The sequence below is a fragment of the Lissotriton helveticus genome, chromosome 9, assembly GCF_964261635.1.
Source record: "Lissotriton helveticus chromosome 9, aLisHel1.1, whole genome shotgun sequence".
Taxonomy (NCBI): domain Eukaryota; kingdom Metazoa; phylum Chordata; class Amphibia; order Caudata; family Salamandridae; genus Lissotriton; species Lissotriton helveticus.
In genome coordinates this window covers 554,450,067-554,522,155 of record NC_136070.1, presented here as the reverse complement: position 1 = coordinate 554,522,155, position 72,089 = coordinate 554,450,067, and positions in this window count along the sequence as shown.

Genomic DNA, 72,089 nt, shown 5'->3' with positions numbered 1-72,089 from the left:
AGAAGTCCTGCAGCGGTGTGTGTGTGCAGCATAACGTCACGCGACGTCACGTCTGGACACAGACAACTCTGCAACTCGTGCAACTGCTGCCTGCTGTTCTGACCTGCTCTGAAGAAGATGGCCCCAAAAAAAGTTACCCGTAGCTCCTCTAGCAAGAAAGGTGCCAGTAAGGAGCAGAAGAAGCAAGTTACCAAGGAAACTGGTGTGCCGCCCGCCCCTTTTTTTGGGAGTAAAAAAAAAAGTATGCCTGCAGCAGCAGCGGGATCTGCTGGGGACCAAGCTGGCAGCAGCACCCCCGCTCCATTGGGCTCAGTGCCACCACCACCACCACGCCAACTTAAGTCCAAGCCCTTGAGTGCTGCAGAGGCAGCCAGTATAGTTCTTCAATCACCATCGACCAGTGATGTTGGCTCATCGCAAGAAAGCAGCAGCAATGTCCCTCAATCAACACAGGTTGTTGTAGCTCATCTGACGAGTGTTGAACAACCACAGCCGCAACAACAATCACATGTGCAAGTACAAGCCCAAGTACATGTGGAAGGAGAGGCAGCGCAAGGAGATGCGCAAGCAGAGGTGCATGGAGGGTCACAAGTGCCCACAATAGTTGTTCCTCCCGAAGTAGGGGCACATCAGGAAATCGACAATCAAGGCGAGGTATCATTTGAGGAAGCCACTCCTCCTGATGATCCTTCATTGTCTTCCACACCCCTAGCAAGGAAGAGATCAAGGGTGGTGTCTACATCTTCTTCAAGCACACCTCCTTCTGATGATACGGATCAAACTTGGGAACCAGCACCACTGCCGTCTGAGAGTGAGGCACACCATGGTCCGACAAAGGTAGTTAAGCGTAAAAGGAAGCTCGTCCAAAGTCTCAGAGTTATGGAGTGTGATGAGGCTCAACAAGAAGTGGCGGATACTGCTGCTGATGAAGACTCTGCCAACGACGACCCAGTCATCATAAAGGTCACTGCAGCCCCAGCGGGCATGCAGCAAACAGACATTTTGACCCTAGCCCGAAGAGCTGCTGAGCGTGATGATGATGATGTTGTCGATGAGGAGGCAGTGGAAACACCACAATCATTGGAGTTAAGTAGTACACCAACTCGTCCCGCTTCCATATTTCTTTCTGGCAAGAAGAGACCTCCATCCACCTCGACCTTAATTAGTGGCGGTGAAAGTGCACAACGTACAAAAGTTGGCCAATCCAGATCCTCCACTTCATCTGGCATTAGCTTCATGACCACCACCACCAGTATCGCCGCCTCCTCCAGGTCCCACAGACACTTCAAGTCCCCAGTTTGGGACTACTTTACTGTTTGTCAAAAAAATCCAAAGTTTGCCATTTGTACCATTTGTAAGCAAGCAGTTAGTCGTGGTAAGTCAGGTACCAACTATGGTACCGGAGGCCAGAGAGGTCATCTTAGGAGACAGCACACTGTCCAATGGTTTGCGCACCTAGATGCGATCAAGGAAGCCCGAATTCAAGAAAACGTTGATGTTGCATCTGATGATGACGAGGAGGAAGAAGACGTGTCAAACACTTCCCTTACACCCAGTACCCCTGTCAGCAGCACACCCAATGTGAGGCACACTAAGAGTGTTGGAGCGAGTGAGACACCAACGCACAAAAGTTCACCAGCGAGCAAAATTGGGTCAACGAAGTCATTATCAGCCCGTAAATGCTTGGTCCAGGGCAACATTAGAACCATGTTTTCTTCAGACGTGCCATATGAACGCAACCACCCACTGACCCGTCTGTATAACACTAAGCTGGCTAAAATGCTAGCTGTGGACCTTCTCCCTTTTTCTTTTGTAGAAGCGGTAGGTTTTCTAGAATTAGTGGCAACGCTCTGCCCTAAATGGAAGGTTCCTAGCCGGTTCTATTTTGCCAGAGTTGCGGTTCCAGCACTACATGAAGATGTGCTGGAGGCGATTGGGGCAGCTTTGCAGAAGAGTGCTGTTCACACAATACATCTGACAACAGACATGTGGACCAGTGGCGCAGGCGCTGATTACATGTGCATCACTGCACACTGGGTCTCTTTTTCAGGTATTAAAGCAAAGCTAAACGCAGGTGTTGACCCGGACCAAGTTTTCAAAGCTGCTCGGAAACATGCAACACTAGCCATGTTTGGCTTGGAGAAAAGTCACACATCCGAAAACATTTTGGACGAGTTTAACAAAAAGGTCTCGAAACATTCAACTGTGTTAACTGATGGTCTGAAAGGTTTTTTAACAGACCTACATAAACTCTGAAAATTTCCATTTTTTTTTGCACAAAACACATTTTCCGCCTAGTGCAGGACACGCTGGACTATGACCAAGATGAGACTTTGAGCCGCATCTGAAACAAAAAGAATTTGAATTTGGTTTCCTAGGGAATTGCTTAAAAGGCCTGTTAACATTTACTACATTGATATTTGAGTTATCATGTGGAAAAGACTTAAGAGAGGAGCAAGGTTGATCATTATTAAGAGCATTAGATGTTGTGATGGATCTCTCGATACTCTTAGCAATGTCAATGGTGTCTTGAAGTGTAGGCTTTTTGCAACTTAATAAGCGTTGTTGGATTTTTTTGGAATGGCAAGAAAAAACAAATTGATCTCGGATGTAAATATCAGGGTTTGACTCAAACTCACAAGTTGATGCCAACATTTTTAGCTGTGCAATATATTCTTCCACAGTTCCATCTTCTCGTTGTTTCCTTTTAAAGAAATGATGTCTTTCTAGCATTTCGTCAGCGTTCCTCACCATAATGCCTGGCCAGGCGAGATAAAGCTTCCTTATATTCATCCCAGTGGTCACCTGCCTCGCCTGTAGGGGCAGGAGACCTGGGAAGATTCTCAAAAACGTTTTGCGCAGCAACACCTAAACAGCCATATAATATTGCTACTTTTCTCTCAGGGCTAAACTTCACAGCATCAATAGCAATAATATGGTTAGCAAATGCTCTAACCCACTGACGCCATGGAATAGCTGGTTTGCCCGGAAGTTGAAGAAATGGTGGGGGCTGTGCAAATTGTTGTGGAGAAGCCATATCAAATCAAGTATAAATTATATTATCAAGCATAGTACAAATTCGTTTTAATCAACTGTTAATACAAAATAAATTTTGTATTATTTTTTTTTTTTTTTTTTAAACGAAAATTTATCCTGAGGAGTAGGCAATGGTGTGTCTGTCATGGAGAAAAGAAAACCATACCTTTCTCTATAAAAATGCTTTAAAAATCAGTCATCCCGTGAATGAGAGAAGAAAGTACGAGTAAAAACGGAGTCTGCTTCGTGAAATGACTGCTCCGTGTGGTGTTGCTAAGCGACCTTCAAAATGGCCGCTAACGCTAGCGCGATGACGTCAACACGCACTGGATTGCGTGATATCAGAGAGTCGTCTCGCGTCGGCTTCACTACAACAGAGAATCTTCATACCTTGCAGATGGTGACGTGTGACGTGTGTCGTGTCGTGGAACACTCAGGCGAAGACTTGGTCCGTTTATGAATGACGTCACCGGGTATCCATGAGAGGCCGAAGACCAAAAATCAAAGTCCCGAGGCACATACAAACGAACCTCTCAGGAGTAGGACCGATCCAAATCTTGAGGATCGACGAGAGCTGCTGCAGAAAGGATGTGCCGAGTGTCTGCCGAGTGTCCTCCTGGTGGGTGTCTTCAGTGGGTTCAGCTCCTCGTTGCCAAATGAAGTAAGTGGTGATGAAGGAGGCGAGAGTCACGAAGATAAATTAGTAATCTTCTTTATTTAAGTAGAAGATCAGAGACACCCACAGGTTGACAGCTACTCTGCTCTAAGACTCCGGGCAACTGACAAACGTTGCCCAGAACACTAGAACAGAACGAGGAGGGAAGAATGCATTCTCGTGCTGGTAGCAGCACGAGAATGTATAACAGTATACCACACTGGTAAATTTCAGTGTGTTTTTATAGCTTAAAACTTTATTCTGGCTTTGAAATATTCGCATAACTGTAACATCTCTTTAACCTTTCATATTTTTAGTGATTATAAATATATAAAGCCATGTTGTTTTTACCACACTTTGGCTGTGTTCTGGTTGTTCACTCAAAATATAGTGTACTATTGTTTCCTAAGTGTCTAGGTAAGGATGACTCATTTTATATAAGTGTGTAAAGGTAGGCAAAGTTTTATTACATTATATATTTAAAAAATGTTTGTGGAGTAAGGTACTACTTAGAAAATGCAGCAGTACTTAAAATGTTTTTTAAAAAAAAGCTAAATATGTAAAAAAAATACAATGTACTACACTATATTTCAAATATATAGTGTACTACAGTATGTTTTCAATTTTTTACATATTTATTTTTCTTTACAAAAATTTACAAAGTGCGGTGGAACAACCTACAAAGGGCAGTCGTACATAAAAAAAATATATATTAAGTAATACGACAAATTTTTCTTACATTTACATACCTACTAAACTACTTCTATCCTTTCCATACACTTAGAATACAGTAGTACACTATTTTTCCACTAAAAACCAAGAACACAGATGAAGTGTGGTCTAAGCAATATAGTTACCTTTTCATTTTATAATGGCTTTCATTACCCCATGATATACTGTTTTCTCATTGCGATGCGCCGCACCATACCACGAAATTACTCTAGCAGATAGTGGACCAATATATAACTAACTTTTAATACCTTATAACTTTAACACTACTGAAACTTGTTTGATCTACTACCAGAAAGTTACATTTCCTCCCCACAATCTATATTCCTGCACAATTTCATCTACATCCTGTTATCCATTTTCTCACTAGGTATGTAAACTACACTTAACAATACAACACAACACTTCACTCCACTGTACGACACACCACTCCACTCTATGACAAGTCAGTCCACTTTACGATATTCCACTCTACGCAACTTGACTCTATGCCAATCAATACCACTTCATTCTATGCTTTTCCGGTCTACATCACTCCACTCTAGGCCACACCACTTTAAGTTATTCCACTCTATGCCAATGACAATTCACTCTATGCCACTCTATGTCACTCCACTCTACACATCTCTGCTGTACGCCACTCTGCTCTAGGATAGCCCACTGTATGACACTCAACTCTACGCCATTCTACAACACTCCATTCTATGCCATGCCACTGTACACCATACCACTTGACGCCACTCCATTATACATTATTCCACTCTACACCACTCCCTTCTACGCCTCTGCACTCTAAGCCACATCTCTCTATGCCACCCCATCCTAAGCCACTCCACTCTACAGTATTCCACTCTATGCCACTCCACTTTATGCCACTCTAAGCGAGTACACTCTACACCACTCCATGCTACTTCACTTCATTCTACGCTATTCACCTCTACACCACTTCACTCTAAGCCCCTCTATTGTACACCACTCTACTCTACGACACTCTACTTTATGCTGTTCCATTCTGCACCACTCTTGGCCACTCCACTCTACAGTATACCACTCTATGCCACTCCATTCTATGGTACTCCACTCTACGCCACTCTACTGTACTTCACTCTTCTATATGCCATTCCAGTCAATGCCACTTTACGCCACTTTAAGCCACTTCATTCTACGCCACTCCATTCTACGCTATTCTACTCTACACCACTCCAATCAGTGCCATTCTATGCCACTCCACTATATGCCACTCCACTCTACTCACTCCACTCTACTCAGCTCAACTGTATGCCACTCCACTCAGCGCCACTCCACTCTACGCCACTCCACTCTAAGCCACTCTACTGTACACCGCTCCACTCTATGCCACTCAACTCTATGCTACTCTAGTCTACACTATTCCACTCAACACCACTCTACGGCACTCCACTATTTGTTATCCCAGTTTATGACATTCATCTCTACACTACTCCACTCTACGCTATTCTACTCTACACCACTCCAATCAGTGCCATTCTATGCCACTCCACTATATGCCACTCCACTCTACTCACTCCACTCTACTCAGCTCAACGGTATGCCACTCCACTCAGCGCCACTCCACTCTACGCCACTCCACTCTAAGCCACTCTACTGTACACCGCTCCACTCTATGCCACTCAACTCTATGCTACTCTAGTCTACACTATTCCACTCAACACCACTCTACGGCAATCCACTATTTGCTATCCCAGTTTATGACATTCATCTCTACACTACTCCACTCTACGCCATTCCACTCTATACCACTCTACTCTCCTCTGGTCCACGCTGTATTGCTCCATTTGTTACTAGTCCTCTCTATGCCACTCCGCTCAATATCACTCCCCTTGATGTTACTCAACCCTATGCCACTTCACTCTATGCTATTCAACTCTATGCCACTCTACTGTATGCCACTCCACTCTATGCCACTTCACTGTACGCCACTCCTCTCTACACCACTCCACTCTACATCACTCCATGCCACTCGATTCTATGCACTCCACTCTACACTATTCTACTTGTATGCCATTCCACTCAATACCAGTCTACTGAATGCCACTACACTCTACACTATTCGACTCTAGGTCCTACCACTCTACTATACACTATTCAACACTAGACCACTTGATTCTACACCACTCGACTCTACGCGACTCCACTATACACCCATCCACCCTACATCACGGAACTCTACGCCACTCCACTCAATGCCACTCCACTCTACTCTTTTTGTCTCGACCCCACTCCACTCTACACCACTCTACTGTATGCCCCTCCACTCAACACCAGTCTACTGAATGCCACTCTGGTCTGTGCCACTCCACACTAATCTATTCGACACCACTTGACTCTACATCAATCAACGCTACTCCACTATACACCAATCCACCCTACATCACTGAACTCCATGCCACTCCACTGAACGCCACTGCACTCTACTCTATTTGTCTCTATGCCACTACACTCTATGCCACACCACTGCATGTCACTCCACCCTATGCCGCTCAACTATTCCACTCCACTATATGCACTCTATGCCACTCAACTGAAAGCCACTCCATCCCACTCCACTTTACACCACTTCACTCTAGGCTATTGCACACTATGCCAATCCACTCTACACCATTCCACTCTACGCCACTCCACTCTATGGTAGCTATTCTACTTTACGCCACTCCATTCAACACTTTTTGACTGTATGCTGCTCCACTATACGCCAGACTACTGTATGCCGCTCAACTGTACGCCACTCCACTGTATGCCACTTCCTTTTACGGCACTCCACTTTATGCCACTCCACTCTAAGCTACTCCACTATAAGGGATTCTACTCTATGCCACTCTACGCTATTTGACTGTATGCCACTCCACTAAATGCCACACTACTGTACACCACTCAACTGTACAGCACTCAACTATAGCCAGTCTAATATATGCCACTCCACTTTATGCCACTTCACTCTATGCCACTCCACTCTACCCTATTCCACTCTACTACACTCAATGCACCCCCACTCTACACCACTTCACTCTTCGCCATTGCACTCAATGCCGCTCCACTCTATGCCACTCCACTCTATGCCACTCCAGAAATTTTACATGTATTTGCTTAAACTTCATAGGGTCTGAAGGAGCACATATGACATTTGCCCACTCTTTCAGAGCGCGTGACCCGCCCCAAGGATCCTTAGGTAATAAAGACAGTTCAGAAAATCCCATTGTGCATGGCCTATCATTTCCATAGTATTGCACTTCACATCTGTATTTCACTACGTTTTTACTGTCTTGTCCATTCAAGAAAGGTTTTCAGTATTATGTTAAGAATGAGAATAATTTTGGAAGGGGCTTGGTGGAAGAATACAAGAAACACAGATCTCAGAATCACACATCTCACAGATGCTGAAGAAAACAGCGCTAGGAACATTTTACAGACACAGGCAGCAGTATTATTGCTAAAAGAGTTGTTACAGCTTTATATAACAGACAGATTACAACAAGGCGAACAATATAAATCCAGGATGGCCAAGTCCATGCTAGATTTAAAGGATGTCCATTGAAGATACAGTTACAGAACTCCTTAAAACAGTTACAATTTAAGTGGAACTTATTTACAGACATAATGTTATCTTGAAAGTGTGCATGCATTCTGCCCTCTTGGACCTATGTAGGGCATGCCTTGGAACACCAATCCTACAGGTTATGGTTTCAGACAGCATGGTAATTACCACTGAAATGTCGGCTTTAAATAGATATTTGTAATTGCTTTATTATGTCCCCAAAGATCACCTCTTTGTAACGTTCTTTTTTATTAATGTATAAAAGGTAACAGTACAGCTTGCGAAGTGTGATGCCTATCCCAGTCCCAAACATCATCTTTATTTAATTCGTTCAGAAAATACACTCATTGTGCTATCAAACAGAAGTTTTTCATTTTAGAAAAATACGCGGAATTATCCAAAGCCAAAGTGTGTGATTTTCATTAAAAAAGAAAATAATTTCAGTTTTAGCACAAACGTTTTGTTAAAATAAATACTTGTTTTGAGCCCAAATAATAATGTGCCATTTTCATGAAATATTGACGTATAGTACAGCCACCCAAGTAAGGAAAGATTCTGTCTTGTCTCCAAGTCTCACCATATCATGCCAGGAATGTCTAATATATTGCAAGCGGGAAACAACCCTTACAACGCAACTATTACAACGCACACCGTTATATAGGCCTACCTTTGAAGAAGTTCCAGGGTGGAACGAAACATGTTGGGATTGTGCCACAAGCTGCTGAATTTCCATCAATAAAAGAAGCAGAAGCAGAGTTTTGAGGTGTGACCAAAGTTTTTTTTTCCCTCCGGGAGTTAAACGTTGTTGAAATATATATATATGTGTGTATTACCTACTGGCGGTCGCCAGTAGGTATATATAGTTAGGATTTTTTTCCTATGGGATTTTTGAAAATTCTATGTCGAATAACTTTGGCGTTTGAGGACGGAATTGGCTGAAATTTTCAGGAAAATTGAACATTTCGTTTCTGAGCAGCCCCTGGAAATTTGGGGGGGTTTCGTCAAGGGGGGGCTGAGAAAAAAGGGGGGTCCCAAAACGCGTTTTTCCCAATCATTTTTCCATAGGGCGGTTGGCCTCACTTTTAACCCGAACGGCTGAATGGATTTGCACGAAACTTGGCAAAATTGTAGGGACTGTTAGCCCGATGTGCCTTTGCTAGGTCTCAATATATGTGCTCCAGTGGATTTTGATAAATTAATGTTAAACAAAATATATATATCTGTAACAGCGCTCCGGGTAGCGCCCCGGTACGCGTACCTGACGCGTAACGGAACTTCGCGAAGCGAAGCTGATTGGCTCTCCGGTGTCTGTCAACATTCTAAACAGTCCGGAGCAGCCGCCATCTTGTCTCTCGGTAGGATCGAGAGACAAGAGGAGGCCAAAACAAAGGGGGAAATGACCATAAGGGGGCATAGTAGATCCTCCCTGACCCCCTAGGTTTGATGTGGAGGCTTTAAAAGGGCCCCCGCGGGGCAAAAAAAAAATAAAAAATGTTTCTTATTTTTTTGCATGGGGAGCGCCCGGTACGCGCACCGGGAAGCGGTCCGAGGAGCGTACTATGAGGAAAAAAGAAAGACAGGGTATAAAAAATGTAGCAATTTTGTTATACATGGAAGGTAGTTCTGAAAAGAACTGTTTTTTCATTCTTTTTCTTTTTTGAATTTTTTTTAAATTAATTTTCTGAACAATTTTTTGATTTTTTTTGATTTTTGAAAACTATTTTGTGTGTTTGTAGGGGAAATAACTAAAAAGCAGGGTTTGAACATGTCTCAACAGGAGCAAAAAAAAATAAAAAGGATTCATTGTTTTCTCTTCTTGTTGCATTTATGATTTTCTCCAGCTCGGTTAATCAAAGTAATACTCTTCTCTCCATAACAAATAGTTCCTCCACAATATATACAAACTATTTTGTAGTGTTCAAAAGGAGCTTGAATATTGTGGATTATTTCTCGGCCTTCTGGTCCGGCGAATGAGCTTTGTCCACTGGAGGTGCTGGGGATGACATTTGGGGGGTTGGCAGCAAGATCCCTTACTTGTGCTTGGGAAAGATTATTAGGATGCCACCGCTCCATGTGGCGAATCATTGTATGATTCCCAAAGCTGTATTTCTTGTTGGGGTTGCCACGAGAAAGTATATTTTTACATATCAAACAAGACACCTGGGGTGCATTGACCTTCTTTTGTCCAGCTCGGTTAATCAAAGTAATACTCTTCTCTCCATAACAAATAGTTCCTCCACAATATATACAAACTATTTTGTAGTGTTCAAAAGGAGCTTGAATATTGTGGATTATTTCTCGGCCTTCTGGTCCGGCGAATGAGCTTTGTCCACTGGAGGTGCTGGGGATGACATTTGGGGGGTTGGCAGCAAGATCCCTTACTTGTGCTTGGGAAAGATTATTAGGATGCCACCGCTCCATGTGGCGAATCATTGTATGATTCCCAAAGCTGTATTTCTTGTTGGGGTTGCCACGAGAAAGTATATTTTTACATATCAAACAAGACACCTGGGGTGCATTGACCTTCTTTTGTCCAGGTGGAATTTAAAAAAATTGCCATATGTAGTGCTCTTTCATATGGCTCTGCCTTGGTGTTTCTGGCAGGAACTGCCTTACTTGCTCTTCCTCCTCCTCCTCCTCTTCGTCCTCATTATCTTCCTCTCTACCAAAGTCCAGTTTTGGAGGTGGTCCTTTTGGTGGTGGTGGTGGTGGTGGTTGCTGAGAAGCACCAGCTGCAGCTATTACAGAAGCCATTGTCAAAAATAGGTCTTGCTCTCTGGAAGTAGAAAGTAAGAATGAGGTAAAAACAAGGAGGGGTTTTCATCATTTGAGGAAAAAAAATTGTTCTAAACCAATGAAAAGTGTTATTTTTAGGTCACATGACCTAGCCTTACATCATTAGGAAACCAAAAGTGAAATGAACCAATGAAAAGTGTTATTAACAAGTCACATGACCTGTTATGCTTACGTTACGCGCTCCGCGCCGCGCCCCGGATCGCTTCCGGGAAGCTGTGCTTCGCGCCTCGCTTCGCGCACCGGAGCGCTTCCGGGTGCGCTAACGCGGCGCGTCATATGACGCATTACGCGACAACGCGATACTTCGCGTTTACGCGATGCGTCACGATGTTGTTTTCTAACGCGGTAGTTGCGCAAACGGAACGTTTACCGGTTCGCGGACCGAGTCGCGGCACCAAATTGAGCTAACGGGAAGCTCACCGGTTCGCGTACCGGGAGCGAAACAAAAAAAAAAATAAAAAAAAATACATAAAAAAAGTATTAAAAACATATAAAATATATTTTTCGATTTAAAGAAGAATACATTTTAAAGGTTTTGATATTTGCTATTAAAAAACCATTGAAATTCACTGAAAAAACCATAGGTTATAGACCATATATAGTTAGGAATTAGCATTTACAAAACCTTGAAAATTCACTGAAAAAACCATAGGTTAGAGACCATATATAGTTAGCTGGACATTTTATTGACATAAAACCAACGAAATTCCATATATAGTTAGTTGCACTAACTATATATCGCGCACCCGCAATCCACTGCTGATGATGTCACATATTACATCATTCATGACATGGTCAGTGATATCACTGATGACATCACTGATGACATCTCAAATGACATCAGCTGCTGCTGGAGTCGGGTATCAAACTGTGAGCCTAAACTGTGTGTGGTATGCTGTAAAGTCATGTGCTCTGGGCGCTGTGCCACACGTGTTCAACTTGTATATGGTCCTTAGGTGGTGTTGTATAGGCAGACCCTCCAGGATATAGCGGCATGGATTAGCAAATTTAGCGGCACAAAAATGGAAATTTAGCGGCACAAATATGGAAATTTAGCGGCAATTTTGCGGCATTATATTTGCCTATTTTTCCTACAACAAACACAGATATCTTAGTTTTTTTAGTTATTTAACAACATGAAGCTATGTATATTTGGTTTATTTACAATGTAGACACTTTTGTTTCCCTCGAAAAGCAAAAGGCTGCCCGTCAGCAGCCCAGGGCAGCAAAACAGCGTTACAGGAGTCCCGCGTTGCATGGGGGGGGGGGGGGCTAGGACCGTCATCCCACCAGGAGCTATCAGCATCAATCACGGGAGGACGGCAGAAACTGGTCCGGCTTATGACGTTGAAAGGTTTCCCAGCGATAGAATGGCATGGAGTATCTTCAGGGGGAGATGCTGGAGTTTGGAGGTTCATCACTCAACAATCATTTGCGCCCTCAGCTCTTCCTCAAGACCAGCGACGGTGCACGTGTTCCTCTGTTTGCACAAGGGTGCACCGAGTGTATCCAGGTACTCCCCCACCCCTGCGGTACAATACACACCAGAGAACTTTAGAATTAAGGTTGACTTGTGGAGTAAACTGCTTGCCAAGGATACTGACTGTTTCTTGGCAGGCTTCCTCTTTTCCCAGTTTGCAGAGGTTCAGAAATAGTGCACAACACCAGGGCTGCCCAAGGGATGCCCTGACAACCATCCCTCTTGATGTTGCCACCAGTTGGCCCAAAAATGCCCACTGGTTTGCTAATGTGGACTTTGGATGAGAATGCCGGTAGCACTGTTGAACCGTCTGGGCCAGTCCATGCCCTGGTGAAGGCACCAGCCCACGGCCATGGCCACCGTGCAGCATAAGATCCACTTCCCAGCACCCCCGCCAGAGTTGCCTACCATGGTGTGGGAGTCACTTTGCCGTATGCATTGCCCCTTACCATCAGTTTTTCCTTGGCGTTCTGAGGAGGTGATTTGCTTATTACTAATAAATAACAATGAAAAAGTTCCAATTTGAGAACGTTTGTCACTCCTTCTCCAGTTTATTAGTCGCGTAGTAGTCTGTCTTAGCCACATTCTTTTGATGAAAGACGCTGCTTTGTTTAATAGTTTTTACGCAAAGAGATTAGACTTGAGGCCTTGCTGGCATCAGGAAGGTAGCACAGGCCTGCACGATAGTGCAGTGCAGACATCCTGACTACCCGCATATACTGCAATGGAAGAATGTGTTCAATGTGAAAGAAAATGCCACAGTTAGTGAGTGCCAGCATGCTAGAAGTAGCATCTCATGTGTGCTGTTACGTGAATCTGCAGCCACAATGTTTACTGTGACGACATTGTAAAGAGAGCTCGTGTAATAATAAACCACAAATAGAACTACGGAAAAGAACATTTTACAGGGTCCCATAGTAACTATCTGCAAGTGTGATCCAGCAGCATGAGAGAAATATTTTGGAAGATGTAAAAAAAAAATGTCTGTTGGCTTTTTATGTATATTGCATAAAAAAATATTTTGCATAGTGAAAGAATTGTCCAAATGCGGTACGATTCCTAGTGACATGCTGTGAACTCCTTGGATCCCATCTGGGTGTCACAGAAGACCAAGGAGAAGCAGGAGGAGAAGGGCAGCCTTCGCTGGACGTCGCAGGCACAGAGTTAATGTGTCCAGAGGCTGCAGCAGCTGGGCTGTTAGGAAATTAATTGTCTGTCTTTGTATCCAAGCTCTGTCAAGTACTTGGCGGAAGCTCTGTTATGAATGGTTTGCTGGTTTAGCTGCCAATTGCGTAATGTGTTCTTGCTGCTGACCCCATTGACCTCATTCATTCCTAAGCCGCAGAGAGTCCAACTCAGTAGTAAACCTTGCGATTTAGCAAGAGGCCAGCATAGCTGCCGAGGTTTCAGAGTCCCCTATGAGTGACCTTTGCAGGGTCCATGCCTGCTTAGGTGTGACTTGTCTGATACTTTGAGTGGCACTTTATCACCAGTAAAAAAAAACAAGCACTGAAATCTATAAAGCGAGATGGAACATCAAAAAGCATATTTTTTTGCACAATGAGATGGTCTGGTGGTTTTGCATTGAAATAGTCGCACCACCCTTAGAGTGCTTTGATGCATCTGGTTGGGTAAAACGTGATTGTACCGTGGGATGGACAACAGTTCGTCATTACAGCTCAGATTTTAAAAAAGCAGCGCGGAGGAGACACGAGGCGGGTAGGATCAAGGCGCGGGACTGCGGCGCTGGCACAGAGGTGTGAGGTCTGCCTCTCTTCCGGTCCCTGCAGCCGCCTCGGTGACAGCCACAGGTCCAGCCCTGCGAGAGTGCGCTGCAGGCACCATGACAATATAGAAGGTAAGGTGAGAGGTGTGGGTTGGACAGTCTGCCTGGAACAAGTAGAGGCGGGGGTCAGCCGATGACAGCTAGAATGATTCAGCCAGGTGATGCCCTGCAGGTGGGTGCGAGTGCGCCCGGTGAAAGGGAGGCCGACCCTAGATAGACCCTGTACTTTGCATTGGGCTGTCAGAGCCTGAGCACTCAGTGATATCTTTGTGCTACCATTTAATAATAGACTGCGGAACAAGGCGCTTAGATGACCCTTTAACGCCTGTGCTTATAGGGACCTTTGTGGCGTGCTCCTATGGGATCCTGAATCATACCCACTTACAGAAGGACGTGCAATAGCCAGCAGACCCCCCAGGATATAGCGGCATGCATATAGCTTTTGTAAAAATGCCGCGATTTCTACAAAAGTGCCGATTTCGCGGCCACTTTTGTAAAAATCGCAGCATTTTTATGAAAGTGCCGATTTCGCGGCAAACCGCGAAATGGCGAAATCGCGATATCCTGGAGGGTCTGTATAGGGAATGCGAAGGTAAATCAATACAGTATTTGTAAAGTGCCGACTACTCACCCTTTTGGTTGAGTAGAGCCGGGGATCAAAGCGAGAGCTCTGTACTGCAAAGTGAGATGGTCTGGCCGCTGCGCCACAGCTGTGTGGAGAATAGATTTTGGCAAGGGTCCGGGAGTTGCTGTTATCTGGCCCTAAAATAGGTTGTCAGTTATAGGGTGGCTCTAAAAAGAGCCCTTGTGTTCATTAGGTGGAGCTACATTTAAGTGCGGATGCACATGTTCAAGTTATTCCGGAAAACGTGGTTTCCCTGATCTGTGAAGTGTACTCCATCACTACTGTACATATCCGCCATATCAAAACATATATTGTTGTTGTATATGGAGCCCATTTTGGGGTCTCTGAGGTATGCAGAGACAGCTTTGTTGACTTTTTTCCGCAATTTTTCAATCTGAGGACAAAATTGTTTGGACCATTTCCACTTCTGTCTTTGGCATATATTGGAATATACAAAGACAGTTTGAGGCAAAAGTAACATCAATTGTCCAAAGGTGTCCTTTATAAGCATTTCCAAACCTACCCCAGTCAATGTGCCTAGGTCGTTTCCACCACAGTGCACAATCATGAGGTCAGGGTGTTGGAGATGCAAACAGGTTTTAACCAATCCTCTCTGTCCAAACCATTTAATATCCACATTTCGTAAACCTAGGTCTAAGCCAATATGTCTCCGTTTTGCATACCTCTTGCACCAGAACACATAGCTATGTCCTACAATCCACACTAGCATTTTGAAGGTATGGAAAGAAGTCTGTAGCTCATGCAGTACCTTTGTAGAATAAGGGATATGTTTAAAGATGGGGTACTAGTTTCTTTTCCCATACAAAACGGTACCTGATTGGGAGATGAAAAGCATTGTTTTTTAAAAGTAGGGTGCACATTAGTTTTGAGAAAAAGCATCTTTTTGATTGGTTAAGAAAAAGCAGTTTACCCATGGAGTACATATTATAGGATAACATTTGCTCAACTCCACCACACCTGCTACTTTCATTTGGAAGGCACTGTTCGAACTTAAAACAATCGTGAACTTTTAACCTGCACGTGCCGTTAAATGTTCGAGAAAATGTTGTGAAAAATATCGTTAAGTTTAAAAACAATTGATGAACTTTTAACCTCCACGTGTTGTAGAATGTTCTAGAAAGTGTGTTGATAGAATACGTTGCATTTCTGACTTCTATGTGTACTTGAATATTAATAAAATTGTTTATATGGAAAATTAGAAAGACAGTAATAGAGAGAAGTTTTGAAAGCTAAAAGAATGAAGGAACTATTCTAATTTGTTCTTTTTTAACTACTGGCGGTGTTAGAGTATGCTCTATGCAAAGAGCTTACCCCTATTCTTCACAATAACCCTGGTGGGTTTATACAATTTGTGCTGTATTCAGAAACTCTTAAATGCGTTGGTAATCTTATTTATAAATGAACATAATACCTTGTTTTTGCCAAAGCTTGTTGCTTCTTTGGGTAAGTGTTTAGACACAGTTAAGATTGTTTCTCAAGAACCTTTGTTTACAACATGTGAGGCCTCATGACTTCATAACACTCATTATTTGTATAATCCTGCATCGTGACTTTGTAAAATCCATCATTTGCCAAGCGCTGCACGTTTTCCTAAAAGAACCATTTCAATGTGCAGCGCATCTTTCATTTGTGAGCCCCACCCGATCCCATCTATAAAAGGCGGTCCAGAGCTTCAGAATTTGCTTGTGCTCTTTGGTCATCCCTTCTCATCGGAAGATCCTTACCTGTTCCTGCGGCCGGAGCTTTTCTTGTCGACGGCTCAGCTCTTCCTCCCGATTCCTTGGTCCGGAGCGAAGGGCCTTCTCCAGTCCTTCCGGCGCTTCCGAGTTCCTGGTCCAGCGCGATATCCGGAACGACCTGCAACAAAAGAGAAAAGGTTATCAGATAGGTTAAACTGTGCACAGAAACTCTAGTAAGTACAATATCTTTGACTTTCTGAAGGCATCGAACATTTTGGAATAATAACGGATGCAAATACAAATGCAAGGAAGACAATCTTCTTAATCTTTTGTGTATATTATAAAAAACAAATTGGAGTTTGAACATTTGAAGCCCAATTCAAAATAAGAGACTTAAAAAGCGCAAGAGACAATGTACATAGGAAACTCCTGTATGAATGCATAAATACTTTGGATGTTTTATGTACCTCAAGAACTTATTTCAGGACATTCTCTCATTGAAGAGGCATGAATAAATGAGAGAAGTAAGTCAGGAAAGATATGTGGGCAAATGAATCTAATCATAAATATTAACAGAAAACTTATGTAAATGAATGTTTATTCCCTTTTAGTTGATATTTAGAAAAAGAGATACAACTTTTCACGGAAAGAATTCAATCTGTTGATACAAGTAAAGAACCAGTAATAGAGAGGTATATTACGGAATAAGGGTTGCGTTTAAAAGTTACGATCAGTGTTGCTAAGGACGTAATTGGTAATGTTGGTATTTTGTTTTGTCTCTTGGTAGATAATCCAGTCAGCCAAAGCTCCCTTCAGCTGGTGTTTCAAGAGGAGCAGTGTTTCTCTCTTTTATTATTTTATCCACTTCCCCCTTCCCTTGGGCTTCTTATCTTCTCGCACTGTCTCTGTAGCATTGCGATAGGATTAGAGGTTTGAGGGAGGGTTAGAATTGTCTTCAAACCTCTCCAACAGTACTATCTGGATCTACAGGTGAGTGAGGGTACAACAGAAGCACAAGCCTCACAAAACCATAGTCCTGATGGAAGGATGAACACAAGGGAAGAATCCGAGACTATAGATGCAACTGAAATGGCACATGTGCTACAGGAGGATTTGGCGCATAATGAATCAGTAACATCTTTTTTGCAACAAATGCAAGACCGAATTAAAAAATTCGAATTAGAAAATGCTAATTTAAGACAGGATCTGGTACGTTTTAAACCTCGAGAAAATCTATGGGGAACCACTTTTTCTCCTACATTTAAAGATTCTTCTGATTCAGTCAGGTCAAAGGAAACTGCTTCAAAATCTTCACCAATGGAGATCACAATAACAGTTCCAAACACAGTACCTTTAGCTGCGCCAGAGCGTTTCTTTGGTGACAGCAATACATTTCATGTCTTTTTAAATCAGTGTCAATTACACTTTGTTTGCAAACCACAGAAATTTCCTACAGATGCTACTAAAGTGGCCTTTGTGCTCTCTTATCTGGGAGGTACTGCAGCTAATTGGTCCATTCCTTATGTAGATAGGGATGATCCTATTCTTCACAATTGGCCTCAGTCTAGAAGAACAATGACTCGTCTTTTTGCTAAGCATACATATATGCAGGCAAGCGATAAAGAGTTGTTAAATCTAAAGCAAGGGAATAAAGATTTGTTAACCTATTTAACCAGTTTCAATCGACTACTGACAGAAACAGAGTGGCCAGAACAGAAACGTACCTCTTAGTTTTACAAAGGGTTAAGAGATGATTTAAAGGATGCTCTTGCTCATATTGTGGACTTGCTTGATGATTATTCAGATTTTGTAAATTTGGTAGTTAAGTTAGATCACGGATTGGGGGAAAGAAAAGGTGATAAATCCAAAATGGAATCTAAATTAACCTTTGTAAACCAAGATAAGAAAGAAGTGGACAGTAAATTCCCGGACCCAGAACCTATGCAAATAGGGACAATAAAAGGACCCTTGTCAAAAGAGGAGAAAGAGAGAAGGAGAAAACTTCAATTGTGTTTATATTGTGGTCGTGCAGGACACTTTGCCAAGGAGTGTCCAATAAAGCCTAAAACTTCAAAGAAGGGTAATGTTTTGTCCATAGACCCTTCCGATCCGGAAAACGAATAAGCTCAACAAGGGGAGAGGTCACTTGTTTGAGAAAAATAAAACTAAGACCTCTAATCACGCCGCGTATACTGTACCTCATATACCAAGGCATTTCTTGATTCAAGTTATTTTTATTGTCAGTACGCAGTTAAGACATTCTCTCCCAGTTCTACTTGATTCTGGTGTCACAGCAAACTTTATAGATAATTCCTTTGCAAAAAAATTAGGCCTTCCTATTACCAGTAAACCTTGTCCTGAATCAGTATGTGCTGTAGATGGTTCGGAGTTAACTTCTGGATTATTCACTCAACAAATGAGTCCTATCACCATGGTGTGCCAAAATGGACACACAGAAACTATTTGTTTTGATTTAATTGATAGTCCAACTTTTGGTTTAATTTTGGGAGTACCATGGCTTACCAATCATAACCCAAAGATAAATTGGGTGTTAACAACAGTTACGTTGGACTCTTCCTATTGTAGATCTAATTGTTATCAGGAAGCAGTGAAAGAGCATTTAACAGTAGTCCATTGTACTAATGTAACTCCAATGGATTTAACCAATCCCCCTGATTATAAGGAATTTAAAGACGTTTTTGATCCAGTCAAAGCAAGTGTTCTACCTCCACATAGAACATATGATTGTCGCATAGACTTGATACCAGGAGCTCCTTTGCCTAATAGCAGGGTTTATGCTCTTACTGAAGAAGAAACAAAATATTTAAGAACCTATTTAGATGATTTGCTACAATCAGGTTTCATTCGGCATTCTACTTCCCCGGTATCTTCTCTACTATTTTTCATACCGAAACCGGATGGTTCTCTTGGCGCCTGCATCGATTATAGGGGACTTAATAAGGCCACTATAAAAAAACAAATATCCACTCCCTCTAATACCTGTACTCTTAGATCAGTTGCTTCACTCCACCATTTATACAAAATTAGATTTAAGGGGTGCATATCACTTAGTAAGAGTTAAGGAACATGATGAGTGGAAAACAGCATTTAAAACAAAATTTGGACTCTTTGAATACACAGTAAAGCCGTTTGGTTTGTGCAACGCCCCAGCGGCATTTCAATTCTTTATCAATGAAGTCCAGCAAGAATTTTTAGACATTTGTGTCATTGTTTACATTGACAACATTCTTATTTATTCTAAAAATTCAGAGGAACACACGCAGCATGTCAGAGCAGTTCTTGCTAAATTAAAAGAACCTCACCTTTTTGCCAAACTAGAAACGTTTATTTTTAATGCAGACACTGTAGATTTTCTAGGGTATCGTTTGTCACCTCAGGGTATCACCATGGATACTAAGAAAGTCAGTGCAATTAATGATTGGCCAGAACCCACTTCTGTAAAAGAAGTGCAGACATTTTTAGGATTTGCCAATTTTTATGGGAGATTTATTTCCCATTTTGCAGATACAATGGCACCAATAACAAAATTGTTACAGAAAGGACAACCTTTCCTTTGGGACACACAAGCATCACAAACTTTTCAACTTCTGAAACAAAAATTCACATCAGCACCAGTTTTAAAACAATCAGACCCTGATTAAGCATGGGCGTAAAATCCGTTCCACTCGCGGATTTTGCGGATTTTCGGCAAATTCGCAATCCGCGAACTCTCGCGAACTTGCCGAAAATTCGTAAATCCGTGCGAAGCAGATTTTTTGCTTGGTCGCACTTGCCAACTAGAATACCATACAATTTCGTGGGAGTAAACACTTGCGAACACGTAGATGCGGCGGGCAGCGACAATCTCGCAATTGCGAGATTGCAAAATTTGCAATTTCGCACAAGAAATCCACCAGCAGGCAGCATAAACCTTGAAAATTATGATTTTTATCAGAATAACTCCTCAGGTTGACATTTGCCTGCACTTTTTTTTTGCTTTTTGCAAGGAGTCCATTTTGGGGGGGGGGAGGAAGGAAGTGCCCCACAGTCTCCAACTTCCTGTTCCTGTCCAGCAGGCTCCTCCCAGTGCTTTCTTCATGTGCTGGTCACTTTGATTTGGATCTTGACCTGGAAGGATTACTTTTTGTGGATGCTGCTGGATATTTGGATTTTTGCAAAACTGAAAGCACTCAGCAGGTGCAAAAGTTCAATATTATCATTAGTAACCATTCCCTGTAGTGCCTGGAAGGATTACTTTTTGTGGATGCGGCTGGATATTTGGATTTTTGCAAAACTGAAAGCACTCAGCAGGTGCAAAAGTTCAATCTTATCATTAGTAACCATTCCCTGTAGTGCTTCCTGAGGGGCCCCTTCAGAGTTCAGTTGCCAACTTGCAACTATTCTATGACCCTGCTCTGACCCTCACAGCAGGCTCAGAGAATAGCTACAAGTATACAACAAAGGTCCTGTTAAAAAAATTACACTGCAACAGAAAGCAATTACAGATAAGGAAGCAGGTGCCAGCCTGGAAGTTCAAATTCAGTGACACATTAATCAGCCCCTAATTCATTCATGTCAGTTGAGGCAGGGCAGGTGTGCTTTTCCCCCCATAATCTACAGTGATGAACTAGAGGGTGGCATGGGTGAGCCAGAGGGTGGCATGGGTGATCCAGAGGGTGGCAGTGGTGAAACAGAGGGTGGCAGTGGTGAAACAGAGGGTGCTGTGATGAACCAGACGTAGAAACAACATGGTCTCGACCGTTGCTACCCAACAAGTAAGTTCGCGTTTGCGAACTGGTAAAAAACCCTCGCGAAACAGCAGAAACACTTGCGAACACAAAAAAAAGGAAGCCGCAAAATTCGCGAGAGTACGCGGATTTCGCGGATTGCGAATCCGTAAATACGCAATTTCGCGGATTGCCAATTCGCAAAATCCGCCCATGCTTAACCCTGATCTCTCATTTTACGTTGAAGTTGATGCTTCGCAGGTGGCACTTGGGGGAGTACTCTCTCAACGGGATGCTCTAGATGGACAGCTACATCCCATCGCCTTTTATTCTGAAGAATTGTTACCGGCCGAAAAAAATTACACGGTGGCTGAAAGAGAACTCCTGGCAATAAAGGTAGTCTGAATGGAGACATCATTTAATGGGAGCTAAGTTTCCAGTCACCATTTTTAGCGATCATAAGAACTTACAATTCTTTATCTCAATAAATGCTTTGACTCCACGTCAGATGCGCTGGTTAAATTTCTTTAGCGCATTTGATTTTGTTATAATATCTAGACCAGGCACACAACAAGTTCAATCGGATGTTTTATCTAGATATGGACATAAACAAGAAAAGAAAAGACTACCCATTATAGCGCCTCATAAAATTCTAGCACCAATACACCAGAAGGATTTTATGAAAGAGGTGTATGCAGAACAGTTAAAAATAAAACCTCAGGATTGGTTAAAGGGATCAAACAACACAATTCAAGAAGGTTTATTATACCATGATTCCTTACTTTTTATACCAACCATAGAATTACAAACACAAATCATAACATGGCATCATGCTTCAGTGTTAGCAGGACATCCAGGTTGGATAAAAACATTAGAGAATGTACGTAAGTATTTTTGGTAGTCCTCCATGAACACAGATGTTAAGAGATATGTCAATGATTGTCCTAAATGTGCCCGTCAGAAAACTTCACACAAAGCACCTGCTGGTTTATTATTACCATTGCCTACCGCCATCAGTCCATGGCACACAGTAAGTGTCGATTTTATGGTAAATTTACCTCCTGTAAATAAGTTCACCACTATACTAATAATAATAGATTATCTGTCAAAAATGGCACATTTTGTACCTTTAACTAAACTTCCCACAGCAGCAGAATTTGCAGACATTTATATTAAAGAAGTAGTACATTTGCACGGACTTCCAAGTAAAATAATCTCAGACAGAGTTGGTCAATTTAATTCCAAGTTCTGGAAAATATTATGGGAAAAGTTGAAATTGGAAATTGCCCTTTCATCAGCTTTTCATCCAGAAACGGATGGGCAAATTGAACGAATGAACCAAACATTACTCCAAACGTTGAGATGTTTAATGGCGGAATTTACTAGTGAATGGGTAGCTGCATTAACCATTGCAGAGTTTGTTTATAATAATTCAGAGCATGCCGCCATCCATTGTTCTCCATTCTATTTTATGCAAGGTTATCATCCAAGGATTTTACCAATAATGTTAGATACCTCACTACTTCCAAAGGTGACAGAAAGACTTCAGTTTTTGTCTAATATACAAGAAAAGGCTAGAAAACATTTATCTGCTTATAAAGTAAGTATGAAAAAACAGGCTAATAAGCACAGAACAGAGGCGCCTACATATCAAGTAGGAGATAAAGTCTGGCTCGCTAAACAAAATGTGAACATAGAGGGTTCTCGAAAACTACAACCAAGGTATATTGGACCTTTCTGTATCACTGCTATTTTGAATCCAGTAACTGTAAAATTAGAATTACCAAGTGAATATCCTGTACATCCTACATTCCATGTATCCTTGCTCAAGCCTTATAATCCTCATACCAGGCCAGAACCTCCACCCCCACCTATCCCCATTAAAGGTCATCTTGAATATGAAGTTCGTACTATTTTGGATGCAAGAATAATTAAAGGACATCTATATTATTTAGTGGCCTGGAAACGGTTATGATGAGACAGAAAACTCATGGGAACCAGCATCTTTTGTACATGCCCCAAGATTACTCAGACAATTTTATTTAAAATATCCTAAGAAACCACGACCTGTAGGGGGGCTTTTGAGGGGAGCGACTGTTAGAGTATGCTCTATGCAAAGAGCTTGCCCCCTTTTCTTCACAATAACCCTGGTGGGTTTATACAATTTGTGCTGTATTCAGAAACTCTTAAATGTGTTGGTAATCTTATTTATAAATGAACATAATACCTTGTTTTTGCCAAAGCTTGTTGCTTCTTTGGGTAAGTGTTTAGACACAGTTAAGATTGTTTCTCAAGAACCTTTGTTTACAACATGTGAGGCCTCGTGACTTCATAACACCCATCATTTGTATAATCCTGCATCGTGACTTTGTAAAATCCATCATTAGCATAGCGCTGCACGTTTTCCTAAAAGAACTGTTTCAACGTGCAGCGCGTCTTTCATTTGTGAGCCCCACCCGATCCTATCTATAAAAGGCGGTCCATAGCTTCAGAATTTGCTTGTGCTCTTTGGACATCCCTCCTCATCGGAAGATCCTTACCTGTTCCTGCGGCCGGAGCTTTTCTTGTTGACGGCTCAGCTCTTCCTCCCGAGTCCTTTGTCCTGAGCGAGGGGCCTTCTCAACTTCTTCTGGCGCTTCTTCTGGCGCTTCCGAGTTCCTGGTCCAGCGCGATATCCGGAACAACCTGCAACAAAAGAGAAAAGGTTATCAGATAGGTTAAACTGTGCACAGAAACTCTAGTAAGTACAATATCTTTGACTTTATGAAAGCATCGAATATTTTGGAATAATAACGGATGCAAATACAAACGGAAGGAAGACAATCTTCTTAATCTTTTGTGTATATTATAAAAAACGAATTGGAGTTTGAACATTTGAAGCCCAAGTCAAATTAAGAGACTTAAAAAGCACAAGAGACAATGTAGATAGGAAACTCCTGTATGAATGCATAAATACTTTGGATGTTTTATGTACCTCAAGAACTTCAGGACATTCTCTCATTGAAGAGGCATGAATAAATGAGAGAAGTAAGTTAGGAAGGATATGTGCGCAAATGAATCTAATCATAAATAATAACAGAAAACTTATGTTAATGAATGTTTTTTCCCTTTTAGTTGATATTTAGAAAAAGAGATACAACTTTTCACGGAAAGAATTCAATCTGGTGATACAAGTAAAGAACCAGTAAAAGAGAGGTACATTAGGGAATAAGGGTTGTGTTTAAAAGTACATAAGAAGTTAAGATCAGTGTTGCTAAGGACATAATTGGTAATGTTGGTATTTTTTTTGTCTCTTGGTAGATAATCCAGTCAGCCAAAGCTCCCTTCAGCTGGTGTTTCAAGAGGAGCAGTGTTTCTCTCTTTTATTATTTTATCCACTTCCCCCTTCCCTTGGGCTTCTTATCTTCTCGCACTGTCTCTGTAGCATTGCGATAGGATTAGAGGTTTGAGGGAGGGTTAGAATTGTCTTCAAACCTCTCCAACAGAACTATCTGGATCTACAGGTGAGTGAGGGTACAACAGGCGGTCATTAGTAGGTAGTTATCACTGTTACCGGTCTGAAAGTGCGTTGTTGCTCAGAGTGGCATGGTGGTGATATGATATGGTGCTACACTCAGGTGCGAAACCAAGAGTCTAAACCGTGAGGTCATTGCTGTAAAGTGATGTGGTTTGGTGTTTGTAGCGTATGTGTGCAAGTAGAGTTAGTAGGCGTTTACACCATACAGCGAGAGGGCAGCGAACTACTGACCGGTACCTTGCGTTTATACTATACTGGAAGTGGGAAGCAAAGTACTCAAGCCTACCAGTGTGAAAACCCGGGGATCAAACCGAGCTGATTGTTGTAAAGTGATGGGCTCTGGGTGCTGTAGGATACTAGCCTCTGTAGTATAAGTGTTTAAGTAGTGCTAGTATGCGTTTATAGTAAATAGGGAGTGGGAAGCAAACTACTCACCCATAATGGTGTGAAGACTCGGGGATTAAACCGTGAGCCTACATTTTGAGCTCATTGCTGTAAAGTGATGTGCTCTGGGTGCTGTAGCATACCTGTGGAAGAAATGTTATTTTACGTTTATACAATATAGGGAGTGGGAAGCTAAATACTTTCCCCTACCGGTCTCAAGACTCAGGGATGAAACGATGAGTTCATTGCTGTAAAGTCATGTGCTCTGTGTAGTATTCCAATGTAAGTCATAGTAAAATGTTAGTATGTAATTCTACTAGAATCTAAGTATGTAATGGTAGAATGTAGGGCTGTCATGAGGGGAACCTTGCAGAGTTTGTACATGGTGCTGAAGAAGATGGTTGCCTTGCTGTCTGCTCCTGTTGGTGGTTGTTTAAGCTGTCTTGTTTACCTGCAATAAATCTACTTATCAGATCCACTACTGTCTGCCTCTTCAGTACATAAATTCGGTGCCGAGAGGGAGAAGGTAAAAAGAAGGCAGCACTCACCAATATCCCGAGGGTGCTTGCGTTGTGCTGAAGACCCGTTTTTTTCGTGTAGCTGTTTTTACTCATGCCAGGGTCATCGGCTCATTGAACTGTCATCCGACTTCTGGTAGGATTTATATTTTGCGCTTCCTCTGCTTCTTCACTAAATTCTGGTTAGTACTACACATGTGTAAGTAGTGGTAATATGGGTTTATACTAAGAAATGCGTCATGGTCTTTGGGAGGGCGACATGTCAGGCGCAGGGCATACAATGTCCCGGGGTGTGCATTCGCAGGACATTTGGGTTTGCTATTAGAGGGCTGGTGCATAGCTTCCAACCTGTGATAGCAAATACTTGTTTGACTACTTGAAGTGAGAGGAGGAAAACCTTGTATCGCTTTAATAGATGGGAATGCGTATGGTAAAAAAGGAGAGAAAAATAACCCCCCCCGCCCAAAAAAGCGGAGTCTCACCCGTTCTTTTAAAAGAGGCCCCTGGTGGGTAATGTTCTCTGGCCAATCGAATTATTATACTGTGGGGTCTTTGTAGGACTGGGGATCTTAATGTCACATGTAAATTAGGGGAGGAAGGGCACAGAGATGTTTTGCAGACTAGGGGGCCGCCACCTTCCCGGGTATTGTTTACTAATTGTTCCGGGGTTCCAGACCAACTGAAGTCCGGAGATTGCCACACTCCGGGGCTTTATTTAAATATGCAGGGTGGGCCTCGACAGACCCTGAAGCCTCGGTGGTCCTAGTCAGTGCCTTATTTGTTCATGAATTAAACTGGCAGTACTTATAGTGTAATAAAGTGATACACTCAAAGAATTCTTGCAGTTGTACATTTACCCAGGCTTCATTTGTCTAATAGTCAGTTACATTATATTTGGTAGGTGCACTCTAATATTAGATAAGTTTGTCCTTAAAATCTCCTATAGACAGAAGATTTTCACAATAAATAATAGACAAGTATTGTCAGAAAAAGAAGACCTATACAGTTACACCCAGTTATTTATTTGAAAAAAAAGTAATCTTTATTAAAATACAAATAAATAGAAACGTAACTTTAATAGAAGAAACAGTATAATAAATAAAACGTGGTTGGACTCCAGTGGAAGCAGCGTAGGAAACCTGCAAGACAAAAATGAAACATAGGTATGTGTGCTATGTGGAAGAGGTAAAGAAAGGTAGTGCGAATGAAAGGACGATAGTGAAAATGGAAGGGAGGGGGAGTGGGTGGAAGGGATCAGTGTTGCTAAGGACATAATTGGTAATGTTGGTATTTTTTTTTGACTCTTGGTAGATAATCCAGTCAGCCAAAGCTCCCTTCAGCTGGTGTTTCAAGAGGAGCAGTGTTTCTCTCTTTTATTATTTTATCCACTTCCCCCTTCCCTTGGGCTTCTTATCTTCTCGCACTGTCTCTGTAGCATTGCGATAGGATTAGAGGTTTGAGGGAGGGTTAGAATTGTCTTCAAACCTCTCCAACAGAACTATCTGGATCTACAGGTGAGTGAGGGTACAACAGGCGGTCATTAGTAGGTAGTTATCACTGTTACCGGTCTGAAAGTGCGTTGTTGCTCAGAGTGCCATGGTGGTGATATGATATGGTGCTACACTCTGGTGCGAAACCAAGAGTCTAAACCGTGAGGTCATTGCTGTAAAGTGATGTGGTTTGGTGTTTGTAGCGTATGTGTGCAAGTAGAGTTAGTAGGCGTTTATACCATACAGCGAGAGGGCAGCGAACTACTGACCGGTACCTTGCGTTTATACTATACTGGAAGTGGGAAGCGAGGTACTCAAGCCTACCAGTGTGAAAACCCGGGGATCAAACCGAGCTGATTTTTGTAAAGTGATGGGCTCTGGGTGCTGTAGGATACTAGCCTCTGTAGTATAAGTGTTTAAGTAGTGCTAGTATGCGTTTACAGTAAATAGGGAGTGGGAAGCAAACTACTCACCCCTAATGGTGTGAAGACTCGGGGATTAAACCGTGAGCCTACATTTTGAGCTCATTGCTGTAAAGTGATGTGCTCTGGGTGCTGTAGCATACCTGTGGAAGAAATGTTATTTTACGTTTATACAATATAGGGAGTGGGAAGCTAAATACTTTCCCCTACCGGTCTCAAGACTCAGGGATGAAACGATGAGTTCATTGCTGTAAAGTCATGTGCTCTGTGTAGTATTCCAATGTAAGTCATAGTAAAATGTTAGTATGTAATTCTACTAGAATCTAAGTATGTAATGGTAGAATGTAGGGCTGTCATGAGGGGAACCTTGCAGAGTTTGTACATGGTGCTGAAGAAGATGGTTGCCTTGCTGTCTGCTCCTGTTGGTGGTTGTTTAAGCTGTCTTGTTTACCTGCAATAAATCTACTTATCAGATCCACTACTGTCTGCCTCTTCCAGTACATAAATTCGGTGACGAGAGGGAGAAGGTAAAAAGAAGGCAGCACTCACCAATATCCCGAGGGTGCTTGCGTTGTGCTGAAGACCCGTTTTTTTCGTGTAGCTGTTTTTACTCATGCCAGGGTCATCGGCTCATTGAACTGTCATCCGACTTCTGGTAGGATTTATATTTTGCGCTTCCTCTGTTTCTTCACTAAATTCTGGTTAGTACTACACATGTGTAAGTAGTGGTAATATGGGTTTATACTAAGAAATGCGTCATGGTCTTTGGGAGGGCGACATGTCAGGCGCAGGGCATACAATGTCCCGGGGTGTGCATTCGCAGGACATTTGGGTTTGCTATTAGAGGGCTGGTGCATAGCTTCCAACCTGTGATAGCAAATACTTGTTTGACTACTTGAAGTGAGAGGATGAAAACCTTGTATCGCTTTAATAGATGGGAATGCGTATGGTAAAAAAGGAGAGAAAAATAACCCCCCCCCCGCCCAAAAAAGCGGAGTCTCACCCGTTCTTTTAAAAGAGGCCCCTGGTGGGTAATGTTCTCTGGCCAATCGAATTATTATACTGTGGGGTCTTTGTAGGACTGGGGATCTTAATGTCACATGTAAATTAGGGGAGGAAGGGCACAGAGATGTTTTGCAGACTAGGGGGCCGCCACCTTCCCGGGTATTGTTTACTAATTGTTCCGGGGTTCCAGACCAACTGAAGTCCGGAGATTGCCACACTCCGGAGCTTTATTTAAATATGCAGGGTGGGCCTCGACAGACCCTGAAGCCTCGGTGGTCCTAGTCAGCGCCTTATTTGTTCATGAAATAAACTGGCAGTACTTATAGTGTAATAAAGTGATACACTCAAAGAATTCTTGCAGTTGTACATTTACCCAGGCTTCATTTGTCTAATAGTCAGTTACATTATATTTGGTAGGTGCACTCTAATATTAGATAAGTTTGTCCTTAAAATCTCCTATAGACAGAAGATTTTCACAATAAATAATAGACAAGTATTGCCAGAAAAAGAAGACCTATACAGTTACACCCAGTTATTTATTTGAAAAAAAAGTAATCTTTATTAAAATACAAATAAATAGAAACGTAACTTTAATAGAAGAAACAGTATAATAAATAAAACGTGGTTGGAGTCCAGTGGAAGCAGCGTAGGAAACCTGCAAGACAAAAATGAAACATAGGTATGTGTGCTATGTGGAAGAGGTAAAGAAAGGTAGTGCGAATGAAAGGACGATAGTGAAAATGGAAGGGAGGGGGAGTGGGTGGAAGGGATAAGGGAAGGGAGAGTCAAAAGGAGAGACAGAGAGTTGGCCTACTACACCCAGCCCTCAGTGTTTACCCTCCCGTCACCCTTTTGTCTAGGACACTGGGGTCTCGACTGCACCCTGCCGTTATTCTTTACCTTTCCATCACCCATTTGTCTAGGACGCTGGGGTCCGCGAGAAAGAGTGTGGTTCAGCAAGTCCTTAAAATGAAACACATGAGGCCAGATATTATGGGCCATATTATCAAGGAACGGCAATAACATTATCGTGACTTTAGCAGCAGGAAACTGACGCCAAAGCTGCGATAAGAGGTTGATAATATGCCCTTGTGAATTCCCATAGAAGCCCGGGTTGTGGTGTGAACCTGGGCTACTATGGGAATTCACAAGGACATATTATCAAGCACTTTATAGGCAGTTTCCTGCCGGTAAAGTGGTGATAATGTTATCGTCCTTTTTTAATAATATAGGTGTACATTATTAGCTACGGGAAAATCGCTTGCATGCACCTGTGTACCCAGGGTGCTGCACCCCCAGCTCCTTCCCCCGCACTATGCTCAATTGTAGGTCTTGCACACCGAGGCTTCACTGCTCACCTGCCACAACCGGTGTGTCCTACGACATGTTGGTGCAAGCTCCGAGTGCGGGGTAAGTTTATACGGTAGACCAGGTCTCCGGTCGGGGACGGTGTCTTGATACCACGATGGAAAGTGTCAGAATGCCCAGGATATCATTGTGAGGTCAGCTCTCGCTCTGCCCTTCTTGAGGCAATCAATGGAATGTCTGAAAAGGGACAAATAATTTAATGGTGGAAACGTCTGGAGGTAAATGAAGGTTTAAATCAAGCTTGATAGAAAATAGGAGTTGAGTGCATCCTTCGTTTTTGAAGTACGATCTACCAACTGTTAGCGGTAATCGTGGTTCAAAGAGGAGTTGGTGTGCACGAGAACACACAAGGTTACATAATATGTTATACCAAGGTTGACATAAATGAGGAACAGAGCGCATGCTAGAAGCATGATGTGTGCGTGTAATGCAGTGGGCGAAGCCTGTGTGCATGTACACTTAGTAACAAGCTCACTATAGTATCCTAAAAGCCACCGCCTTGTATCTGTAATGTAGTGATGCCCGCTGGCTCAGGCCTACAGTATGGTCCAGCAGGTCCTTAAAATGAGACAGATGTGACTGAATGAGGTCAGAGATCACCTCATTACGCACAGCAACATCGCTTTTTTACACGTACGCACTCTGTCTGATGCATCCCACCCCTCCCGCCGCACTGCGTTCAATTGCAGCCCCAGTGCACCCAGGCCCCACTGTTCACCTGCTGTCATTGTTGTGTGTCCAAACACGACGGCCAGCAGAGTTCACCATTCAGGGTGATGCATTCCACCCCTCCCGCAGCATCGCGCTCAACACGTGTCTTTAGGGCAGCGCTGCCCGTAGGCTCAGGCCTACAGTATGGTACAGCAGGTCTTTAAAATGAGACAGAGATGTGACTGAATGAGGTCAGAGATCACATCATTACGCACGGCAACATCGCTTGTTCGCACCTGCACACTCAGGCTAATGCAGCCCACCCCTCCCACAGCACTGCGCTCAATTGGAGCCCTGTGCACCCAGGCCCCACTGCTCACCTACGGTCATTGTTATGTGAGCAAAAATTACGGGCAGCAGTGCTCACAATTCAGATGGATTGTTGATTGCAGGATAGTGTATACCTCATGGATCCCTTTCGTAGACTACGGACAGTAGAGCTCACAATTTAGAGCCCGTGTGGATTGCCAGGATGGTGTACACCTCATGGATCCATTTCTTTTTTTTATTGCGGATTGTGATATTCGAGGTGGATGCGCCATATCACCTGAGGCAGTGTGGAAAAAGAGGGACGTGTGGCGTCGTGGTTATCCTATTTATACGTACGCAAAGTGGGCTGGGCTTGCGTACGCCAGGCCAGCATAGGGGTGTGAATATTTATTCCGGGTAAAATGGGCGTTGTTCAGTTCCTGTCTGGCCAGGAAGTGTACTTATGTGTGTTTCTTTTGTAGGTTTGACCTCGTAGAGTGTGCAATTTAGATTAGTGTAGCATGTGTCGGGAGGGCGGAAACTATCGGTAATGAGATGGTGTTTGAAAAGCTTGAATGGTGAACATTACATGTCATTGTCAAGGTTATGGATATGCGCAGACACACATGTTAATGGTGTGCGGTATTATTGAAAGTATTAGTGAAGCATACAGATGTGAATGTGCTCGGATAGAGGGAGGATCAGCAATGAGGCTACTTCATACACAGTGATATCACTCATTACAGTAAAGCAATGCATGTCAAATGTGAATCTGAAGTCTTACATATAACACACTACTATACTGGTAAAGCCTGACAATAGAGAGTACAGCAAAATAAATCTACACATTGCTGTTTACTGTTTGTCACATGTGATCTAGGATGTGCACTCTGCCCGTGGGTCCTGATACTTCTTAGAGTCACGAATAACGAGGCCGAAAGAGAGCACAATAATGTGCACACACAGACTCCAGGGGCATCGTGTAACACACATTTGTTTTTTAATGGAAGGTTTGAGATGCATGGCAATCACACGTGGAAGACTAATATATAGAGCATGAATATTGATTAAGATGATCGATGCATGCTGTGTGTAGTATAAGATATGTGTATACAGGAAAACACTTTTCAAAAAAGCTTTCTAAGCACAAGAGGTGTCTCTCATCCAATGCTGTAGAGAGAATGAGTAAAATGGGTGGGGTCGTTCAACTGTGACAAAGGGGAAAAGTTATGAACCAATCAAATGTTTTTTTTAAGGTCACATGGCAATCGCGCACCGAGCACGCAAGGAGGCCGCATCCGACGCGATTTTGACAAAATATATTTATCAATATATAAGTTTATTACAGTTAGAAATATATAAATGTTTATAATATTTTAGATTATTGCTTGCTCTCATATACTGTTATTTAGATATACTTTTGAGACAAAAAGAAAAGGGAATTGCGAACGCAGCGCGATATTATGCATCTGAGACGTAATTCAGGGCCTGGCAATGTGTACTCGTCACGTACACAAAGCACAGTGGGCGCGACCCCATATGTACATGACGTAACGCGAGGCTTGGTACTGCGTAACCGTCGGATACCAAAGTAGCACCTGGAATGACTTCATGCGTATACGATGTTACGCGGGACGCAGTGACACGAAGTTGTCGGATACAAAATATGCATCATTAAGAATGGGCGTAAAATCCGCTCCGCTCGCAGATTTTTGGGATTTTCGGCAAATTCGCAATCCGCGAACTCGCGCGAATTTGTCGAAAATCCGTGAATCCGCTCGCGGCGGATTTTTTGCTTGGTTGCGGCGCGCGGCGTGGTGCACGGCGTTCACTTTCCGTCATTAAGCGTTTGCCGAGTTGTTTTTCTCGATCATATTTTGCGAGTGCCGCGCCATTTTAGATCTTGCTGCGTGATCCCGCGGGAGTTTGGCGCCCGCGAATACGTAATCGCGGCTTGCCACCTTGCACAGCACACCTCGCGATAGTTCGCAATTGCGAACACGTAGTTGCGGCGGAAAGGAACAATCTCGCACTCGCGAAATTGAGATTTTGCAATTCTGCACAAGAAAATCACCAGCAAACAGGATAAACCTTCAGAAAATTATGATTTTTATCAGAATCACTCCTCAGGATGACATTTGCATGCCCTTTTTTTTGCAAGGAGTCCATTTTTGGGGGGGGGGAGGAAGGAAGTGCCCCACAGTCTCCAACTTCCTGTTCCTGTCCAGCAGGCTCCTCCCAGTGCTTTGTCCATCTCCTGGTCACTTTCATTTGGATCTGGAGCTGGAAGGATTACTTTTTGTGGGTGCTGCTGGATATTTGGATTTGAGGCCTTTTTGACTGTCTTTGGATCACTTTTGGATTAGAAATCAACTTTCACAAGTAAGTTTGTTTGGGGCATTACAGTTGCTGCAAGTACAATTTTGGAACTTTTTCAGAGCATTAAATAAATTATATTGTGGGTAGCCACAGTATCCAGTAGGACCAGGGTTGGTTAGGGGTGCATGATACAACTGTTTTGTTGAATTTAAACATCATTGAGGCCATGGACGGGCTGGGATTGTGCTGATTTTTGTCGTTTTTTTGGGCCTGCTGGTGTGGCCCTTTGCCCAGGGGTGGTGAGTGTTGCATGGGCCTAGTCTTTCTGTGGGGTGTCTTCTTGAATTTAAACATCATTGAGGCCATGGATGGGCTGGGATTGTGCTGATTTTATTGTTTTTTGTCGTTTCTTTGGGGCTGCTGGTGTGGCCTTTTGCCCAGGGGTGGTGGTGCATGGACTGAGTGTGCCTGTGGTGTGGTCTCACTCTCTTTAATGTAAACATCATGGATGGCATTGGATTGTGGTGATTTCTGGCTGGTTTACTGTTTTTTGGGGGTGTACTGTTGATGTGGACTGGCCATGTGGGTGGTGGTGGCCATCTTGAGTGCTGGCTGGTACAGGCAACATGTGCTTGGGGTGTAAGGGGCCATTTTGAAGAGAGGCAGTGTCTGAGGCCTGCACTTATTTTGCCTACTTTTCATCCATTATGCCCAGGGGTAGTGAGTGTTGCATGGGCCTAGTGTTTCTGAGGGATGTCTTCTTGAATTTCAACACCATTGAGGCCATGGATGGGCTGGGATTGTGCTGATTTTATTGTTTTTTGTCGTTTTTTGGGGCTGCTGGTGGGGCCCTTTGCCCAGGGGTGGTGACTTGCATGGGCCTAGTCTTTCTGTGGGGTGTCCTCTTGAATTTAAACACCATTGAGGCCATGGATGGGCTGGGATTGTGCTGTTTTTTGTTGTTTTTGTCGTTTTTTTGGGGCTGCTGGTGTGGCCTTTTGCCCAGGGGTAGTGGTGCATGGACTGAGTGTGCCTGTAGTGTGGTCTCACTCTCTTTAATGTAAACATCCTGGATGGCATTGGATTGTGCTGATTTTTGTCTGTTTTTCTGTTTTTTTGGGGTGTACTGTTGGTGTGGACTGGCTTTGGGTGTAAGGGGCCATTTTGAAGAGAGGCTGTGTCTGAGGCCTGCACTTATTTTGCCTACTTTTCATCCATTATGCCCAGGGGTAGTGAGTGTTGCATGGGCCTAGTATTTCTATGGGGTGTCTTCTTGAATTTAAACACCATTGAGGCCATGGATGGGCTGGGATTGTGCTGAATTTTGTGTTTTTTGTCGTTTTTTGGGGCTTCTGGTGGGGCCTTTTGCCAAGGGGTAGTGGTGCATGGACTGAGTGTGCCTGTAGTGTGGTCTCACTCTCTTTAATGTAAACATCCTGGATGGCATTGGTTTGTGGTGATTTATGGCTGTTTTTCATTTTTTTTGGGGTGTACTGTTGATGTGGACTGGCCATGTGGGTGGTGGTGGTGGCCATCTTGAGTGCTGGCTGGTACAGGCAACATGTGCTTGGGGTGCAAGGGGCCATTTTGAAGAGAGGCAGTGTCTGAGGCCTGCACTTATTTTGCCTACCTTTCATCCATTATGCACAGGGGTAGTGAGTGTTGCATGGGCCTAGTGTTTCTGAGGGGTGTCTTCTTGAATTTCAACACCATTGAGGCCATGGATGGGCTGGGATTGTGCTGATTTTATTGTTTTTTGTCATTTTTTTGGGGCTGCTGGTGGGGCCCTTTGCCCAGGGGTGGTGACTTGCATGGGCCTAGTCTTTCTGTGGGGTGTCCTCTTGAATTTAAACACCATTGAGGCCATGGATGGGCTCGGATTGTGCTGTTTGTTGTTGTTTTTGTCGTTTTTTTGGGGCTGCTGGTGTGGCCTTTTGCCCAGGGGTAGTGGTGCATGGACTGAGTGTGCCTGTAGTGTGGTCTCACTCTCTTTAATGTAAACATCCTGGATGGCATTGGATTGTGCTGATTTTTGGCTGTTTTTCTGTTTTTTTGGGGTGTACTGTTGATGTGGACTGGCTTGGGGTGTAAGGGGCCATTTTGAAGAGAGGCAGTGTCTGAGGCCTGCACTTATTTTGCCTACTTTTCATCCATTATGCCCAGGGGTAGTGAGTGTTGCATGGGCCTAGTCTTTCTGAGGGGTGTCTTCTTGAATTTAAACACCATTGAGGCCATGGATGGGCTGGGATTGTGCTGATTTTATTGTTTTTTGTCGTTTTTTTGGGGCTGCTGGTGTGGCCTTTTGCCCAGGGGTAGTGGTGCATGGACTGAGTGTGCATGTAGTGTGGTCTCACTCTCTTTAATGTAAACATCCTGGATGGCATTGGATTGTGGTGATTTTTGGCTGTTTTTCTGTTTTTTTGGGGTGTACTGTTGATGTGGACTGGCTTGGGGTGTAAGGGGCCATTTTGAAGAGAGGCAGTGTCTGAGGCCTGCACTTATTTTGCCTACTTTTCATCCATTATGCCCAGGGGTAGTGAGTGTTGCATGGGCCTAGTCTTTCTGAGGGGTGTCTTCTTGAATTTAAACACCATTGAGGCCATGGATGGGCTGGGATTGTGCTGATTTTATTGTTTTTTGTCGTTTTTTGGGGCCTGCTGGTGTGGACTTTTGCCCAGGGGTAGTGGTGCATGGACTGAGTGTGCATGTAGTGTGGTCTCACTCTCTTTAATGTAAACATCCTGGATGGCATTGGATTGTGGTGATTTTTGGCTGTTTTTCTGTTTTTTTGGGGTGTACTGTTGATGTGGACTGGCTTGGGGTGTAAGGGGCCATTTTGAAGAGAGGCAGTGTCTGAGGCCTGCACTTATTTTGCCTACTTTTCATCCATTATGCCCAGGGGTAGTGAGTGTTGCATACTTGCATGGCCCTAGTCTTTCTGTGGGGTGTCTTCAATGTAAACATCATGGATGGCATGGGATTGTGCTGATTTTTCTGTGTTTTGTCGATTTTTTGGGGTGTATAACTGAACTGATGTTCCTCTGTCTTCCATTGCTTTTAGGTGCACAAGACTCAAGAGAACCACCAGTGCCAGGAAGAAGTCCTGCAGCGGTGTGTGTGTGCAGCATAACGTCACGCGACGTCACGTCTGGACACAGACAACTCTGCAACTCGTGCAACTGCTGCCTGCTGTTCTGACCTGCTCTGAAGAAGATGGCCCCAAAAAAAGTTACCCGTAGCTCCTCTAGCAAGAAAGGTGCCAGTAAGGAGCAGAAGAAGCAAGTTACCAAGGAAACTGGTGTGCCGCCCGCCCCTTTTTTTGGGAGTAAAAAAAAAAGTATGCCTGCAGCAGCAGCGGGATCTGCTGGGGACCAAGCTGGCAGCAGCACCCCCGCTCCATTGGGCTCAGTGCCACCACCACCACCACGCCAACTTAAGTCCAAGCCCTTGAGTGCTGCAGAGGCAGCCAGTATAGTTCTTCAATCACCATCGACCAGTGATGTTGGCTCATCGCAAGAAAGCAGCAGCAATGTCCCTCAATCAACACAGGTTGTTGTAGCTCATCTGACGAGTGTTGAACAACCACAGCCGCAACAACAATCACATGTGCAAGTACAAGCCCAAGTACATGTGGAAGGAGAGGCAGCGCAAGGAGATGCGCAAGCAGAGGTGCATGGAGGGTCACAAGTGCCCACAATAGTTGTTCCTCCCGAAGTAGGGGCACATCAGGAAATCGACAATCAAGGCGAGGTATCATTTGAGGAAGCCACTCCTCCTGATGATCCTTCATTGTCTTCCACACCCCTAGCAAGGAAGAGATCAAGGGTGGTGTCTACATCTTCTTCAAGCACACCTCCTTCTGATGATACGGATCAAACTTGGGAACCAGCACCACTGCCGTCTGAGAGTGAGGCACACCATGGTCCGACAAAGGTAGTTAAGCGTAAAAGGAAGCTCGTCCAAAGTCTCAGAGTTATGGAGTGTGATGAGGCTCAACAAGAAGTGGCGGATACTGCTGCTGATGAAGACTCTGCCAACGACGACCCAGTCATCATAAAGGTCACTGCAGCCCCAGCGGGCATGCAGCAAACAGACATTTTGACCCTAGCCCGAAGAGCTGCTGAGCGTGATGATGATGATGTTGTCGATGAGGAGGCAGTGGAAACACCACAATCATTGGAGTTAAGTAGTACACCAACTCGTCCCGCTTCCATATTTCTTTCTGGCAAGAAGAGACCTCCATCCACCTCGACCTTAATTAGTGGCGGTGAAAGTGCACAACGTACAAAAGTTGGCCAATCCAGATCCTCCACTTCATCTGGCATTAGCTTCATGACCACCACCACCAGTATCGCCGCCTCCTCCAGGTCCCACAGACACTTCAAGTCCCCAGTTTGGGACTACTTTACTGTTTGTCAAAAAAATCCAAAGTTTGCCATTTGTACCATTTGTAAGCAAGCAGTTAGTCGTGGTAAGTCAGGTACCAACTATGGTACCGGAGGCCAGAGAGGTCATCTTAGGAGACAGCACACTGTCCAATGGTTTGCGCACCTAGATGCGATCAAGGAAGCCCGAATTCAAGAAAACGTTGATGTTGCATCTGATGATGACGAGGAGGAAGAAGACGTGTCAAACACTTCCCTTACACCCAGTACCCCTGTCAGCAGCACACCCAATGTGAGGCACACTAAGAGTGTTGGAGCGAGTGAGACACCAACGCACAAAAGTTCACCAGCGAGCAAAATTGGGTCAACAAAGTCATTATCAGCCCGTAAATGCTTGGTCCAGGGCAACATTAGAACCATGTTTTCTTCAGACGTGCCATATGAACGCAACCACCCACTGACCCGTCTGTATAACACTAAGCTGGCTAAAATGCTAGCTGTGGACCTTCTCCCTTTTTCTTTTGTAGAAGCGGTAGGTTTTCTAGAATTAGTGGCAACGCTCTGCCCTAAATGGAAGGTTCCTAGCCGGTTCTATTTTGCCAGAGTTGCGGTTCCAGCACTACATGAAGATGTGCTGGAGGCGATTGGGGCAGCTTTGCAGAAGAGTGCTGTTCACACAATACATCTGACAACAGACATGTGGACCAGTGGCGCAGGCGCTGATTACATGTGCATCACTGCACACTGGGTCTCTTTTTCAGGTATTAAAGCAAAGCTAAACGCAGGTGTTGACCCGGACCAAGTTTTCAAAGCTGCTCGGAAACATGCAACACTAGCCATGTTTGGCTTGGAGAAAAGTCACACATCCGAAAACATTTTGGACGAGTTTAACAAAAAGGTCTCGAAAATACTATCCCCCAAAAAACGCCAGATTGGTTATGTTTCCACGGATAATGGCGCCAATGTAGTTAAGGCCATGTCGCTGGGTGGCTATTTCAGAGTGCCGTGTTTGGCGCACTGTATTAACCTGGTAGTTCAAAAATTCTTGAGTGATAGAGACAGTGCAGCGTTCGCGGTAATGGCCACCTGCCGCAAAATGTGCAACCATTTCAGCCATTCTTTTAAGGCCCGGAAGCATCTGAGGAGGCTGCTACTTCAAAGTCGAATACCAGTGAAAGCACTCATCCAGGAGGTGGCAACACGTTGGAACTCAACCTTCTACATGCTTGAGCGTCTGTATGAGCAGTATACGGTACTCGATCACTATTTCTTAACAGAGGGTACATCTCAGAAGGAGGACCTGCGGATGGGTGCGGCGCAATGGGACATAGTTAAAAGCCTGACAGACATGCTTCGTCCTTTTGAGTTCTTCACGCGTGCAGTCAGCCAGGAGGACTGTAATTTGGGCAAAGCTATCCCATTGTTGTGCATGCTGGAGCACCAACTGATGGCGGTGTCTTCTGAGTTTGAAAAAGATGTAAAAAAAAAAGACCATTTTATTTTGTCTGAGAAATTATTAGAGCGCCTACGTGGTGATGAACGTCTTCAAAAGATCAAGTCAGAACAGCATTACATTTGTGCTACTATTCTGGATCCACGCTACAAAAAGGCGCTGGCAGGCGAAGCATTCTTTCCTTTTGCTGATGAAGATGTTAAAAATTACAAACATTGGCTAGCCTGGTCAGCCAAGAGGTTTGAAAAAGAACGGCAGGTTATTGAAGGAGAAGGCAGTACATCAGCATCAGCATCAGCAGGCCATCCCCAGTCACAAGAATCCACTTCTGCACCTGTGGCTGGGGCACAAGTGACCTCTCAGCCGTTAAAGACACCGGCAAGTGGATCATCTGCACCACACACAACACTAACAGTGGCTGCTGTGGAGGATTGGCTAAGTTTGCTTGGGTATGGTTCTCGAAAAAATGTCACAGGCACAGCAAAAAGTAAGCAAAGTGGAGGAACCGTTGATGACCTTGAGTCGATGGTGCAGGACTATCTGAATGACTCAACAGAGGTCTTTCTTAATGATGAGCCATTGCAGTATTGGCAAGGCAAAAAACAATTGTGGCCACAGCTCTCCAACCTGGCTATAAACTATTTGTCTTGCCCACTCACAAGTGTGTCTTCTGAACGTGTTTTCAGTGCTGCTGGTGGCATTGTAACTCCCAAACGGAGCCGCCTCTCGCCCAAAAATGTGGAGCGGCTGACAATGATCAAGATGAATCAGCACCTCATACCACCAGATTACAAAGTACGAGAAAGCACGCCGCATGAAGACGAGGAGGACGGCAACGTACATGAGGGGATTTGTTCTCTGTTCGGTGGCACTGACCTCATCCTGCCTGAATTCGCAGAGTATGATGACGAAATCTTCTTCTTATTCCCTGACACCGAGCCCTGAAAATGAGACAATGAATCAATAACTTTCTTTTTCGTCCTTATTCACTTTTATTCCTGTGTGTCTCTCTTTCTTTGTTTTGCACAGTTAATTTAATTCAAACGTTAATCACCTAATCCCAAAAACAAGACCATCAGCAGAACTGTCTTCACTTGTTTGCTTATTGATTTGAAGGTGCCGCAGTCTACATTCCTCAGGTTCACAAGTTCTGAAGAACATGCTCCTCTATCCTCCTCCTCCAGACTGCGATTTCCCTCAAAGCAGAGTGCTGGATTACGCCCAATGAAGAAAGACTCAGCACATGTGGGGGTGTTCTACTTCTTTGCGGGTGAGTTGACGGCTTTGGGCCCATTGCTGTCAAGCTCTAATAATGGATAAAAGTGTTTTGGACCAAATATGAGGTGGAAATTTCTTGCCGTTTTTGCTGACTTGCTTGCCTTTGAGGTGCTCTTTGGCGGGGTTCTGGGTGTTTGTGGGTGAGTTTTGGGGTCTGGGAGCACTGCTGCGACAGTCTCATCTTGATTGCATTTGCTTTTCAGGAAATCCGTGGTGGAAAACAGGAGTTATGATGATTGGTGAGTGGTGACCTAGCTGCACAGCGCGTTTGGACCGAAGGCCGAGAGATATTGTAAGTATGAGATTTAGCTTTTTCGCTGTTTGGGGGTGTTGTCGCGTGCTTTTTTGCGGGTGGGTTGGCGGGTCTTGGCTGGGGCATTCCTGGGAAGGTCTAATACCGGATAGAAGTGTTTTGGACAAAATCCTTAAGGAAAAGCCTTTTTTTTTGCTATTTCTTCTGACATCTTGCTCAATGTAGCGTTTTGGGGGGCTTCCTGCTGTTCGTGGGTGGGTTGCGGCCGGGGTCTCTGTCGAAGCACTGCTGCGACAGTCTAATCTTGATTGCATTTGCTTTTCAGGAAATCCGTGGTGGAAAACATGAGTTATGATGATGACCTAGCTGCACAGCGCGTTTGGACCAAAGGCCGAGAGATATAGTAAGTATGAGATTTAGCTTTTTCGCTGTTTGGGGGTGTTGTCGCGTGCTTTTTTGCGGGTGGGTTGGCGGGTCTTGGCTGGGGCATTCCTGGGAAGGTCTAATACCGGATAGAAGTGTTTTGGACATACAGCATACATACACACAGCGTACATACGTTTTATTAATTTATCAGTGGTATTGTAATAGCACTTCCTGTTCTCCGTTCGATAATTACAGGCCGGGTTTCAGTCAACATCCGCCAGGCAGGCAGTGGACACAGGGTGTCTTCTGTCAGTGGTCACCAACATTGATGGACGAAGCGTCAGCTGGAATGGAGGAGTGCCGCTAATAAGAGGAATTGTTTGCTGCATGCAACTTACTTACCAAATTCAACAGGACAACTCCAACAACATACAGAATACAGATACAGTATCCATTGTTTTCTTCTATGAGTGTGACTGCATGTGCTTAGCTTTAGTTTGTACCCAAAGATTTCTTTATCTTCAATTATTGTTTGTCCAGGCTGTGCATTTTTTTTCTTCTCTCAACAAAACCTACCCAAAAAGAAACCCCCATTCCCATCCATTTTCCAAACCCTAACCCTCTTCCCCCGGGCTGTGTTGTTTTGCTTGATGTCTGACTAAAATGACATCAATAATTCCACACACTTGCTGGGGAGGATAAGGTCATAGCAACAGGCTGGTGAAGGAATACGAGGATATCTTCTAGACTTACTCAGCTTCAGTACTATTTCTTCTAGTAGTAGGAGCCAATGTCAAATAATTCAACGCAAGTACTAGTTATACTTGCAAGCAAATACTTTACCATTTGTTAGGCTACATTATGGCACTGTTCTAGTGTACTGTCACCTGCTATATTCTCGATCGTACCGTAACTGTTGTAATGCTACAGTAAGGACAAACCAGGAAACGTTTTCTTTTTTTCCATAGGCATGCAACTGCCACTGTGTCACACCACTAGTACCACCGCAATGAGGAAATTTCACCCGCCCAGGATTGCCAACGTTAATCCCCATTTCACGTGGAGCCAACCCTGGGCCTAGCCCTAATTTCTAACACAAATTACAGGTAAGATAAGCGTTTGGTGGGAGGTAGTATAATGGAGTATTAGGACTAGACGAGAGATTGACGGTAGTACTACTAAAGTCCTACGACTGTTCAGGAAAACAAACTTACTGTTACACCCCGTCCCCCACCCACCAGACTGAAAAGCAGTAAAAAACAGGTATGGTCAGATAAAGTTCAAAAAAGTATATTTATGTAGCCCTAACAAAATAATCTCCCTCAAGACCCTCCCTAACCCCAACGATTGTCTTTGAAAAGTCCCAAAAAGAACCCAACTCCCAAATCCCACCCCCCAAAAGTCTCTAAAAAAAGGGCAAGGGACACTCCACTACTGGAGGGTGCTGGTGAATTTTGCGGCCAGGGCATCATACTCCTTGCGGAGGGTGGCAAGGTCGAAGCGGAGGCCCTCCACCAAGTTCTTGTACCTAAGGACCTCCTGCTCCAGGTAGGACATTCGGACTCCTAGGCGGCGCTGGCGTGCCTTGCAGCTCCTGTGGGGGGCAGCTGGTCTTTCTGCTGCTTGGCGGTGGCGGTTGGCTTTCTTAGCCCGGCTCCGTACCGCTGGAGCACTGCGCATGCTGGCGGCCCGTGGGGTCACGGAGGAGGATGCAGCTGTCCCAGTCGAGGATGTTGTGGTTGCACCGGTCGACTGCGTGTCCTCCTCCTCCTCCAGGGCCACCAGCCGCCGATATTCGGCGACAGTGGCATCCAGCCTCCGTTGCCGGGCCATTCGAGCCTGCTCCCTCCGTGATGTCGATTTGGAAGGAGCAACTATATGAAGAAAGAAAGACATAGTCTGTAACCAATGCTCCTTAGCATTAATAACACAAAGTGATTGAGCCGAAAGTTGGGTCACAGTACAAGTAGCAAATTGAAAGCACAGTACATAACTATTGAGGACAGTATCTATGTAACCTCCCACTTCTGCATCCTTGCTCTAACATTAGTGGTAGTTTAATGAACAAATTCTACGACCACTATGGACTTCCATTACAGTCGACTATGACAGTACACCAGTCTTATTCTTCTTCTTCTCTCTTGTTTAGGAAAATTGGTACGTTATCTTATGCAAGCCGGCAGAATGGCAGCACAGTGAACTTGCACCCGAGAAAAACAGTTGCACACCATGATGAGTGAGACAGACTGGCGTTACTGTACCGGTCCAGTACATGCAGGTGGTGAAGCTATTACTTTTCTATTACGGGTGGCACTGAGAATACTCTGTTACAAGGGCTACTGCTTAATTAATTTACCTTTCACCCTACAGTGCAAATGAGTACTAGAAAAGGAAAATGAAGAAGCTAAATAATTTTATTATCTATCACTTCACATGGGACGTATTTGATGACATATGGGATGACTTTAGGTGCTTTGCTTAATATTGAGTGAACAGTGATACCCCCACACATGAATGACGTACTACAACTAAACTAAAGTTATTAAGAGAGGTACGGAGTGTCCACCGTAATAACCGGATATATGCTGTGCTTGCAGTTGCAATACAAAGTACTGCTACTATTCATGGTAGTATTGGACACATTTACAATTTCTTTTCCTTGCCTTCCCTACACTGGAACGGACGTGCGGGTGCGGTGGTACATGCTCTTCAAGGTAACACTTAGTTCAGCCAGCGACCATCTACTCTCTCTAGATACACATGTGCTATCTAAGAGTCAGAGAATACCATGCTCCAGGCATCCATTCATTCAAAGTATACGCACACATACAGTTTCTGTTTCACCCACCCAGGCTGCTGTCCTTCCACCCATCCTTGCTTCATCATTGACCCAGCCATGCACCATACCATATTCTTTCCTTCCCAGCCACCTCGGGGGCCAAGCAAACACATATCGTTCTTCTTTGCCAGCCATCATAAAATTTCGCGTCCCACTTACTTACACGTACACCCTTCTTTCGCTTTTCGTTCATCCCATCCATCACGTTCATCTAAGATCTTATTGGGATTCTTCTCACCAAAAACTTCACAGCTAAGTCGGAGTACATTTCGAGGAGGCTACTACCTGGTTGATTTGTAATACACCCGTGCAGAAAGCACACTATGCAGTCTTCAATCTCAATAAGTAAGGAATATATAGCTTACCTGTTCCTGCCACCACTGTGCGAACCCCCACAGGACCGTCCGCAGGCTCTTGCACCGCTTCCTCCCCAGAGTCCTCCGAGTCCTCGCCCAACACCGCCACCTCCGCGCTGGCCCCGCCACCAGATGTTCCACCTACAAAGTACATTTAAGAATGTTAGAATACACCACTCACTACTATATAATATTTGGTCTAGGAGTAATAAAGAAATGTTAAAAAAACAGAATACAATGTAATAATTTGTGACTGTCTACTCTTAAGTAAAAATGTCCCTTTTTCCAGGGAAGGCTGTTGTCTTGCTGCACTTTTATGCACAACTGATGAATGCTTGCTTTTTATTTTTAACACGCACCACTTTTTCTCCTAACAGACAGAAGCTTGACTTCTAAGAACACGAGTCCAGGATCAAGTTCAAACCAGGTGAGAGCTCGGCTCGACCACAAGAAATGTGTCCAATTAATCGTCAGCACTAAGCACTTTTCCGTTTTCAGTTAAATAGTTTTATGACAAAGTTGATTTTAATAAATGTGTTTACTTTTAATAAATCTTTTAAACTTAATTAGACTCTGTGGTTTTTGGTCCTCCAGACTAGAGTGGATGAGCTAAAGGTTTTGGAATTTTTGCAAGCATGAGTGCCTCTGACACTTCTTGACTGTGACTCCGTACTCTTGTCCTGCGTAGGATAATCTAAAGATCATTGGGGATCAATCATCGGTGACTTCGGGAGCTAAATGACTCTGCCACACTATCTAGTCAGTAAGGAGACAGTGCATAGAGCTATTCCTGAATAGAATGGGAGTCCAATGGAATTGCCAAATGTCCAATCTTAGTTAGCTACACAGACAGACTAATAAGAATAATCTAGTAATACCACATGGAGTCATATTCGAGGCAGGATAAGAATGTATATCCAGTCTACAAAAAGATCAAAGACGATTTAGAAAAAATCGAATGAGGAACGCTAGGAAAAAATAGGTACTCTTTATTAAAATTTAAACTTACTGGGGCCAGCAAAGGAGCCCTCGCTTGCCCGATCCTGGCCTGCATCCTCCTGAACAGCACCCTCCTCCTGTGTCCTCTTGCCCTTGGGGGGAGCTGATGTACAACATGAAAGAAAGAAAGACCAGAAAACATGGATGAGATTTGTCAACCAAATCAAACATTTCAAAAGAACAATAACAAAATATTTTGGAGAAATAGCAAATAGATAGACAACTATTCCACGGGATCTATCTCATGTGGTATACTACGTTATTCGTATTGCCTGATTTGCGGACCGTTGACTTAGAAAGTTCCTATGTAACTCAATAAACAGACTACTAAAGAGGTTTGCCTAGGCCTGGCAGGCAGCAGTCCGCAGCACGCGAAGTGACAGACAAAGTCCATCCTGCTTGCAGATCAGTGAATACTCAAACTATCAATCCACCGACCACCGCCACTATTTCTTCTTATAGCCATGTGTCTAAAGGAAGGACTGGACTTCAGTCTGTTGGGGCTGATTTAGAAGTCCCTTGCGGCTCATTTTCCTCCATTGTTGCGTGACTTTTGTGACGCAGCGGCAGAACAAAAGACTCGCCATGGTGTTGGTGCGGCGTATATATGCATCACGTTGTAAAGGCCTGCGCCATCAGGGGGCGTTCCGGCGCAAGGGAGGGCGTACCTGCGCAGGAACGAATCCTAAAAGTGGCTGAGGGAAATCTACAAGATGTCAATCAGTCACTTTTAGGACAATGATGCATGACTCAAACCCTGCATGCTTGAAGCCGACGTACGGCTTGATGCAGCATTGGGGAGATAGGGTACCCCAGAGCATTGCTGGAGCTGCGCCATCGTTGGCACGCAACTCCAGCAATGCGCCGCCTTTACGGCACAGATGCGTAAGGCTTCTGTGACGTTTTGGGCCATTGGGTGGTGGTGGCATGGCACACAATTACTGCCGCACCCCTGCTACTTTGCAGGGATGCGCCGGTAATTGAAAATATGACCCTTAGTGTCTAGCATTACGCAGTTCTTATCTTTACACTACACTCATACATAATTTCTCAGGCCAATGAAATTAACACAAAATACAAAACAAATAAGCATAGTAGCAAGCAAGGCTACTGAGAAGGAGAGCAGTGCACCTGAAATGCATAGAAGATTTTGAAATATAATTTACCTACAATGTAATCGGCAGCATTATTGCTCTTGGTAAAGAACAAAGATTTGCAAATGACAGAGCCGGATAAAACAGAGTAGTGATGAATAGCTACTACTACTCACCAAGCCCGGGTACCTCTACGCCGAGCGCGTCCAGCAAGTCCCGTTCCCGGTCCATGACATCTGTCCAGCGGTGGGTGGCCTGGTTATATGTGCGCCGGACCCCAGAGAGCTTAAACATGGCCCGGCACACCTTCTCCCACCGCTTCCGGCGCTCCCGGATGCCATAGCCGGTTGCGATCTTGCCGCCTCCCAGGATCGTCTTGGGGAGGCGGCGCTGGACGTGGAAGATGAGTGCGGCCACCTCCTCCGCGCTAAAGATCTCCCGTGGCACCACTTGCTCCCCCCTCAAACGCCCGCATGGGAGCCGGGCACGGGGTGCGGGACCCTTCCCCTTCTCAGGGTGCTTCCCGGCTCCCTTTACCATGGTCTGGGCAGAAATAAAGTTAAATGATAAAGAAGAAATAGAATAGTGAAGAAGAAAAGAAAAGAGTTTAAAAAAGTAGTTTAAAAGTAACTAAAAGCAGCAGAAAACACAAAAATATAGAGCTAGAAAAATAGAGGGATAGATAATAAGTAAAATAGATCAAATAAACTTCAAACAAGCAAAGGATGGCAGAGATTCAGAGAGGATACAGAAAGCATGCCCAGAACCATAGCAATGAATGAGAAACAAGATGGCCGCGCCCGTTCACGACCGCGTGGGTAAGTTCGCGCGAGATTTTCCTCGCGAGCACGCGCGAAATTGTACTAGCGAGCAGCACAGTTTGCGAGATTACACATAGCGGCCGGAAACTGAATTACGTCACGCAAACAAGATGGCCGCGCCCGTGTACGACCGCTAGGGTAACTTGGCAAACGTATAGCTACAAGCGCCTCGCGAACACGCACAAAATCACGCGAACATACACGTCGCAAAGAAAAATTTAGTGTATTCGCAAGCATTCGCGGCTTCCGAAATCGATCTCGCACGGATTCGCGCCCCAAAAAACGCGCGAAATTGCAGAAAAAACGATTTTCTCTAAACTGAAAGCAATGAGCAGGTGCAAAAGTTCAAACTCAACATTAGTAACATTCACTCTAGTGCTTCCTGAGGGGCCCATCCAGAGTTTGCAACTATTCTATGACCCTGCTATGACCCAAACAGCAGGCTCATAGAATAGCTACAAGTAGACCATAAAGGTCCTGTGAAAAAAAATTGAACTGCAACAGAAAGCAAATTACAGATAAGGAAGGAAGCAGGTGCCAGCCAGACTGGAACTTTCAAAATAACTGACACATTAATCAACCCCAAATTAATTCATGGCAGTTGAAGTAGGGGAGGTGTGCTTGCTTTTTTCAACCCCCATAAACTACAGTGATAAACAAACCTAATGGGTGGCAGTGAGGATGTACCAGAGGGTGGCATGGGTGTCCCAGAGGGTGGCTGTGGTGAAACAGAGGGTGCTGTGAACCTGTGATGATAAACCAGATGTAGAAACAACATAGTCGCGGCCGTTGCGAGCCGAAAAGTAAGTTCGCAATTGCGAAATTGTCCCAAAATCCGCGCGAACGCTCGCCAACACAAAAAACGGGAAAATCCGCAAATCCGCGAGAGTTCGCGTATTGTCGCGGATTGCGAATCCGTAAATAGGCAAATTCGCGTACGCGAGATCCGCTAGATCCGCCCATGCTTATGCATCATTTACAAGTTTAGCAATATGGCAGATAGGATTCGCGTTGTGATGGAGCTTGGTACGCTACCGGTATGGGATGGCAGTTTTCTCCCAAGAAAAAAATATATATACATATTTTTGGGGGAAGATATAAAACATTACATAATTTTTAAAGTAAAAAAAAAAGAAGTATAATAGAGTTCCAAAATATTTTTTACAAATATTTGAAAAAGTATAGGTTTTAGAAACATTAAAATAGGAAATTAACATTTAAAAAACCTTCGAAATTCACTGAAAAACCATAGGTTTCGGGTACATTATAGTTAGGAATTAGCATTTAAAAAACCTTCGAAATTCACTAAAAAACCATTGGTTTCAGGGACGTTATAGTTAGTTGAACATTTGACTCATATAAAACCAGAGAAATTCACCCGTTATAGTTAGTTGAGCTAACTATAACTCACGCGCCAGCAATGCACTGCTGATGATGTCACATGTTACATCACTCATGACATATCATCCAGGCGTGAGATATCATCTTAGAGGACAGTCCCTTCCCACACACTACTACACACACCCATCACCCTGTGGAGTACTCTCAGCAGGGAGGCCAGTCCTTCATTACACCCTATTCTTATCATCCAAGAGAGAAGACTCAGAGGAGAGGCTAGTAACTCCCACTCCCTACTATGGACATGTGTCATTCAAGAGAGAGGCCTCAGTGGAGAGGCCAGTCCCTTTTCACACTCTACTAAGCACTCTCTTCACTCAACTAAGAAATGTCAGCGAAGTGGCAGTTCCCTCCCACACCCCACCACTCCTTATTTTTCATGACCCCACATGATTCCTGTAGCATTGCAATTTTAAAAAATGTATTAACAATTTGCTTCATCATAGTACTTATACCTTATAGACTGTCTCTCAATTACTAGGGGACAGGATGCATTTCTCCTGCTACCTTAAATATCTTTTTATATTCATTTTCACAACACCACTATTGGTCATTTGTGTTCCTCTAATAGCCAGCAAATCGGAGCATGAGCTCCTGTTGGGCTCGTGGGAGCCTATCCGTGCCACGGGACCGAGACAGCTGATAGGAAAAAAGGGCCACTTGACCAACCAGATGACTACATTTTTCAATTCTTGCTACCACCGGACTCTCACAAGACTCTTGTGAACCCAACTGTCCAGGTATACAAATATTTTATATCCTTCATTTCTCTAAAAATACTGAACGGATTTGCAACAAATCACAAAAAGCAAACTTTCCAAGCCGAGATCTAGCTTCCTGGCAATTTGGTGTCATTCCGTTCGGCTGTTTTTGTGGTAGCACTGTTCTAAAAAAGTCTATGGAAAATGAACTTGAAAATTTGGTTTTGGGACTGCCCTTTTTTTCTCTGCTCCCACTTGACAGATCACCCCAAAACTGTCCAGGAAGGAACTGAGGTGGGTGAACATTATTTTTGGAATGTTTTATGACGATTTATCAGATGGTGCCAAAGGTGTTAGCAAACAGAAAAATGTTCTTACTATGGAAATGCTGACCTAATTATAATTACCCAGTGATGACCACCTGTGGGTAAATTACATCTGAATATATAGACTTTGGCTCAGTTTCACTGTGATGTCCTGTAATGCAAGATGGATTTGTACAGCGCTGCACATCCAGGTGCTGAGTAGGTGAGTGTAGGTGTGTGGTAATGTTGGGCCTGAATGCAGGCATTCTTGATGGTCCAGAGGGGACGACTAACTGGATAGCCTTGTCTTCCTCTTCCTACGGGACTCAAGAAGTGACAAGGAGGCCCTGATGTATGGGGGGAGAATGTTCCGGGATTTGGCGATTTGGTAGAAGAATGATTGACCTCCCGGTCTACTTCTGTGGATGTGTGGTGTTTGTGCGAGTGAGAGTGATGGTAAATGAAGTTGCCTGGTGGGGCGGGGGAAGTGAAGGTTGAGGCAGTTTTCTTTTGCCCACTTGGCCACACTGATCTTGCATTGTTTGACATTTGTCTTGGTAGTGATGGTGCTGAATGCTAAGGAGAAATTACCTAGATGCTGTCGGCATAGGAAATTATGTTGATTCTGTGAATCTGTGAAAGCTTTAATATGTCTTATTCCCAAAGAAGAAAAGACCCAAAACTATGTACAAATGTCTAACCTATCTCCTTTGATAAATTAATCGGAAATACAAAATCTTTGACAAAATTCTTGCCCTTCGTCTTGACCCATTACTTCCTCAGTTAATAGGATGGGAGCAATCTGGCTTTATTAAAGGATGACAGATTTTTGATAACAGTAGACTATTTTTTAATGTCTTAAGCAAATCAAAATTGTATGAAGACTCTTTAGCAGCCATTTCTTTAGATACTGAAAAATCTTTTGACTGAGTTGATTGGCCCTTTATTTTCTCCACTCGTTCTTGGTTTTGTGCTAAATGTATTAATCTAGTTAATATGTTATACTCGTCTCCCAAGGCCTCTATCCTAGTAAATGGACTTACCTCCTCACCATTTTCCCTCCATGGATGTGTTCATTAAGGCTGGCCTCTCTCTCCTCTATTAGTTGTTGTTTCCCATAGAACCCTCTTTGATAAAACTTTGTATGAATTCAGACATCCATGGATTACAATATGGAGATAACCAGTTAAAAATTTCCGTTTATACAAACAATATTCTTCTCTTCATCTCACATCCACAAACTTCTTTACCAGCTGTCTTATTGGAAGCCACAAATGTAGCTTCTCTTACAAGGTATAAATTGAAGAAAGATAAATGTGAAAACTCCTTTCAAATAAATGTTGCTTTTATGCAAACGTCACTACTCCTCATTTCCATTGGAATCAAGATAAAATTAAATTCTTTGGTCGTTAGTTCACCATTTTAATCAAAAATACAGTCTCTAATAACATAAACAACAACAGTGAAATAGCAAGACTATGAAGCAACTGCATCTCCCTCAGCATTCCCCCGCTGTTAGTTCAGAGGCCAAAATTTGAAAATGTTTAGCATGCACATCCACTCCTCCCGCTGTTTCCAGAGTGTGATCCCAAGGACCAAAATTGATTCATTCACAACTCCGAAGTGCACCACAGTAAGAAGCTTCCAAAATGATATAGTCCATCCAGTCAGTTTGTATCCAAAATATTCTTTAACCTTCATATGAATATTGTAAAAACAGCCTACGTGTTTCGTCCAACACCCGTGGACTTCATCAGGGCGTATTTATTAGTTGCATAGTTGTCTTAACAAGACACGTCACGTCACATAGAGACAATATCGGCAACACACTGGGAGGGCGTGACTCTTACACAGAAGCAGCAACTGGGGCTTACTAAGGCACTGTTGCAGCATCACTAAATAAAGTGCCATTGAACCTGATCCTGGATTTATGAGGCATTGAGCACACAAAAGAAGGGGCTAGCGGTCGGAATAATGACGATGTTGGCATTGATGTTAATAACTACTGAGAAATACAACAAATAAAGACGCCCTGATGAAGTCCACAGGTGTTGGACAAAACACATTGCCTGTTTTTACAACATTCATATGAAGATTAAAGAATATTTTGGATACAAACTGACTGGATGGACTATATCATAATGGAAGCTATTAATTGTGGTGTACTTCGCAGTCGTGAATGAGTGTCTAATAACATGAACGCAACTCTAACTTCTCTTACATCTAGATGGAACCCTTTGTTCTTATCTTGGTGGGACCTGGTGGATATCTAAAAGATGATATTCCTGTAAATATCCCTTGTATTTATTATTTAAAAATCTACTCTATTTTATCCAGTTTTTTGTGGAATAATAAAAAAAACTGGATGTCCCTTCAAAAATGTAAGTACCCCAAACATATGGGTGGTGTACATTTTCCAGATTTTCGTTCTTACCATAGAGCATTTTTTGCCAAACAAGCCTCTTTTTCTCTAACTGAACTATCTATTACACCACCCCTTTGGGTTGATACTGAAAACTTTTATCTTCGCCTTTTCTCATTTTTTCAATTTATTTATTTCACTTAGATATCTCTTTCTCCGTCCCTCCTTGAACAACGCACATACGCTTCTACACCCTGTTTTTGTCCTTCAGGATAATACCAAAGACCAATTCCTCCATTCCTTATTCTGGCATAATAAATATGTTAAAATACATAATGAAACTATTTTGGGGAAATCCTGGCATAACAAACATTTTAAATGGATTTATCAACTTTTTGATAACGATTCCAACCTTCCTTTTGGACAAGCTCAACAACATTTTTAATTTCCTCCTTCATACTCTACTAAATACATCTCACTAATATCTGTGATTCAATCAGACTATCAACGTCTTCCACAGGATATTCTTTCTACTGCACCATTTCCCCAACTAACCACATCCTTGTTATCCTTTCTTTCAGAATCCCTAATTCATAATAAAATGATCGCCCCTCCAGAAGATCGTGACACGACTGAAATATATTTACAATGGGGATGTGACTATTTCTCAAGTACATTAAGGAACAAGATTTGGTTTAAATTACAGAAACCCTCTAGTGCAGCTAACACTATAAAACCTTTTTTTTATATATATATATATATATAAAAGCTTGTTGATTACTCCAAGCACATTATACAGAATAATTCCTACCACCTTCTCCTCTTCTTCGCCCTGTAATGCCACTCTCTCTGACCTCAAACACATGCATTTTGAAGGCCCTCTACATATCAATTTTGGATGAAAGTCTGGAAAAAAGAATTGCTATTTTTCACGCACAAGTTCCTTTTCACTTAAAAAATATTTTTCTAGGTAGTATCTCTGAAGCATCAAATAGGTGGTTGGTGTTCCAAAGATTTGGAGTTCCAGTCCCTGAATGGCAGGCTCAACCACTTATTTTTCTGAGGTCAGAAAATTAAGGCCCATATTTACTAAGGCTTTGAATAGGCACTCATTTGATGCGATGTACAGCAAAGGATAGCGTCAGTCTACTTACCTTTTGAAAAGTTCACCTTCGCAGCACTAATTTGCTCTACTTTAAGGCAGGTGATGTAAACTTAAGTAAAGGTGGGCCAACGGTTCCTAACTTTGGGTAGGATCAGGGCACAAGTCAGGGGTATACGCGAGTGGACGGCGTCCACCCACTATTTTCACAGGGTGGAAGAGGTCCACCCTGTCAAGAAGTTGCGTTCCACTGAAAAATATGTTGAATTCGTCCCTGGTGTTATTTGCAAACACCGGGACACATTCAGCAGTGTCTGCACGTTGTCTGCTTTCGATCCTCAACAAAGGTGCAGGCGGGAGGGGGCTTTCTTAGTTCAGACTCCTGCTGGGCCCATAACAAAGGCAAATCTGAGGGGTCATAGGCCTCCTTTTGTTAGAGTCTCCTGGCTGGGAGCAGTCAGAAGCCTCACACCTAGAAGCAAATGCAGCAGAGGGGAAACAATGGCTCACACCTTGTTAGCACTTCACACAAACTTAAGAGAGGCAGCTTTAAATTTTTTTCAGGCTTTGTTAAGGAGATATGCATGCACTGTAAGAACGTCAGATGTGTTGATCTGTCCCATATTTGCACAAAATAAATAGCATTTATATAGAGCTTACTACCCCTGAGGAGACATTGTAATAATTTAAAAATCACCATTTTTTCTTGTAAAACACTATGGGTAGAGTAAGTTTAATCTGACAACAGGCAACATTGTTTTATGTGAAGCTTACAAAGTGTGAATCTTTTGCCTAAATCAGGAAAGCTTCCCTCTATACTCGAAATGTGCTCCAATGTACTCATGATAGACATGTCAAATATATATGTGGGTGCTTAAGATCTGATGTCCCTTCTTATGATGGCACTTCCTGTGATGTCACTTGCATACTGATTAACTAGGTTAGTCCCCCCACTTCTTTTTTTAGCACTTGTGCCCTGGGTAGGATGATAGCAATATTAATTATTTACAGAGCTAGGAAACATCAGAGGTGTGATATGACTCTTCATTATAAAATAACGGTAAAGGATTATTTGCTTGTAATGTTCTTACTCTTTGGAGGCTGTTTATGGAAAGGTTCTACTACTACTCTTTGACCGCACCCGTCCTTCGTTCCCTGACATCCTGGGAAAGTGAGCCTCGTTACTTCTGCTTGAAGATGTGTGCTGAGAGGCCGGGGTGGGTCTGTGTTTGATGAGGAGAGATGTATCGGGCCGCATTGTCCTGGAATCACTGAAGGGTGTGACAGTTGTTAGAGCACTTAATGGCCTACTGTTTGCTGTTGGCAAATATCCTGAACTACTTCCGCAGCCCTCGTCATCGCGCCTTCCCACCTCTCATCGATCGGCAAGTGCACGTTCAGAAGACATGACCCGGCTGGATGCGCGCGCCGGGTGCCGAGGCGCTAGAGCGCAGATTAAAGGTCAGCTCGCAGGTGACATGTTTGCAGTACAAATCGTGTGCATCCAAACAAACGCTTAGCGATATGGCTGCAGAGTTGTAGGTGCGTCATGCTGGTCAAGAGCTAAAGCTTCGACAATTTGTAAATGCCACCCTGCACCTTCAGACCTTCCCTGCTTCATTGATGTATATACAATTAACATATTGCGCAAATGGATAAAAAAATACGCTATGAACTTGCATGACAGGGCCACTTGAGTCTTTCAGCCTTCATGCCGTTTTCAAATGTCCTCTTTAGTCTTTATTTTGTCCCGCTCACCTTTGCGAAGCCCTCTACTAACAGTCTTTTACTGGACAAGGCCCCCTTGAGTCTTCGTTTCTACCTTATCTATTGGTTGTCAAGCATGCTGCAACCAAGATGGCGGGTTGTTAGAGGGATCACAGTAAAAGTGCATTGGCTTTCAGTGTGACATTGATAGAAGTGATTGCCCAACCTTGTAGGCGAACTACAAGGTCTCCTGGGTCCCAAGAAAAGAGTGGTGCAAAATTAGCTTTACCTTTCTAATTATTATCTGCACTCTGCACTCTGTTTTCTCACCTTCCTTATTTAGTGTGATGAAACCTAATGTAGGACCTTTTGTCTTCAGGGAGAACAAACCTAAAATAAACCGTACATAGTACTCCCTTCTGTCATTTTGTCAAGAGGGAAACACTGAGCCTTTATGAATCTGAAATGTCCTGCTGGACACTTTTTAGCGCTTACCTTCTAGACATCACAATCACTGGGCTGGTGACGAGGGTCAGTTGCGGGCTATTTTTTTTAACTGCATGTTGGCCCTTTTGGTGTCGGTCCGTATCATTCAGCTGTCCTCATTGGTGCAAGTGGCGTCTACTCCCTCCAACCCAGAAAGGGACTCACATTGTCCTTCCTTGCCCCCTGCCGGGCTGGCTTGTTACTGTATGGGACATTGACTGCTATGGACACACTGATGTTTGCAGAATGAATGAGGGGAGGGTGCGCACCTGAGTATGAGAGGCCACATTGGAACCCAAAGCAGAAGAGTCATTTTCAGCCTTTGACCCCACACTGGTGTCGAACTGTCTTTATCAACTCCTTTCCCCCGACTGTCTCGGACATTGAGCCCAGGATGAACAGGTGGTGGTGAGAGAGATGGCTTGAGCGGCATCGCTGGAGTCCTGGTGAGATGGGCCATTTTCCTCCCCTGACCGCTCAGTCAGAGGTCAGCAGTATTCTTTCCTTGACCTCTACCCCTGCTGGACTCTCTGCAAATGATTGTTCTCTGCCACTGTGAGCCCTCCAGCGGCGGATCCTCCTAACCAGAAGAAAAGGACGGAAAATGTGGTGAGAGAAAATGAAGAGTGGGTGGCCTTGCCTGAGCGGTTAGTTTGCCTTAATACCACGGTTGTGGTTATTTCCCTTAAGGTCATGCTTGAAAGGCCTGCCTGATCTGCCTACCTTATACAGATTTGAATTCATCCTTGAATTGCCTTCAAGTTATCACGGCCCAGCCTCCTGCCTTCTAGCCCTAGATAGTCTGGCTCTCATGGGTCCTGGTCTACCCAAAGGAACCAGAGGGTACGTCACTAGCAAATGTGATTCAATTGCCCACTCCACCTTCACCCCATGAAATCCTCCGGCTGCTATCACACTGATCTCTCTCGTCACATCCCTGACCTCTGACCAGACCCTTGGCTTGCATACGCCTCCTAAGGTCGGAGCAGACCCCTGCCCAGACTCCTGGCTTACCTACGCCTCCTTGTTTCGGAGACAAGTCGTTTGCGGACATGGATCCGAAACTTTCGAACCTCATCTCTCCCAACCTGGAGCCGGCTGGCCATAATGCTTTCCGAATCATATATCCCGCTAACCTATCAAAAAATGCTGCAAAAAACTTCAAACACAGACTACTTAAAACCCATCCTGAAACCCTTATCTCAGACCCCTCTTTCTCCAACAGAAACGGTGCTACCATAAATGATCTCATCTTTTACATTAAACGTAATGCGCAAAGGCGGAAGTCCATATACTCTCTGCTCAACATCTCCACTTTCCTGAAGACTCCACATGGTCTTAGATTGATGATTACGCCCTCCTCGGCTTACAGAGCTGAAGCCACCATCTCCCTTTACAAAGATAGAACCATCCTTATACAGGCTACAGATCGCAATCTAGTGGTATTTGACAACTTTTTCCCCACCATCTTGAATACAGTGGCTAACTTCAATTCTGCCCCCCTCCGAGGGGCTAGCCCCTAGTCTTTGCAAAGTCTATCTCCTACCTTTCCACCTCCACCCTCAGACCCCACATCTGCTCTGATAGGCCCCAGTCTAGCTACCATAACCCATAATAACCATTACACTGCATTGCCCATTGTGAACGAGTTGCGACAGCACAGTCAAACGCTAGGATACCTGCTCCCCCCTCCCATGGTTAGCTAGTGTTAACTCCCCCAGCCCCACTGCTCACAGCACTACCCTGATTCCACCCAGGATCCCTTCCCCCAGCCCAACCCACAATCCGGACCTGCTCCCACAGGCCTTTAGGGGTCTGTATCTGTATCTATTCCCTATTCTACCCATCCCTCCGAGCACACAGGACCATTTCCTGGAATCCCTTCCCTCGGGACTCATCCACTCTCCACCTGCTCTACTACCCTCCGCCCCCACTAGCTCTCGACTGCTGCAGGGTCCCCTGAACCTAGCCTCCCAAGTCAATTGCCAAAGGCAAGCCTGTCTGCGCCCGTCCGTGCCTGTACGAGCCCAGAGGCCGGAAACTCTGCACAAAACAGCCCCCTTGCCCCGGTTGCCGCCCGGTTAACAAATTCTGGTACTGTTTTACGTGAACTTAGAGCTAGAGCAATCATAGACTCCGCACGTAGCATCTGTTGCTCTACAAAGTTCCCGGGAGCCGTTGAAGGCCCGGTAGCTTGCAGCACCTGCAACTTCCACGCATTCACGGACACTACCGACCGTTATGACTCATTAAATAAACCCCCTCAAACTCTCAATTCTCCTAAACATATCTTTTGGAACGTACGTTCTCTGGCTAAACATTCGGTAGAGGTATGGGACATGATCGCCACTCACTCCCCTGTTCTCTGTTTCATCACTGAAACTTGGCTGACATCAACAAATCTCCCCTCGATCAACTTGGCCATTCCCGAGGGTTACAAAATCAAACATCTGGATAGAGTGGTAAAAATTGGAGGTGGTATTGCCATAGCCTTTAAAAAAAAACATCTAAAGGTTCAATGGCTGTCCTCCATTACCAATGACATACTGGAAGGTTTGGAATGGAGCTTTAATTTATCGACCACCAGGACCAAAAGCAAATTTTGCTAAGTATTTGACCAAACTTATAGCTATGCTCGCCTCTACAAAGTTTATCCTACTTGGCGATTTTAACTTCCACGGAGAAGATGTCGCAAACCCAGAGGTGAATAAATTGGTTTCTAGCCTCAACCTTATTGGCCTTGTCCAAAAGGTGGGTGGCCCTACACACCAGGCGGGGCACATGCTGGACCTAATTTTCACCAATATGGAACACCTAAGCTGTCTTCCTGCCACCCCACTCACATGGACGGATCACTTCATGATTGTGTTCATTGATCAATTCCAGACTGCCCTTATTATCTTTTCTGACTATCCACAACAGAAAAAGAAACAACGAGGCAGACCCTGTCATAAACCTACATTAGAGTCCTTTAACGAGGCTATTTCACGATATAGGGGAGAAAAAGACAATACCGATGGAAATGTCACTGACAGGTTGGACAATTTCAATTCCAAGCTGACAACAGCATTTGACTTAGTCATTCCCCAATCTAATCTCAGTACGACTCAGCAACGACCATCTGCCACCTGGTACTCAAGGGGAACTGAAAAATGACAAATCCAGCTGCAAGCGCCTTGAGAGACGCTGGAGAAGCACAAAAAGTCCTCAAGATAGGCATATCTATAAACTTGCACTCTCCAACTACCATCAAAATATAAAGAAGGCGAGATGTACATACATCCTGAATCAAATCGAACAATCGACCAACTTTTCTAAAGCTTTGTTCAATATAGTTAAAAAAAAATTGGCACCCAAAGGAAGGAACTACCAGTGGAGTCGCAGATACTCTGCGACTCAATAGCGGAATTCTTTCATAACAAAATCTCACTGATTTATGCAAACTTTCCCACCAATACTTCAGAAAATATAGATTTAACAATTCGTTTTGAGGAGGAGCGGGTAACATCATTTGCTGGGTGTCTCGACCAGCTTAAGACTATCCTGCCGGAAGAGATAGAGAATCTTCTGCTATCTGCAAAATCGGGCTCGCCAGGAGACCTATGTCCTCCTTAAATTATGGCGCTTCTTCTTCCAGCTGTGCGTTGGACATCGCAGAAATCTTCGTATTCCCCAGTATGGAAAGAAGCCTATGTCCGCCCAATTTTAAAGAAAGCCACCGCGGACCCCCAGGTGCTCAGTAACTATAGACCTATATCTATGCTGCCCCTGCTGGGTAAGATTTTAGAAACATCAGTGAACAGACAACTAATTTCTTACCTGGAAGCGAATAAGATCCTTCATTCATCTCAATCTGGATTTCGCCCAGGCTTTAGCACCGAGACTGCCATTCTAGCAGTGACCGACTCTATGAGACGGACCTTAGATACAGGTGGTTCTGTGGTTCTGATTCTCCTCGATCTCTCTGCAGCATTCGATACCATCTCCCATGAAATGCTAGTGGAGAGGTTACATGCCTGTGGCATATGAGGACTGACCTTAAAATGGCTCAATGATTTTTTGACAGATCGATGGCAAACCATCATGCTTGGTCCCCATTTGTCCAAAAAATATCGGTTATACAAAGAGGTGCCCCAGGGCTCATGTCTTAGCCCTAAACTCTTCAATATTTATATGGCCCCTTTGGCCTCCACTGTTGAACCATTTGGGTTAGAAATTATTTCATATGCTGATGACACTCAGCTTATATTCCCAATAGGTTTGAATCTTGAAGAGGAGAAATTGCGTTTCTCAGAGGGCATGCTGGCCATCTCAAAATGGATGACGGAAAATCGCCTCCAGCTTAATCCCGAAAAAATGGAGCTGATGCTTATGGGCAAAGCAGCATCCTTTTGGGCAGATGACTGGTGGCCGGACCGTTTGGGACGGCCCCCTGGTCCAGCTTCATCAGTAAAAAACTTGGGCCTAAAATAAGACCAAGCTCTCACTATGAAGGACAACATTTCAACTACAGTGAGCTCCTGTTACTACAGACTACGCCTGTTGCACAGAATAATCCCTTTTCTGCCAGAGAACCACCGCAGAACCATAGTCCAGGCGCTGGTAATCAGCCGTCTTGATTACGACGCCTTACTGGCTGAAGTGGGTGAGACACTATTGGCCAGATTACAAGTTATTCAGAACACAGCTGGCAGGATGACACTAAATCGTCCTCCTGGCTCCCCATCACTTCCCCTATTGACGGAACTACACTGGCTGCCAATAAAAAAACGATCCTTCTTTAAGATCTGCTGTCTGACGTTTAAAGCCTTGGAAGGCAGGGGCCCCCAGTACCTTCAAAAGATGCTTGTCGGGGGAGGAGCCAAGATGGCGATCGGAATGGTTGCATAAACGCTTGGCTCCGTGGGCCCTTCCTCCCCGCACGTATATCCTGAAGATAATCCTGAGCAAAGTTTGCTGATCTAAGTTGCTGAAGGGAAGCAATTGCTTACCGTCTGTTTCTGGGGCTCCACCGTGCAGTAGATCCGAAGAACCGTCCCAGTCTGCTTGCCGGCCTTCGTGGCGCTGAAGCCGGGGCCTCGAGTGCAGAGGGTGCCCTGCAGTGATCGTAGCGTTGGCGGCCCTGGTCGGGATGAGAAGCCGGTCAGTGGGAGCCTGAGAGCCGCGAGCCGGGAGAGTTGGTATCAACCCACTCCCAATAGTGGGTTGCCCCGTGAACCCGAGATATTGCCGAGCCGGAGAGAGCCCATGTTGCCCGGTTCCCCTTGGGTGAGACGCCCAGCCATGTTGATAGTCCCGTCCAGGATCCAGCGGGTGGCTCCCGGCGAGCTGCGGGGAGCATGTCCGGCCTTTCGGTGACTCTCCTTTCTGCAGCAAGCGCCGCCTGTCGAGATCCAGCCGTGGGGCCTGCTGACTCCAGTGGTCGGACGAGACTCTGAAGTGGAGGGGAAGAGGAGGAGAAGGAGATGGTTGAAATGGCGGATGGCGCCTCGGGGTGCGCCCCTCCAGGGGACAGAGAAACTGCTGAACTTGAGACCCCCGAAGTTTGGCAATGTGGGGAAACGCTTACGCGTGGCCACGTATTGGCTGCACTGACAACCCTGCGGACTGCCCTGCTCTGGGGAGCCCGGGATTTGGAAGGAAGGATCGCCGCCATTGCTGACCCGCCATTTTGTAGCGGACTGGGTTGCTTTCAAGTTGTGCCGATGCGTCTCCCTCTGCTACAGTGTTATATCCCCCGGATGAGTTTACAGACTTGGAGGCGCGAATAGATTTGGTTTCTGAGCTTACTGTTGCCACACCTGTTCCGCAAGTGGTTGTCTCACCGGGTCCTTTTTCTGTCCAGCGAGTGGAGAAGCTACATCGATCCATGGTACATGAGGCCCGGACTGTGCTGCGGTGTTTCCCACATCCTGTGCTTTCCGTTCCGTGCTTGGCGGACCTGTCTTTGGACTTGAGACTGTTGGTGGTCTGGGTATTGTTGCATTCCGACTCCCGCCATGCATCGTCAGTTGTCTCTCGGTGGCTGCGACCATGTTGGGCGGCTGCGCTACCTGGTCTGATTGGAACGATTGGACCTTTTGTACCGAATTGTATCTCGACTGCGGGACTATTCATCATTGATACTATTGCCAGAAGCGGCCAGGGGTGACCTCGTTTGGGATTTGGAGGGACTTCTTGCTGGTTAATGGTTATTCAAGGGCACGTCTAGTGGGGCTGTAATTGATTGCGTTTTATGTGCTCGCTGATACTTATACTTTTATATTGCTTCTGTTTATACGATTCTAGTATGCGGGGGTGGGAGGGAATGGGTAACCGAATCGCCGGCTCTTCTCAATTTTTTTTTTTTTGTTTCTTCTTTTCTCTTTCTTTTCTATATTTCGGGTCTTTCATTTAGGGCGACAGGCACGCTGCTGGGGGGGTAGGCCGTAGCCTTTTGCAGGGGTGCAGGGTGGGGGGTTGGGGGATGGGTTTGTTCTCTGTTCCTCTTTTGTTTCTATGGCCCTTTGCCCTTTTCCTTCTTCGATGTCGTCGTCTTCATGTCTCCCATAGTACGTTCCCTTTCAGGGGTGGGGCTCGCATACCGTGCTTGGTACGTGACTATTGCATTTATCCTGACTTTGGTACTCTTCTCCTTTCCCATTCAATCTATGTTCATCATCGGAGTGATAATGTGTTTTAGCTGACTGTGTTGGGAGCCGGAATGACAATGCGATGTCGATTCTCGATTTCATTTTTGGTTATTTTAAAATGAACCGTTTCAAATCCTTGGTATCACGTATTATCTTGATTCTCTGCTGTATCCTGGACGTGGCTTTGTTTTTAAGCGCCAGATTGCTGTGATACTTCTTACTTAATTTCTGCTCGATTTAATTAGCGGCCGGCCACACTGGTTGTAGGCCCGTGTTTGTAATTTTATGCTAATTGAAATAAAGGTTCTTACAAAAAAAAAAAAGATGCTTGTCAAACAGACCTCGGGTTGCACCCTTAGGTCCAAATCTTTAGCTCTACTGAAGGTTCCAGTTATTCGCCTCGTACATACTGGGGGTAGAACATTCTCCTATGTTGTCCCAAAATATTGGAATCAGCTCCCTTTACCCTTGCGGAAATGTACTTCTTACCTGATCTTCAGGAAACACTTGTAAGCATTCCTGTTCTAATCCCTCCTTTTATCCGTGGTTCCACCTCCTGTCCTCACTCTATTTGCTAGGAGAAAAAAAAAAAAAAGAAAAGAAAAAGATGCTTGCTAAAGCGCACTGCGGCCAAGCGGCTTCCTGGCACTGGGGGGGGGGAAGTCGGATTCTACAGTGCTACCAGGGGGCTAAACCGGGAAGGCCTGGGAAAAAAGAAAAGTTTTTAAAGCTTTACGAAAAGAGGGATAGAGGGGGATGGACCGAATGGATAACGGAAGACTGTTCCAAAACTGGGGGGCCAGAACCGAGAAGCGGGTACCACCGGTTCGAGATTTGCGGAAATGGGGTACTTGGAGAAGAAGATGAGATGAGGAGCGGAGAGTGCGAGTGGGGGTGTAGGGGGTGACTAAGGAAACAATAAAGGCAGGGGCGGAGTGAGTGTAGGCCAGATAGGCTAAACAGGCTAGTTTGAAGAAGGAACGGAAGTGAACCGGGAGCCAGTGAAGGGATTTGAGGACAGGGGTGATGTGAGAGAATTTGGGGAGATGGAAAATGAGACGGGCTGCTTGATTTTGGATTGCCTGTAGCAGTCGTGATTCGAGAGCTGGGATGCCAACATAAAGGCAGTTCCAGTAATCGAGACGGGAGGTGATGAGAGCCATGATAATCGTTTTAAGGGCAGTGGTAGAAAAGAAACGGGAGATTTTCCGAATGAGGCGGAGGGACAAGAAAGAAGATGAGATAACGGAGCTGATTTGGGCATGCATGGAAAGGTCGTTACTAAGCTTAATGCCCAAGGTGCGCACAGAGGAAGCAGGTGAGGGAGGGGGGCCAAAGGAGGGGGGCCAGTGGGAAGGGGACCAAGGGTTGGAGGGACCACCCGTGAGGACAAGCTCCGTCTTGTCCGGATTCAGCTTGAGATGATTCGAGATCATCCAATCCGAAATAAAGACTAGGGTAGATCTGAGAAAAGAGGGAGAGTCAGGGGTGGACAGATCAAAGATGAGCTGTAGGTCATCCGCGTAGTTGTACACGGAGACCCCCAGCTCCAGAAGAGAAAAAATGAGAGGGTAGATATAAAGATTGAAGAGAAGAGGGGAAAGAGAAGAGCCTTGAGGAACTCCGCACGCAAGAGGGCGGAGAGGGGCGGAGAATCCTGCAAGATGAACTGCCTGGGTTCTGCTCTGGAGGAAGGAAGCTATCCAAGAGAGTGCATCACCTCTAATGCCGGCTGCGCTGACACGGTCGAGAAGAATGGCATGGTCGACCGTGTCAAACGCAGCCGACAGGTCAAGGAGCACCAGCGCCTGGGGAAGACCAAGGTCCGCCTTACCCTTGAGCTCATCCAGAACGGCGGTGACAACAGTCTCGGTGGAATGGCCGGGGCGGAAACCCACCTGATGGGAAGCTAAAAGGCAGTGCTCCTCGATGTGAGAGGACAGACATGAGGTGACATGTCTCTCCAGGATCTTTCCCAAGTAAGGGAGAAGGGAGATAGGCCTAAAGTTAGGGGGAGAAGAGGGATCCAAACCCGGTTTCTTGATAATAGGGAGGACAATAGCGGATTTGAAAGAGGAAGGGACGGAACCGAGAGCCAGGGAGGAATTAAGCAGAGTGAGAGGTGGGCCAGGACAGAAGGTGAAGAGGGTTCGAAGGATCCGAGCCGGGGCACAGTCAGCTGGGGAGCCAGACTTAACTTTAGCAAGCAAAAGAAAAAATTGTTCAGAGGTGATGGGGGGAAAATGATCCAGCAACACAGGCGGCGGAGGGGGAGAGAAGGTAGCTTGAAGTTGAGAAACTGTGGAAATATTGTTTTTGATGAGAGTGATCTTATCAATAAAATAATTGTTGAGAGTTAGGCACTCAGTTAGGACTGAGATGGGGCAGAACTAATATTTGTGCGGTCAGAGGTAGCAAGCTGCTTGACCAGAGAGAAGATTTCGCGGGGTTTATTGATAGAAAGAGAAATCTTCTCTGAGAAGTAGGCTGTTTTGGCCGACACAATGGCTTTCTTGTAATTGTTCAGCAACAGTTTGTACCTAGTGCGAAGCAAGGGGCAATATTTGCGTCTCCAATGGCGCTCCGAGCGCCTGAGACTAAGTTTGAGGTCTTTTAGTTCGCACGTGAACCATCTGTTGGCCTCGTGAGGCCGAACAGATTTGACTTTCCTAAGGGGAGCAGCGATGTCACAGGAAGAAGAAAGCCAAGAGCTGATAACATCAGCTTGGGATTCAAGGGGAAGATCCGTCAAATCAGGTGCAGTGGAGGCCAAGGAAGAAGAAAGAAGAGCAAGGTCCGTTTTGCTCCAGCAACGAACTGACGCATTCTTGGTGAATGGAGTTTTAACAGGGGAAGCAGAAAAAATATTGAAAGAAATCATAAAGTGATCCGACCAGATGCAAGGAAGGATAGAGGAAAGGGAAATTTGGCGGCGCAATGACCAAAGTTGGTCGAGAATATGGCCCTTGTCGTGGGTAGGGAGAGTGATGTGAGGAGAAAAGTTGAGTGACTGAAGAGTGGCAGAGAAGTCTTTAGAGGCAGAACATTCTCTGGGATCATCGGGCCAGTAATTGAAATCCCCAAGCAAGATTACAGACGAGTTGTTAACTGCCAGGGTGGCCAATAGGTCCTGGAGAAGGGGAACAAACTGAGGCATGGACTGAGGGGGACGGTAAACAAGCACAATCAATGAGATTAATGGACCGGGCAACCAGGAAGTCCACATGAGGTATGGGAGGGTGGTCGAGGAGCTGGAATCTGAGCGTTGACCGAATGATCATTGCCACACCGCCCCCGGCTTTGCCCGCCGGACGGTCCATGCGGAGGGCATAGTAGGTGTCTGGGAGAATAGCCAGGAGGTCAGGAAGTGAGTCTGTCGTGAACCAGGTTTCGGTGAGAAAAAGATAATCAGGGGAATCTGTGGATAGAAAGTTGAAGAGTTCGATTTGGTGCTTGACTGCCGACCGAGTGTTGAGCAGACAAGCGGAGGCTGCGGATGGGGAGGGAGACGGGGGGAGAATAGTCGCTTGGGCAGGAAGTAAGGAAGTGAAGGGAGGGGAGAGGGGAAGTGAGTCAGGGCAGGGGGCAGCGAGGACACCGAGTGAATCGAGGCGAAGTGTCAGTGAAGGAGAGAGAGGGCTGGGGGTCTTCAGTGCGGTTAGTTGGGTGGGGGTATATGACAAGAATCGAGCAGCGTCTGTGGCCCCTGGTCCCGGCCGGTCGCGGACGGGCGCAGACGGGCTTGCCTTAGGCACGCCTTTGGCGCGCCCGCTGCGCCCGTCCGCTGCGCGTACGGGGAATGCACATGTTTTATGGGGCCGTTGAGGGCGTGGCCAGGTAGAGTGGGCGTGGCTGGGGGAACGGCTCGCTGAAGGCGGCGAGCGAGGGGTCCTGGAGCCGCTGCAGCGACTGCCTAGGCTGCGCGGACAACTACCAGGCAAGGGAGAGGTCCCTGAATGAAGGTGAGTTTAGAAGTAAAAAGCGCAAGGCGAGCGCTGGTAAAGGGCAAACAGGTTTTAAAATCAGGGCTTAAGGTGTAGCTCCCGCGGAAGGCAGGGGAGAATCCAGACTGATTGAGCTCGTAGTCAGCTCCTGTTGTTAAGCCCAAAGTGGGCGTGGCCAGGTAGAGTGGGCGTGGCTGGGGGAGCGGCTCGCTGAAGGCGGCGAGCGAGGGGTCCTGGGGCCGCTGCAGCGACTGCCTAGGCTGCGCGGACAACTACCAGGCAAGGGAGAGGTCCCTGAATGAAGGTGAGTTAGAAGTAAAAAGCGCGAGGCGAGCGCTGGTAAAGGGCAAACAGGTTTTAAAATCAGGGCTTAAGGTGTAGCTCCCGCGGAAGGCAGGGGAGAATCCAGACTGATTGAGCTCGTAGTCAGCTCCTGTTGTTAAGCCCAAAGTGGGCATGGCCAGGTAGAGTGGGCGTGGCTGGGGGAGCGGCTCGCTGAAGGCGGCGAGCGAGGGGTCCTGGGGCCGCTGCAGCAACTGCCTAGGCTGCGCGGACAACTACCAGGCAAGGGAGAGGTCCCTGAATGAAGGTGAGTTTAGAAGTAAAAAGCGCGAGCCGAGCGCTGGTAAAGGGCAAACAGGTTTTAAAATCAGGGCTTAAGGTGTAGCTCCCGCGGAAGGCAGGGGAGAATCCAGACTGATTGAGCTCGTAGTCAGAGAAGCGCCGAGATGCCCCCGGGTGAATCGAGCGCTATATAAAAGCCCCTAACATAACACAACATAACATTCACACACTTCATTGGAAGGCCGACTTAACAAGATAGCACTCTACCTACAACAACTTAAGGCAGAGGTGCGTAGCCTATTACATATCACTGAGGAACATTTTCAGCAAACTCCAGACTAAGTCGCTCCACTATGAACAATCATCTTCTCCACTCGCTCCCAGCTAGCGGGTGCACCGGGCTCCCTACCCACCCTGATACTCGGCGGTCACCATCCTACATCACCCACATACCTCATCCCTCCAGATGTAGAGCCTCCCTGTCTGATAGGGATATTCATGCTCTCCTACTCTCATATGATCCAGCACATCCCTTCACCTTATCAAACTTGCAACAAATGTAATCCATCCCTACTGATCCCTTCAGGTAACCTAGGCCAAACACCAGATCTTTAAATGAAAACATCCTCACGAGAGTCACCACCACTCTACCTGCTCCCTCTGATACCAACATGAGTCTCAAATGCTTGCTCCTAAACTGTAGATCGACAGTTAAACATGCTGGGGACATTGCCAACCTCATCCTTGACCAGGATCTTGACCCTGTAATGCTGACAGAAACCTGGCTAAATGACTTTGTTGCTCCCATCCTGGACATTTTAATGCCTCCCAACTACGATATCATTAGGTTGGACAGAACTACTGGTCAAGGTGGAGGCATTGCATGTTTACATCGTAGCAATCTTATAGTGAAAGTACTCCATGCCGACCTCCTGCCGCCTTGTGAATACCTATGCATTGAAGTGACTGGTTGCAACAGCCACTGATGCAAACTACACACGTTTTACCACCCCCCTCTCGACAACCTTCTCTTCACAGAACAGATCATGGACATTCTTTCGGCCAATACTGATTTCCATGGCTCGCAGATCTTCATGGGAGATTTCAACCTCCACTGGAACAATGTAAATGATGTGGTGGTCAACAGCCTTAAATCCTTCCTACTAGACCTCAACCTAATCCAAATCTGTGACAGCCCTATTCATACCAAAGGAGCTACCTTAGATCTTGTCATTGGTAAACCCAACTCCATCCTCCTGGATTCGATTCTCCCATGTGATTGGACAAATCATTATTTCTTCACCTTTCTCATGCTGGAATCGGTTAGAATAAGTAGAACCCAGCCTAAGAACCGGAAACAGTTGAAAAGATGTCTACGGAACATCAACTCGCAAGATCTGACTGATCTCTGTGATAACACCCTGCCCCCTCCCTTGAACATGTCAGATGTCCATGACCTTACGGCCCACTATAACCACTCAATACTTAAAGTACTAGACTCTGTTGCACCACTACAGCTTAAAAGTATGTCCTCTAAACTCTCCAAACTGTGGTTCAATGATAGTCTTAATTCCAAAAGAAGAAATGTAAGACTTGCGGAAAGGTTGTGGAGATCCTATCCCTCCCTCGAACATCTCTACCATTAGAGATACCTGAGAAGCATATACAACAAATGCATCAGATGCTCAGAGGCCACCTTCTTCAGAACTCAACTATAGCAAGCAAACAAAGTTTAAAAAAAACTGTTTGAACTCATCAAGTTCCAAGATACCAGTCATCCTATACTCTCGTCACTGGGTCAAGGGACATTGCAGAATTGTGAAGAATTTGCTGAGTTCTTCACGGATAAGACTATTAAGATTGAAACTGAATTACTCTCTGCCCCTGATCACCTGTTGATCAGTCCACCGAACACCCTACGTCCCACAGGGTGGGTCACCACTGACCCTGTGCTGCCCTACCTCCCTAAAAACAATGCTTCCTGGAGTCTGTTCCAAACCTAGGAAGAATGCACTATACGCAAAATCCTGTCGACTTTGAAACCTTCCAATCACTACAACGACCCTCTGCCATCAAACCTCTTCCCGGAAGTTAGATCCTCCTTACTAACACTTTGGACTACGATCGTCAATGCATCACTTCAACAAGGTGCTTTTCCGGATTGCCTAAAATCCGGTCAAGTTACCCCGATTCTGAAGAAACCTTCTGCTGATCCCACGGACCTTCATAATTTTTGCCCAATCTCTAACATCCCTACCTTCACAAAGCTCCTGGAAAAATGTGTGCTAGCACAACTTTGTAACCACATCGACCATTTCCAACTTCTGGACCAATGCCAATCTGGATTTCGCCTGGCCCATAGTACAGAGTATGCGCTAACACACATTGTCTAAGATGCACTAATAATGTTGGACTATAATCAGTCATGCCTATTTATTCTTCTTGACCTTTCATCAGCATTCAATACTGTCAAACACGATAACCTAATTAACCTACTGGAACACAGGATGGGGCTGTCTGGGCCTGTTCTAAACTGGTTCTATTCATGCCTTCATAATAGATCCCAAAGCTTCAAGGTGAACCAAACCCTGTCACATCCTGCACCTGTGACTCTGGGGGTTCCCCAGGGTTCTGTGCTTTCCCCCCATGCTCTTTAACCTGTTCATGGAGCCTCTGACAGAAATTCTGAAATCATCCAGCATTCACTATCACATGTATGCGGATGATACCCAACTATACCTGAAGATCGCCTCCCCGAGGCCATTCAGTGCCACAACTCAGTCCTGCTGGAAACACAACGCTGGCTGCTACTTAACCACCCGAAGCTTAATGCTCTAAAAACGGAATTCCTCCTAATCTCACCCCTCAAACAATCTCAGGTCATGGAACAGTAGTTGAATCAGCTTACTGCTCTTAATTGTAGAACTCACCTTGTTGATTCAGCATCCTCTCTGGGTATTATATTAGACAATAGTCAGAACTTGCAGAAGCACATTAGTTCCCTCGCGAAGGGAGTGAACTTCCAACTCAGCATCTTAAGAAGACTCAAAACTTATCTCCCTGCTCATGACCTAAAAATGGCAGTTCAAGCTTTAGTGATCTCAAAGCTGGATTATGGTAGTGCAACACTGTGCGGCTTGCCCAAAGGGAAGACGGCCTCTCTTAGTTGCCCTCAATTCGGCTGCTAGGCTCATAACTGGCACTAAATATACAACCATATTTCTCTGGATTTGCTGTCCCTGAATTGGCTTCCTTATAAAGCTCGGCTACAGTTAAAAATTGTATGCATGGCACACAAAGCCATCCATTTCAAGACCCGCTTTACCACTCTCAGAAGCTTGAGCTTTCATGTGGTTCGAAAGCCTCCAGATGTGCCAGCACACTTTTGCTCAAACCCCAAAAGTTCAAGAAAAAAAAGTCATACAATCGAGCCTTCTCAGGTATGGCTCCAAGGATCTGGAACTCCCCCCCCCCTCCCCCCCCCCAAGTCAGGGTGAATCCGTTCAAAAAAGAAGTCAAAGGGCTCTTGATGAAGAAATTTCTGCCTCAGTCAGGCTTCTCCATTGGACTCTGAGGCCATAGGCGTTGATTTTGTGGCCCAGCTGCCTGGCTCACGAGAATGTAGGACATTACGAGACTGTGAATTTTTCGCTTTGTTGATTCTGTTTGTTTGCTTGTACCCTTCTTGATGCTAAACTGTAAAGCGCTCTGGTACCCTTGGTGGTCATATTCGCGCTTTATAAAACTTTCTAAATAAATAAATAAAAATAGAAGGAGTAGATGAGAGCCTGAAGGGGAAAGAACCAGAGAGAAAGAAGCAGTGAGCTCACAGACATATACAGGGATTGGGAAGGGAGCCAGATGGCTATGTAAAGAGTAGGAAAGGCAGAGAAAGACATGGATGGGGAGCAGATTAGAAACAATGATGGTGGAGAGCATAGGATACAACTGGGATAAAGAGAGTGGGGAGAAAAATTAATAGATATAGACAGGAGAGAAGCAGGAGAGTGATCGAGTGATGTGGATACTGATAGAGATGCTGAATAGGGGGAGAAAAAGAAAAACGAAAAGTAGTCTGTTTTTTTAAGAAGAAAGGGGTGAGGCAATGGGCCTCACTGACTGTGCTTTACGAAGGCTGTGCAATTGCTGTGCATTCGTTTTCTATGAAGCACTGCTTGCAACTACAACTATGTGTTATATATGTACAACTGCCTGCTTATCTGTAGTGTGATTTTGTAGCGTGAAAAAAAATCAATGTTGAAACTAGATGTTGCTAGCTGAAAACAATGTGTAGAATTTGTGCATAACGCTGACACCTATTCACGTATTAGATTTGCTTATGTGACGTGTTTATTTAGAAGTGCTCAGTAAAGAGTGTTCATTTTATATGTAATTAAATAACGCCTGTGTGCCATTTTCTTTTGTTGGCCAAATATTGTAAGACTGAAATGCATTTTCCTTGGAAGCTCTTGCATTAGATTTAATAATAGTTGAATTTCATGTGTACGTTGGATTTGTTCGTTCTCACGTTTCTGTTGCAGGTGGAAGAATCAACCTTGTTAGTTAGAAAATGTCTTTGTTTTAGGAGTTAGTCATGGAGATAAGGGGTTACATTGAGCTTTGATACTGATAGTGGACAACTGTTGTACTTTCTCATCGGAGGGAGTCTGGGAATCAAGATAATCTGGCCAAGCTTGGGAGCATTGCAGCCTACTAGAAAACTGCCTATGAGGAGGTGGCCTGACTGGATGGCGTGATCCACAAAGGACACTAGGATACTACAAGTGGTATTGATGTATCGTAACTAGGGAAAGTGTCTGGGGGACTTGTGCTTGCCTTGAGATAGAGAGAATCTTAGAAAGAGCTCTGCCTTAGTATCTCTATGCTGCTTGACCCAACTAATGTGGGGAGACCTTTCAGGAAGGCTTCACACGCTGACACCTTAACTGATCTTGCCTTGGGAAATGCTATGTAGGGATGCTACGTTAGTGCTAGTGTAGGGACAGATTATTACTTTATACCCACAAACTTTAAATGAAGGGGAACATGGACATCTGTTATGTAATCTTCTGTATCCTGATTCGCAAACTAATCAATTTGTGCATGTTGCACAACCTTAACTTCATCCATAGATTTGGCTTTGTATTAGTTTCAATGAATTTCTACACCCTCACTTTGAGTTGCCTGTATGTCCAGTTATTCTTGGCTTTGTAATAATTTAACTAATCCTATTTGGTATTCTATGATCCTTAAGAGTCATAGTAAATTGGAACTGAAATGATTGATCTGCCATCGATTCCAGCCTCCCCCCTTTCATGCTGAGAAAAAGTACCACTGACGCGAGGTTGTAGAGCAAATCTAGAACATGGAACCTGGTTCCTTCAACTTAAAGGGTGATTGAAAGAAGGGCACTGTAAAGCCTTTTACACTTTATTCATTGTCCTTTAGTACAGTGCGGGGCTTAAGAGGTGGGGAGACACACCCCACTCCCCAACATGTGACCCAACAAGTTACCAATACAATGCATTCTTGTCCTTCAGCACACACTATTATCCAAATGCAATTAGTTCATTAGTAGTTGTTTGAGATTTTCACAGATTCCTTTATTCTTTCGATCTGTTTGTTCAGTTCTTTAGTCCTTAGCCACAAAGCACAGTTCATTGGTCCTTAGCCACAAATCCAACAGTTTTTTAGTTGTATAAAAGGGTTACACCTGCGACTTCCTCAGGGCTGTTCGCTTGTCAATGAGTATCTATCTTAAAGTTGGTTGTAATTCCGTCCCAGTATGGACATAAAAAATCTGTGTGTGATTTCCCCCTTCTCCAGACTCAAGCGTAGCCGAGCGATTGTGCTCTGTATTCCGCATCTGCAGAGGACAGAGTGCATTTGTTCACCGCGAATATGCCTCCTATCAACGCATGCTTTTTCCCCCCACAGGAAATTACAACACAGTTGT